General features: G+C 38.6%; 1 long non-coding RNA gene across 2 annotated transcripts; it reads left to right on the top strand.

Moving 5' to 3' along the window:
* The first annotated feature begins 19,319 nt into the window (after positions 1-19,319).
* Positions 19,320-67,262, top strand: LOC309797570. Of its 2 annotated transcripts, XR_014292711.1 has the most exons (5): positions 19,320-19,712; positions 39,439-39,565; positions 57,647-57,743; positions 65,361-65,444; positions 66,624-67,262. It is a non-coding gene; the product is annotated as an uncharacterized lncRNA (long non-coding RNA). The 2 variants fall into 2 exon arrangements; XR_014292712.1 differs by lacking the exons at positions 57,647-57,743; positions 65,361-65,444; positions 66,624-67,262 and adding an exon at positions 44,101-44,399.
* The last annotated feature ends 4,827 nt before the right edge of the window (positions 67,263-72,089 follow it).

Here is a 72,089-nt window from a genome sequence, read left to right as displayed (position 1 = left end):
GAATTCTGTTCTGCTAAAGGTTAGAGAATCTGTTGGAGGAGTGTGGCCAATTCTTTTGAATTTTTTTACTCTCTAACTTTTTGTTTTTTTTAACATCTTCATTGGAGTATAATTGCTTTACAATGCTGTGTTAGTTTCTGCTTTATAACAAAGTGAATCAGCTATACATATACATATATCCCCATATCTCCTCCCTCTTGTATCTCCCTCCCACCCTCCCTGCCCCACCCCTCTAGGTGGTCACAAAGCACCAAGCTGATCTCCCTGTGCTATGCGGCTGCTTCCCACTGGTATCTATTTTACATTTGGGAGTGTATATATGTCCAAGCGACTCTGTTACTTCATCCCAGCTTACCCTTTCCCCTCCCCGTGTCCTCAAGTCCATTGTCTATGTCTGCATCTTTATTCCGGTCCTGCCCCTAGGTTCTTCAGAACAATTTTTTTTTTTAGATTCCATATATCTGTGTTAGCATACGATATTTGTTTTTCTCCTTCTGACTTACTTCACTCTGTATGACAGTCTCTAGGTCCATCCACCTCACTGCAAATAACTCAATTTCGTTTCTTTTTATGGCTGAGTAATATTCCATTGTATATATGTGCCACATCTTTATCATTCATCTGTCGATGGACACTTAGGTTGTTTCCATGTCCTGGCGATTGTAAATACTGCCACAATGAACATGGTGGTACATGTCTCTTCTAATTATGTTTTTTTAAGGGTATATGCCCAGTAGTGGGATTGCTGGGTCGGACAGTAGCTCTATTTTTAGTTTTTTAGGGAACCTCCATACTGTACTCCATAGTGGCTGTATCAATGTACATTCCCACCAACAGTGCAAGAGGGTTCCCTTTTCTCCACAGCCTCTCCAGCATTTCTTGTTTGTAGATTTTTTGATGATGGCCATTCTGACTGGTCACACAAAGAACTTTGGCATGGTGTTCATCATCTAGCTTATCCTAACATGCAGACATTTATGAGAGTAAAGTCAGGTCTTTGCCAGAGTGGGTTGCTTATTTGGGCAACTGGGTCCAATCAAGAAGGACAAATGTAGGCTGCCAGAGTAAATAAGGAGAGGAAAAACAAAAAGAATGAGACATATCATTCATCAGTGATTTTCCCCCCAATATTCTTAGCCTCCACCTATCTCCATCTTACTGGTAACACAGGAACTAGACTGAACTATCAGGTAAAAGGTCTCTATAGAAGCTGAGGTAATATAGAAAATAAAATAATAAAATATAAAATTGTAAGTTTTCTTCCTAAGGATAATTGAGATGATACTTCAATAATAACATAAGATCGGGGGAAGTCTAAAGAAATTTTAGAAAACTTGGATAAAGTAAGAAAACCTCTGTTCACCAGCATCCGAATGTTTGAGAGACACCAAGGCATGTGGGCCAAGTTCTGGAGAGAAGGGAAACACAGATGCAAGCTTGACATTTGGTGCAGCTTTTCTCCTTGGGGCATTTGCTGATTCAACTCATACAGCCTAGGAGCTGAAAAGCCAAGGAGTTCAAAAGACTGTAACCACAGAAGCCAAACGGCAAGAGCTCAAGCTAAAAGCAACAACTAATGGAATGACAAGCTACACATATCCTTAGTTTCACGGGGCTGGGGGAACCATTACATTTAAAGCCTAACAAATACAAGGGTAGTTGGGAATAGGGAGAATCCAAACTTTCACATGGTAATCCCAAAGGGCAACACCCATAGAGGAAGGACAAGACAGAAATAGAGCACCCTTCACACAGACTGAAAAACAGCTTTGAATGAGCTCAAACTGAGAATGGACTAAGGTTTCCAGTCCCTATAGTAACTGTGTGCCATGGGCAAAAGGAAATCTTTTCAAGAGAACAATAACAACATCCAGAATGTGGAGGTATCTTTATAGTTTCCTAAAATAAGTTAAGCCCAATTTTAATATACAAAATAATTGGACATACCAGGAAAAAGACTAAATGATCAAAAGCTCAAAAAAAAATAAAAGAAAGAAAGAAAAAAAGACAATATAAATGGACAAGGAGGACAAGAGTTAGTAGGCTTTGGTTAAAAAACAAAAGAACTACGATTAAACAAAGAAAATAGACACACCGCAAATATGCATATGAAAAGATGCTACACATTCCATGTCATCAGGGAATTTTAAATTAGAACAATAATGAGATACCACTGCACACCTATTCAAATGGCTAAAATCCAAATACTGAAATATCAAAGTTGTTGACAATGCAGAATAACTGAAATTCTCATTTGCTGCTAGCAGGATACTTGGCAGTTTCTTACAAAACGAAACATACTTTTACCATACAGTGATCTAGTAATCATGCTCTTTGGTATTTACCCATAGGAACTGAAAAGTTATGTCCGCATAAAACCTGCACATGGATATTTATAACAGTTTCTTCCATAATTGCCAAAACTTGAAATCAACCAAATGTTTTTCAGTAGGGGAATGGATAAACAAACTATGGTATATCGGTACAAAGGAATAGCATTGAGCAATAAAGAGAAAAGGCTATGAAGCCATGAAAAGACATGGAAGAAGCTTAAATGCATATTGCTAAGTGAAAAAAAGCCCATCTGCAAAGGCTACATGCATATTATATGATTGCAGCTATATGAACTTTAGGAAAAGGCCAAAGTGTGGAGACAGTCAAAAGATCAGTGGTTGGCAGAGGTTGTGGGGAGGGAGAAAAGAATGGGTGAAGCACGGAATTTTAAAGGCAAAGAAACTCCTGTGTATGGTTCTGTAATGGTGGATACAGGTTATTGCACATTTGTCAAAAAATCATATAATGTACAAAACAAAAATGAAGTTTAAAGTAAACCATGGACATTAGTTAGTAATAATGTATCAATATGGGTTCAGTAACTATAACAAATGTATTAAGCTAATGTAAGATGTTAATAATAGGGGAAACTGGGTAGAGAGGTAAGGAGGTATGAGAACTCTGTCCTTTCTGCTTAATTTTTCTGTAAACCAGAAACTGCTCCGAAATAGTCTGTTAATTGAAAAATCAAATCTAGACCTGCATACAAAACTTCCACATAAATCCAACCACAGCAGCATTATTCATAAGAGCCCCAAAGTGGAAATAACCCAAATGGCCATTTACTGTGAATGGATAAATGAAACATAGTAATATCCACACCATGGAATATTATTCAGCCATAAAAAGACATCAAGTACTGATGCATGCTACAACATGGATGAACCTTGAAAACATGCTAAGTAATTGTATGATTCCATTTGTATGCAATGTCCAGTCTAGACAAATCTGTAGAGACAAAGTATATTAGTGGCTGCCTAGGGTTTGGAGAAATGGGGGAGTGAGTGACCTAAAATAGATTCTTTTTCTTTTGGGGGGTGGATGAAAGTTCTAAAATTGATTGTGGTGGTAGATGCATAACACATTAAATTGTACACTTTAAATAATATGGAAAGTAAATTATATCTCAATGAAACTATTATTTAAAATTATGATTTATGTATTAAGAAAAGGACAACATGTACAATTTAAGCAAAAATGATCTGTGAAATGCAACCAAAAGAAACTTCTAGAATTAAAAAAGCTGAAATTAAGCACTCAGAAGATCGGTTGAACAGTACCTTAGTCAAACAAAAGAAAGGAATCCAAATGTCAATTAAAAAATAACTACACAAAAATTTGGAGGGAAAATGATGGAAAACAGAGAAGTAAGTACTTAAGACATATAGAGTATATGTAAAACACTGTGTCTAGCCAGCCCCAAGTCACACAGCCTAGGGAGGAGACACACAGCCTACGTGAATCACAAGGACTTCTCCAAAGTAAAAATGAGGTTCTGATGCCAGAAGTGGAAGGAATGAATTACAAAGAAAAAGAACAATGGTAAACTATAATGTAGATATACATCGGTAAATACATAGGTTCCCTGGGGTTGTGATCTGGTACAACAATAAAAAAAAAAGATAAGACTCATAGTAGAGGCTGCTAGATTCTGCTGAGGAAAATGTCCAGGGAGGGAAGAGTTGATTTATTTCATTATTTTTTTAGAGTCCACATATAAGTGACATCATGCACTATTTGTCTTTGTCTTATTTCACTTAGCATAGTGTCCTCCAGTTTTATCCATGTTGACTTAAATGATAGGATTTTCTTCTTTCTTAAGGTTGAATAATATTCTATTGTATATATACACCATATTTCCTTTATCCATTAATCTACTATGGACACTTAGGTTGTTTCCATACCTTGGCTCTTGTGCATAATGCTACAATGAACATGGGAGTACAGATATCTCTTCAAATCATGATGATGTTTCCTTTGGATATATACTCAGAAGTGGGAGTGAGGAGGAACTTATGACACAAATCGACCATGTGTAAAAGATGTTGTAGGAATGAAAAAGTCTGAACACCTAGGAAGAGTGTGGAGTATTTGGAAAGGTCATTGTTCCAGGTCATACATAGTTTAAAATTATGACATTTCAGTGAGCCTGTGTGCATGAAGGCTTGCTTATATTTTGGGATTTGAATACAGTGCAAAGAAGTGTTGCTAAATTTTCGATCAACATCAAAAAAAGGGTGGAAATGTTTTTTCTTTGATTATGAAACTACAGGAGAGGCAAGCCTAGAATTCTAGGCCCACTAGAATTTTCCCTGATGATAGTGCTAATTTAGGAGAAGAAGAAGGATCCAAGGCTATAGAACAATTCTGAAAGCAAAATAAGACTGCTGAGTCTTCACCCAGTGTATGAGATTAAGTTTTAATGGCATATGATGAAGTGGCCTTGACACAGCCGGCAGAACTCGTTGAGTTGTTGAAAATGGCTCTTGAAGCTACAGGAAATGGACAGTAGACATAGAAAAAGAACAAGGTAAATCCCAAAGAGTGGAAGGACAAAATTAATCAAGAGCAAAGTCAAAAATAGAGAAGAAAAGCAGTAAACTTGACAAATAAAACCAAAAGCTTGTTCTTTAGAAAGACCAATAAAATAAGCAATATTTGGCAAATATGATAGAGATGGGACTAGCTATAAAACAGAGTGAATTTTTTTTAATTACAAAAGAATACTATGGTAGCTTTATACCAACACATTTGAAAATCTGGACAAAATGGCTGATTATTGATTAGTTACATGCAGCCATTATTTATACCTGTTTTGAGTAGAGAATACAAGAAGCTTTATGAAAATAGAAAATATAATCAAAGATATACACCTTAGAAAGACATGAGTTATTTTCCAATGTATATAAAAAATTAGAAGAGTCCTAATACAAAAATCAGATATGGGGCTTCCCTGGTGGTGCAGTGGTTGAGAGTCCGCCTTCCGATGTAGGGGACACGGGTTCGTGCCCCGGTCCGGGAAGATCCCACATGCCATGGAGTGGCTAGGCCCGTGAGCCATGGCCACTGAGCCTGCGCGTCCGGAGCCTGTGATCCGCAACGGGAGAGGCCACAACAGTGAGAGGCCCGCGTACCGCAAAAAAAAAAAAAAAAACTGAGTGACAACTTAAATGATATATGGAATATTTTGCTGACTTACAAGAACATGCAGAATTAAGTATGACCCAGTTGAAATGTTAATTTTATTTTAATGTGTATGTTGGGGTGGAGTCTTCAAGGTGCCAGAAGACAAGCATTCACCCATCCTGTTTGGAACTGCAGCACACAGACACCTTCAGTTACCAGTTCTGTTCATTCCACAGAATCATCTTGAGAAAACATACTGTTTTTTATGGACCTGGTATATATCTTAATTAGTTTGAAGAATTTCCCAAATACCTGTTAATATGTAGTTCTCCAATTCCAATCTTGTCGTGTCCTGTACCAGTGACACAGCACATACGAGTTTTATTTCTCTTTCTTTCTCTGGGTTGTTCACAACCCAATGAAAGAACGATGGAATGGCATCAAAGAGATCAGGGTTCTTGACTCAGATTTACCGTAAAATAATAGTGTCCTCTTGGGAAAATTATAGTTATTCTAGGCCCCTTTCCTTTTCTTTCCTTTGACGGAGCTGCACTAGATGACCCCAAGGAACACTGCACTCTTTGCAGTCGTAGCTTAGATGTTACTGGTTTTTCTGAAACAAATGAGGACAATGACACGTGAAACTGTGCAGCATCTGTGTAACTATGTGTTCTTAGAGTTGCCTCCATTTTACAGGTGATAAGATGGCTGAGCACAGAAGTAGATGTCTTGACCAGAGGTTCCAGAGTAGATGGAACTGAACCTCAAGTTTCCTTCTTTCCTGAAGCTCACTTAGCCAAAACATAGGCTTCTGAATATTAAGCTGTAAAGCATATTATCAGTGTGCTTTAAAAGAAGCGGTTCTTCTAGGATTTCCAATTAATAGCAGGAGGTTTTGAAATTCTTCAAAGATGATCTAATTTTGTGAGATTTACAGCTCTATTTTCCTGTCAAGCAAGTTGTATTAGTGCCAGATAATCACGTGAGCTTCCGGATGCTTCTCTGAACCTCTTGAAGTTTTCTTCTTGCTATCTGAAATTCATGCCAGATAAGCCTTTTTCTAGAGCGTATATACAGACTTGTGTATTTTTATACAGAAAAGCGATGCAGTGAGTCAGGACGGGGGTTAAGCCCTCATTCTCAGAGTGGTATTGAGCTCCTGGTGAAATATAATCATCATTTCCTCAGAATCGAAAAGCAGTTATCTCTAGTTTTTAATCCCATTAACTATTTATACATTTATGTATGATACATGTATTTATTGTACCTACTAGGTGTGTTCTCTTTGGGAAGTACAAAGCTCTTTGAGACATAGGTTGTTCATTTTTTTGTTTTCCCACAAATACTGTGACCTTTTGAGCAGGAAGGTCTATATTTTACTAACATCTAGAACCAGCAGTTAACACGGTGTCTAAGATGTAGTCAATAAATATGAAATACATAAATGAACAGATTTTTAAGGAAGGGCCAGGACATGAACAAATAGAAATTTTTCATTTTCAGTCACAAAGCAACCAGAGACATAAAACTGATACAGACAACAAGTGCTACGGTCATTCAAAGAAGGCGTAGAATAGATACAACAAGGATCTCCTCTATGGCACAGGGAACTCTACTCAATATTTTGTAATAACTTACAAGGGAAAAGAATGTGAAAAAGGAATCACTGTGCTGTACACCTGAAAGTAACACAACATTGTAAATCAACTATACTTAAATTAAAAAACAAACAAACAGACAACAACAACAAAAAAAACCCGAAAGAGGTCATAGAAGTTTTTATGAGATTCCATAAGAGAAGCCAAATGAGGACGGGAGAGCCGGCTTTTGAATCAATTCGGAGGAGAAGTTACAGAGAAACTTGTCTTTGACCTGAACTTGAGTTTCCATTAAAATTGCATCGCAGAGATATTACAGATGAAGGTAATCACATAAACTTACTACACTGAGACTTGCAGAGGTTATGAGTGTTGTTCAAGATCCCAAAGCAAACGCACTGTGGAATCAGAATTTTAAGTGAGGCCTAATGAACTAAAAACAAACAAACAAAAAAACAAACCCTTTCTGTGATACCATGTTGCCTTTGAAGTCGTTCTATTGGTGGGTTGGTAGAAACTGGTTCCAGTGTTTCTTGCAGGAATGACTAGTTCTGTCCCCACCGCGGCCCCCCACCCCCGAGTTGATCCTCAAAGTTTCCTTTAGAATGGACTTGCTAAAATGCAGACCTGCAAGTATTCATGACGCCTGTGTCCAATCATTTCTCCTGCCACTGCCTACTTCACTTCTGGATTATATGAACAATTCACTGTCTTCATTTATGCTTTTCCCTCCTCCAAGAATTCCTTTCTCCCTATGGGGTACCTGGGCAACCCACTTCATTTTTCAAACCTCAGTTTACATATTATGTCTTTTGTGCAGTCTTCTTTTGAGTGTTGTGATCACACGCTCCTTTTTGCTACCCTTGCACTTCTTCATTCCTGGTTGTTGCACTCGCTACACTGTATTGTGATTGTATTTTTTACATATATCTGTGTTCTCCTGGGCAACATTCCTTGGGGCCAGGGACTACCTTTTTTCATCTATTGATGTTGCCTTAGCGTGTTACTTGTTGCGAAGTAGTTAGTTATAAAAATAAGATTTGATTAAATTGAAAATTGTTATGCACATATTAGTTATTATCATTTACAGATATAACAGGAAAAAATATTAATGTTGGTGCTGAAAGTTCACTTCTAGTAAATGGTGGTGGTACATGACTTCACTTATATTATTTTCCCCACTATTTTATATCTTTCTACCTAATATCTCTTCTTTATTTCCATCTCTTTCTTTATTACTAAACCAAGAAAAACAGGGATGAGGGTAGGGCTAGGCCATACTTGGCTGGAATAGTAAAGAAATTGTGTGGGGTTTTGGTGAGAAAATCCTGAAGCATACAGGTCTGCATCTTCCCTTTTTTTTTTTTTTTTTTTTGCGGTACGCGGGCCTCTCACTGTTGTGGCCTCTTCCGTTGTGGAGCACAAGCTCCGGACGTGCAGGCTCAGCGGCCATGGCTCACGGGCCTAGCCGCTACGCGGCATGTGGGATCTTCCCGGACCAGGGCACGAACCCGTGTCCCCTGCATCGGCAGGTGGACTTTCAACCACTGCGCCACCAGGGAAGCCCCTGTTTGAAGTTTTTTGATAAATAAGATTTGATAACACCGTTTTATAGAAACTTAGTTTGGACATTTCTGAACCTCTTTTCTTGTTTCCTTATGGAAGAAAGCTGCTTGTTTAGCGTTAATACTAATTCAATGGGGGTAAGATTTACACAGGACCAATCCTAGCATTCATAGTGTGTGGCACAGGAAACAACTTTGAATGGCCATTTCAAGGAACAATATACTTAAGTGCATACAATGAATAAAATGGATGAACTACACAAATTTATGAGTTGAAAACCATAGAATCATAGAATTTTCTCACTGTAAAGGCTCTTCCTTTTCCAACTGCTTAACTTCATCCTCTGTTAAAGCACTTCAATAACAGGGAGTTCTTGAGTTTAAAATGCAGTCGGTCCATTTTAGAGTTGAAAGGTTCTACTTGTCAAAATATTCATCCTTTTATCAACCTAAACCTGTCTACTTGGTCTAAAATCTTCAGTGTGGGACAGTCTAAACCCTTTTTCATAGGACAACTCCTAAAATAGTTTAGAGCGACCACCTACTTCTCTCCTGGTCTTGTTTCATGTCATCTATTCCCAGTTCCTTCAATTACTTCTTATATAACAATATTTTAGATTCCAGACACTTTACTGAATTCATCACTTTCTTCAGTATAATAACTCATTTGCTGAATGTGATATTTTGATCCTAAAGGGATTTGTTTACTGTTTTCTGAAAAGAATTAAAACATAAAATGTCCAATCAACCAATAATTCTTCACCTAACATGATTCATATACACCAATTGATAAGGAAAAGTTAAAAATTCAAATTACTTCATTCTTAAAGAGTGATCATAGTATGTCCTTATTTATAATGTGCAGGAAATATGAATTTTCTTTCTGTGCATCTGTAACAGTGCCCTCTTGCAGGGTACAGAGGATACTCCATTGATGCTGCCTAATGATGTGTATGTGATATCCTGATATTTACTAAGAAGTTAGACATTCAAGAGGATTTTTTGTTCCCAACAGACATACATATATGAATTTTTATTCTCTATGTTTTGTGTGTTTCTAACTTTTATTATTCATCTATTGGCACTTAAGTGCATTCACCAAACTGCATCATAAACATCAAAGCAGATTACTTCACTTTACCTTTTATGAGATTATTATACTTATCAACCAATATCTGAGCCCTTAATATGGGCAAATCATCCTAGCCTGTTAAGCACAGAGGTACAGAGCATGGAGTTGAAAGGGCACACACCAAGATTTGAACAAATTACTTAATCTCTCTAAGTCTTCATTTTTGTATGTGAAAAATGAGAATAATTACAATGATTGAACTCATAAGGTGGATCGTAGAAAACATCTAGGTGCTACATGTAAAGAGCTTGTTTGACTACCTGACAAAAATATCCATTCTTTATTAACATGATGGTGATGATGATGATGATGAAGCTACCAGCAGGTGTCCTTCTTAGGTCGGTAAGAATGGTGAATAAGCCACAAGATCATGTCTGTGAACATTTGCATTCTAAGGCTACACTGCCTTTGCCTTCCCAACTCCGGCTCCACGCCTCATCTGTTTAAACATCTCCCAAGATAGCTCAGGTCTTCTCCTCTATGAAGCTATTCTGAACTACTCCTCTAGAATGAACTTAAAATACATTGCTTGCACTTCTATTAATTTATATCAAGTACAAACTTCTGCAGTGGAATTGATTACACTTTATTGCAATTTTTGGCTCTATATCAACTTGCAACTCTTTTGAGGAAAGAAACTGGGTCTTATTCCTAGAAACGGAAACAGTGACAAGCAAATAAGTCATAAATGTCTAAATTGGCACATTGAAGTTATTTTTTCTAGAATGTTAGGGAAAACACTTAAGGGAAAGTCAGATTCATTGTTGTTCCCACAGTCCTAAGAATGGACTTTCTCATAACTTGTATAATTCTATATGTAGCAAGTGAAGATTAATCAATGGCAGGTTTTCCTTCATTTATATTTATATAATCTTAAACTAATTGAAGAAAAGCCATCTCATCCTTCTGAGTTAAGTTACAAACATTAAGCATTTTAATATTTAAATAAGAGTGAGACTAGCTTTCTTCACAATTCTGTGTTCTCATATTTTAAAAGGATGTCAAAATTTAAACTTTTTTGTCTATCATCTTCTTCCAGATTCACTTAAAGTGTGGTTCTTAACATAATCCCAAGTTCTGAAACTAATTGAAGGTTAAACATCTAGTGATTTCAACCTCTTTTGGTCAGCCTCAACATTTCCTTCAAAAATAATACCCATTGGGCTTCCCTGGTGGCGCAGTGGTTGGGAGTCCGCCTGCCGATGCAGGGGACACGTGTTCGTGCCCCGATCCGGGAAGATCCCGCATGCCGCGGAGCGGCTGGGCCCGTGAGCTATGGCCGCTGAGCCTGCGTGTCCAGAGCCTGTGCTCCAGCAACGGGAGAGGCCACAACAGTGAGAGGCCCGTGTACCGCAAAAAAAAAAAAAAAAATAATAATAATAATAATAATAATAGTAATTCCCATTGACCACAATATCTATACTTCCAGTCTATTTTTCCCTATAAGAACAAGAAAAAGTTCATGGTGACAGTTCCAGATTCATCCATGAGGGGGCAAACATGTCTCATACACACAATGAAGGGAAAACTAGTAATCAACTAGTTACACTGGGAAAAAAATGGACATGGTGTCAATAGCAAGATTTGGCCCATATTAGAAAGAAAACAGTGATCCATATCTGTTTGAAGATAATATGTTTGTTTAATTGTTACATTTTACTCCTATTTTCAATGCCAGAGGAAGAACACCTGAAGGATGGTGCTCGGTGTAATAGTCAAACAAATGTCTCTTTAGAGAAAAGAAAAGCACTTGAAAACATTGCAAGCTCTGTTAAACTTATTTCTAGTCTAACAACGTTAAAATTAAAAGTAGTCATGTAAAATGCATTTCTGAAAGACTTTATCAAAAATGCATACTTCCCCTCAGATAATGTCACTGAATTAAGGATCAAGAAATGAGAGACAGGAATTTAGCTGAAAGAAACATGGAGAATTCCTGTGTAACAGAGTGAAATGTGGAGGTTCTAGCTGTGTTTGCCCTTACCATACCATTATCAGTCAAGATTTTCAGTTTTGTGTTCCAACCTGCAGTTAAAATCAAGTGTAGCGCTCAAGGCGTAATTCCTCAGTTCTCTGCTTACCCTGATTAGAGCCCATGGTCTGTCATTAGAAGCACTCTTTTGCAGAGACACTGTGAAGTCCCTTGGCCCTCACTCTTAGTCATATTGGCAGTGCAAAATGCCAGCCCTAGTGAAATAGAACTTATGCCAATTCAGCATCTGGGCCAAACCACTAAACATGGCTGGAGAAAAAAACGAGCAACCTTTCTAATTTGCCTCATTTAAATTCATAATCATTTTACCCCATGTGAACTCTTAGTACTTACTAGAAAACTGATTGCTGAATCAATTCTCTTTTCTTCTGTCCTAGAGAACAATTTCATAACTCCTCTTTCTTTACGTCTATAACATGTCTTCCTCTAAATTCTCAGCTGCTTCCTAATTCACTGAGAATACAGGAGGGACCAAATAGAATATCCGTGAACTCCAAACACCAAGTCTACCATCCTACCTGGATCTATCTGAAACCACGTGTGTTGCCTTCCTTCTTCCTTTGGCAGAAGAAATGTTTGTCCTCTGTTCTAAGGCCGAACCCTCTACTCTGCACTGGATCCCTCCCTTCTGGCCGAATCAGGGATTTCTCTTCTACTATGTCTCCTCTTCCCTGTATCTTCCATTATTTGCTCTCTACCAGATGCTTTCATTAGCATGCAAAGGTCTAATACCTCTCCTCTTAAAGGGAGAAAATTCTTTCTCTCTTCCCATGTCCAATTCGAACCATTGCCCCATTGCTCTGCTCCTCTTTAGAGCAAAACGACTCAAACAACACAGCTCTACTTAACGTTTCATTTCCTTATCTCCCACTTACCTATTTTTGTCCTCTCCACTACACAGAAACTATTCTTCTTAAGGTTATTCGTGATATCTATTATATGTTGCCAAGTCCTAGATTAAATGATCAGTTCTCATCTTCATCTACCAGCAGGATTAATAATAACTCCCTCTTCCTTCTAACACCTACCACTTGGCTCATGAGACAGTTCGTCTTATCTCCCTGCTCACTTCTTATATCCTTTGCCAAATCCTCTAGAGGATGGAGTGTCTCCTGGCTCAGTCCTTCAACATCATGTATTCTCTGCCTACACCTACTTATAAAGTGATTTCATCTTTAAATCTAGAGACTTTAAATACCACGATGATTTACCGATTTTCATCTACAGCCATGATAATCTCTTGCTGCTGAAATTCAGACTAGTATATCCAGTTGTCTACTTCACATGTCCACACATGCCATCACAAATTTAGTATGTCCAAAAACAAATTCTTAATCCTCTAAAGTTCTCTCTTGACCATCGCCTAAAAGACCCTAAGTGATTTTTCGCTAACCTAGCTTTCTAACCTTATCTTCTAACAATTTCTCCTTTGATCATTTCACTACAAACCAACTAACCTCCTAGTCTTTGGAACACATAAAGTATAAGCCCACCCACCTGCATACACCAAGCCTCTCTTTCAGTGTATTCATACGGTTTGCTCCCATACTTCTTTCAAATCTCTGCTCAAATGTTCCCTGACCACCCTATATACTTGCCTTAAACCTTGCATCATTACGCTGCTCCTTCATGGTCCTTCCACTAACATGCTATATTTATGTATTTATGGTGGTCTCCTTCCACTGGAACATAAGATCCATAAAGACGAGATTTATTTGTTCACTCCTAGAGCCTACTGCTCTAGTGCCTAGAACAGCGGCACATATTAGACACTCCATCAATATCTGCTGAATGGATGAACATCCACTTGCCTGATGACCAAACACAGTTCATTGAAACTTACTTTTTAATCAATTTCAATTTCCTCTTCTTATAAGCTTAAATTTGACTTGAAAAGTTGAATATTCCTTTTTATTAAAAAATGAATAATTATAGAGACATAATTCTTTATAAATACTATTTAATAATCTATTCATTACAATGCAAAAGTTTTATTCAAAGTATACCTTTCTCCAGAAGGGATTTTTTGGTTTTCTTAGATTCTTTAAAAACTTAAGGTTAAAAAATTTAAAGAGCAATGCCTAAGTACATTGTTTTATTTCATGACTTCTACATGATGATTTATTTTTAAAAGGGTTTATTTGAGAATTACTTACACCACACTATTGAATGTATCATATGCCATTTACCAAGCATCTCACTTAAGTACACATACATTTCTCAATCAAATCTAGGCTTCCAATTATAGAATACTACCTGTATTCTATAGGTCTGGTATTATATGTGAACTCCTTACCAGTAAAAACCAGGTGAATTCTTAGCGATGTCTAAAGAAACAGTTACTGTTCTGTTTGTAGTCATTTCCCTTCTTCCATTTTCCTATTTCTGTTACAGATATTCAATATGAAATATCAATCTTCATATGAATGATCATTTTCTTGTACTCTTGTATCCGTGCTTTCATATTAATGCAGGAAATTTTTAGTCCAGCTATAATTACTTGAACGCAATTCTATTTCTATTACTATAGTTTTGCCATCCCTAGACTACATTTGTGCATATTTTACATGATATAATTTCTGGCCTCATTGAAAGGGTAGATGTTTAGCATAAAATTCTAAGATTTCTGTAGAGTATGATTAATCAACCTAAGCTGAGCAGCTACCACACACACGCGCGCACACACACACACACACACACACACAAAGGTACTATTATTATAGAAATTCTCCTCCTACCCTTTCTCATAAGTCAAAATTATGTAAAACAATATTGATTGTCATGCGGTGAGTGCCCAATTCTTTCCTAGTAAACTAAATTCCCAGCTTTAGGCAGATCCCTATGTAGTGAAGAGGGCAGGAGACCTGGCAGTCAGTGGATGACAGTTGCCTGGGCCGAATCACCCTGACAACTCCTCTCCATAATAAATCTGAGAAGCTAATCTCTGCTAAATTGTTAATGGCTGCTAATCAGATACTGGATGCATGGTTACCCCTCTTGATAGTATATTTACATTTAAATGAGTCCTTTCTGGAAGGACTCCTTAAACCAAAGGAGTGGTTCTAATGCTGACAGCTTCAGGCACCCAGGGCCTCTGGCTCAGGTTTTCATATTGTCCTTTGCGGAGACGCATGATATCATGAGGCCATTTGATCTGTAATTCCAGAATATCAGAAAGGAATTACTGCAGACCTCAAAGTCATGATCCGAAGATTGTTTTTTAAAAAAGGGTTCTTCAATGAAAAGTCATGGATTAAAAAACTGATCTATTTCACCTCACCCTAGCCACTATTCATTAAATTAAATTATCTGGCATACTGGTGTATGTCAAGTTCCAAGCAGATAGATTCAAACCGTACATGTTGACGTAAGACATTTCTCATTTCATTTCTTTTCTTTCTCTTTCCCCTATGTCTCTCGCCATGGTATAGCATCTGAAGCAGTTAATTCCTGCCATTTAATATCTTTAATTTTTGTTTTATCCCAAGCACCATCAAGATTGATTGTCTTCTATGAGTAAAAAGCACCTGGCAAGAGTACTTTCATGGATGAAGGAGCCTGAATTATCATGAGAAACTATCTATACCTCCAGTGAGTCTGGCTTCACAGAGTGAAAACTATACAAGGAAGGACAATCCAATATGTTATGTAACTGTCCCAAATCGCCACACTTAATCCCCACTGTCTCAAACAAATTGAAAGAAGAGATTAAACATCTACTTTCACTCTTAAGGACAAGCCTATGTAATAGCCATTGTTCTCCTTATTTCAAAAATGAGACAAAGTCAGGCTGTGAATGGAAGGATCCAATCCCCAGTCTGTTCAACTACAAAACCCCTGACCTTCAGGGTCATCCTTGTCTTCTTCTCATCCTCTGTCAACCTTATATGGACCTTTACCTCCAACACTGATACCTAGCAAATCCTTCCACTACATTATAAATTATTAACCATAAGGTTTAGCATGTTCTCTCTTCCAAGGTATTTAGAACTTTAAAGGAGAAAGAAGCCTGCCCAAGTGGACAAAGCTAACACTTAACACGCATGAGCTCCCAACATTTGCACCAGACAATTTCACATCATCTCCTTATAAACTGACAATAATCTTTGTGAGGTTGAGATCCTCACCTTCTTTTTACTGTGGATCCCTTTGACAATATGGAGTAGCCCATTTAAACAGTCTTAAAATAACACTTTTAAATTCATAAAATATAATACATAGAATCTCAAAAGAAACTAGTTACTATGTTTTAAATGCAGTCATTAGAATATTTTAAAAACCAAATTTGTGATATAGAAACGAATGGGTATTTAAACTCATTAAATAGCAAGATATAACAGAGACTCTACTAACTACTATACTTAAAAATAGTGATGTTGGGGTGATGGGTTAACAATTCTGATACATGTGTACTGAAATTGAACAATTAAATAAATAGATGGTGGATGGTGGTAGCCACATTTCTTAATATTGAAGTATGAATTTACAGATAAACAAGAGGAGAAAGCTAAACTAATCTCAGCATTAATGGATTATAGTTGCAGACATCAGTATACACTCAGCTCAATATAGATATAGATAGTTATATATAGAAATGTTTACTGATATGTGTATATACATGGGTTACTATACATATCTATTTCTTTGTTCTCTCAGTTAAGAGAGCCTAATCAAATAATACCCCATTAGCAACAGTACATCTAGAGCCCAGCTCTTGGTTTCTATTACTACTCTCCAATAGAAGGAATCAGGGCTCCTCAGAGAAATGACTGATTCTAGGACTGGGGCAGGAAATACACAAAACGAGCCTGGAGCACCTTGTGGTACCAGAAAGTCAGGAAGTGTTAAACACACACACACACATGCATGCTAAACACATATACACACAGATACACAGACACACACAAACTCACACACCCCAAAGGGAGTATGTCAAAGGAGCACAGGCGCCAAAAGCAAAAGCTCCCAATGGCCAAAGCTGGAACAATTCAAACAACAAAATAAAGTAGTATTGGATTATAACCCAAAGGATAAAATAGATATCCACGAGTCTATACTGATATAAATAAATATCAATAATTGAATAAATTAATATTTGGGGGGAAATAGACAACTCTGTGTGGAAGAATTCCAAATACTTTATGTACATACTCTGTCCTCAAGGAGGTGGATCATAACTCTCCACTCTTTGGGTTTGTGCTTCACATAGTGACTTCCTTCCAACAAGTGTAGTGTGGAAGGGGTGGAGGAGTGACTTTCCAGTGGAGAAATCTGAGACACGACCTCAGCCAGGTTATCAAGGTCAACATCAACAGTCAAATCACGTTGATAGCATGTACCCTTGATAAGATGTTATAAAAAAGGCACTTTATCTGGTTGTCCTCCCAATAAACCATAATCCCAGTCTTACCATGAGAAAAGCATTGGACAGTTTACATTAGTGAGGTATGCTACAAAACACTTGATCACTGCTCCTCAAAACCGTCAAGGTTGGGGCTTCCCTGGTGGCGCAGTGGTTGAGAGTCCACCTGCCAATGCAGGGGGCACGGGTTCGAGCACTGGCCTGGGAAGATCCCACATACCAGGGAGCAACTAAGCCCGTGAGCCACAACTACTGAGCCCATGTGCTGCAGCTACGGAGGCCCAGGCACCTACAGCCCGTGCTCCACAACGAGAGAGGCCACTTCAATCAGAGGCCGGTGCACTGCAACGAAGAGTAACCCCCGCTCTCCGCAACTAGAGAAAGCCCGCGCGCAGCAACGAACACCCAACACAGCCATAAATAAATAAATAAATAAATAAATAAATAAATAAATAAATAAATAAATAAATAAAAAAGTGTCAAGGTTATCAAAAACAAGAAAAGCCTGAGAAACTACCACAGCCCAGAGGAGCCTAAGAGGGCTTGATAACTAAATGTAATGTGGTGTCCTGGATGGAAGCCTGAAATGGAATTAAGGACACTAGGCAAAAGCCAAGGAAATCTGAATAAAGTACAGACTCTGGTTAATATTATTTTATTAATATTGGCTCATTAATTGTAAAAAAGGTACCACACTAGTGTACGGTGTCAATAATAGAGCAAATTGGGAATGAGATATATAAGAACTCTGTATTATCCCCTTAATTTTTCTGTATATCTAAAACCACTCTAAAATAGATATAGTCTGTTAGATAAAACAAAAAAGGTAATGATGATTTGATTGTGACATCAGAGTAGTGATACTTTGAGATATCTATAAAACTGCCTTAGGAAATTGTCTGTGATATCTGCTGGGGATATAGTCACAGGTACTCCTAATATTATTGTGGTTTGTTGTCTGCATTTAGATTTAAAGGACATGCTAAATACTAAATTGCAGTTAGAGGTTAGTGAAATGAAAGATGTAATATTCCCATCCAGATTCCACATACACTTTGATACATATTAAGAATCCCCTGCTCTTTGGTGAGGTCTAATTTTATGAAAGTGAAACACAGAGAGATGAATTAGGTTGTTCCAGTTTTTAAAAAGCCCCCATTCTAGGGTCAAGAATTCTTACTGAGCCTTATTGAAACTGTTTGCTACACTACCTCCTAATTTTGGAACTGCTAAACAGAGAGTTGGGAAGGCTTCCTAGAGTAAAAGTACTGCCTTGGCCTTGTGCAATTATACTGTTTAGGTTGCTGGACAAATCCAAGGATAAAACTGGCCTGGACCTAGTGATGGGCAATTCCAAAAGCAAGCTGAATGTGAGAAGTTCACTCACAGAGAACCCTAGTGTCAAAGAGCCTCTCTACTTGGGAATGGCTCAACACTGGGAAAATAAACCCTGGTTCAGCTGTAAAGAGAGCACATCCTTGGCCTTTTTTCCCCCTTAAATCCGGAAACTGATGATCTGGTCAGCTTAGGAGAGGGAGGGAGGGAAGGAGGGAGGGAGGAAGATGACAGAGAGAGAAACATGTTAATAGCTAGTGCCAATTTAAAGAGAGAAGGAAAGGGCTTATTATATACATATATGCTAATATGATTCTTAAAGCCAATTCTGATCAATCCTTCGGGAAAGAAAGAGATGCAGCCATCTGTTAATGTGGCTCAGCTTCTTTGTTTTCAAATGTTACAGCTGTCACCAGACCAGCCATTCCACTTGGGGCGAGGCCAGGGGGTTAGAGGGGGAACATCTGTCCACTAAGGACACCACTAAACAGCAACAAAATCTTGGGACGACCCCTCTCTCTTTCCTCGAGTGCTTTCGCTAGCCGGTCCTACTTCCCCACTCCTTTGGGAGTTTCCTGTTCCATTACGTAGGCAAGAGGGCGAGAGGTCCCAGCTTTCCTAATTGTGAGTGGTTTGGCTGGGTGTGTACGTGCCAGTAACTGTGTGGGGGGGGGGGGGGGAGAAGTGGAGCTCGCTACAAGGGGCTTAGAAAAACTAGTCGCCAATTTAAAATATTTTCGGAGTGTTTGAATGATATCTTAAGAGCTAATCCCACTCTGAAATTCAGCGAAATGAACAATACAGATAAGGAAGATGAAGAGGGTGGAAAACCCACACAGCGGAATGGAGCCGTCCATGCCGCGGGAGTGACAGGGGAGCGCTCAGAGGAAAGGCGCTCTGCAGGGAAAGTCACTCTGGCTCTTCTCTCTCGGTCCACCAGCCGGCGACGCTTCTTCTGTAAAAGCATTCCTAGAAAATAACCCTACAACCGGGAAGGGTAGCGATCTTTGAGCGCAGTTTCCAGGAGCCGGTGCCCGCAGCCGGGAGAGACCCCTCTCCCCCCGCGGCTGGCGCGGAATGTGGCGATCCGGCCAGGGGCGGGGGATGACTTCCGGCGGCCGGAGCTCAGCGCCGGGAGCAGCTGCTGCAGCTGGCAGGTGGGGTGGGGGCCGGCCGAGGTGACCACACACAGACCCGGCGCGGCGGCACTGCGGCCCCGGGGCAGCCGGCGCCGGGGACATGCGCTGATTCGATCCCTCCGGAGAAGGTAAGCAGCCCGGCTATTATTAGCCTCGGCCACACTGCGCGGTGCTTTCTGCTTGGTTAGTAATGGGGTTTGTAATACAGAGGGAAGAAGGGGAATATCCCTGCCGCCTTCTGCAATGGGAAAAGGAGCAACAACTGAAATTGAAATGTTAATCAGCCAAGTGCTTGAGATTATTGGAGGAGCGGTGTTACTGGGCAAACAAAGAAGGCGGTCAGCCTCTGTAATCTTAAGATAATCAACCATTGCTGTGCTACACTCGCTTAGATATTGAAGAGGATTCCGAATGTAAAATAATTTGAGTTGCACTTTTACGTTGCTACCTTCAACCTTCGCTTGGTTAATTTGTGGTTTGCGAGCAGCAGGTTCTTGTCAGCAGCCTGGAGAAGTAATCGGAAATCTTCCTTCTCCTTTTGCGTTCCTCAGCCTCCTCCCTTTCCAGTTATCAGAATGGGTCTGCACATTTCAACGTCAAACATCCACTTCAATACTGAACCTTTAGAAAGAATCTCAAATTAGAGGAGAAATTTACCTCCTGGAGTTCAGCTTGGGTTGAGCAGCACTTGTCCCCACTTCTCCCTTCATTTACCATCTTCTCTTGTCAGTCATTTCATTGATTTCCACCCCCCCCCGCCGGGGATGCTGTGCTCATTAACAAACCAGCTCTTGTCAGCTCCTGTCCACCACCTGTGTTCCGTGACTGATTTTTCAAGGACCCAGAAAGGGCATTGCCTTATACCACGTTTGGACTGTTATCTGTGTCCTTCCCCAAAATGCATGGCATGAAAAATCCTTTAAGCCCAGTACCAATATGGTTTCCGATAACTCCCTTCATTGTAGTCACTGCAGCTACCAGATGGGTTTCAAGGACAGCAGAATCTATTGGGGTGTGAGAAAGAGGGCTCTACCTACATATTTTGTGCATAAGAATAGGTGGAAGTAGAAATGCAAATGTCAGTCTATCCCGTTTTTCTTGAAGGTTTTTTAGTCCAGCTAGGTTGTGAGACAGCTAGCTGGGTAGGGTATGGGGCAAGTCCTCCTGCAAAAGCAAGCAGTGTGTTTGTCCTAGGATTCCCCCAATAACCTCAAAAGAGTTTCCAGAGAGACTTTTCCCCCAGGCAGTCAGAAAGCCAGGGGAGGTGGCCAAGGTAAACCTCAGGTTATTTGGGCATCCTCAAGTTAGTCTCCCCTTTTAGGGGTTCTGACCTAGGATTTCCCCACAAACGCTTTGCTCCTGAGCTCAAGTGCCCATTCTTGTTGCTCACCTAGGGATGTACAATTGAATGATATTCTGTGAAATGGTGAAGATTGCTATGGTGGGGATTGCAAATGTGCCACTTCACCAACAGAGAACAGTTGTAATAAGCCACCAGACTGTGTGGTGTCTGTGTGCCAATATTCCATTTAAAAAGAGGCTTGTTATCTTTAAATCTGAAATTAAAGAGACAGTTTGACTCAAAAGGCCATGGATTTTATTTTAACAAATTAAAATAGGAGATCAATAAAAAAGAGGGCCAGGGTTTATAGCTAACCTTCTTAGGTTTTTTGTTTTTGTTTTTTTGTTTTGTTTTGGGGTATGCGGGCCTCTCCCTGTTGTGGCCTCTCCCGTTGCGGAGCACAGGCTCCGGACGCGCAGGCTCAGCGGCCATGGCTCACGGGCCCAGCCGCTCCGCGGTATGTGGGATCTTCCCGGACCGGGGCACGAACCCGCATCCCCTGCATCGGCAGGCGGACTGTCAACCACTGTGCCACCAGGGAAGCCCAAGACTATTGTTTTTTTATGGCCCTGGTATGCAAGGGGGTTGTTCTGAAAGGACACAAACAGGTAATTCTCTCTTTCAAGGATTTTGGTCGTAGTAGTTGAGCAAAAACTACAGTATGATAGAAAGCAGTTCGTTTTCTTTGTCTCATATACAGAGTTAAAATTAAAAAGTGAAAAGACCCTACGTTTTATCATTTTATATTCAACACTTATCTACATAAGCGTTAAAACAAATTGATGTTACTACCCATTATGATTAAGGTACCAAAAAAAATTCACTTTGAAAACGATTCCTGAATATGGATACATTTTGTATTCAGAATCACATGGAAAAAGAAGCCTCTTAATTTACATGGGCCAGTGTCCCATAGTTATTGATCATTATTCATGGGAAATAAATTAATTTTCTAACATTCCATCATTTGCTATTTTTTTTAACAAAAGAGGGATTTTATTGTTCAGCACAGGGAAATATAGCCATCATTTTATAATAATTAAATGTAGTATAATCTATAAAAATATTGAATCACTATGTTGTACACCTGAAACTAATATAATATCGTAAATCATCTATACATCAATAAAAAGAGGTATTTTAGTTTTCTTATCAGCTGTTCTGTTCTTTGTTAAGAAGTGAGGGAAAAAACACTTACTGATTCTAAGGAAGTCAGATCCTTGATTTGCCTGATGATTATGAATATGAAAAAAGTGTTCTCTACAGAACAGTAGCTCTTAATCAAGAAAAGGCCGGCTCTAACATATTCTACAAAGAAGAGTGTGCCAAGATATAGCAATCCTTTTTGATTCTTTTGAAGTTTAAACAAATAGTGTACTCCGCATGAATTTTATCTTTCAACTAAATCATTCTACTGTGGAATTTATGATGCTATACTACTAGTTTACGAAGCAAGTGTAGTAGGCTTCACATATCTCCATATCTTATATTGATGGCATTTAAATTCTAATACCAAACTGTTATTGTTTCATAAACTAGGAGAAAATTACGCTTATAACAAGCAGGAGAAGCTGGCAGAAACAATAGATTTTCCATTCTTTGCTTTCTATTGTTTGTAAGCCTAGTTACCCTAGTTGACCAGTTAATGACAACACATGATGAAATTTTCCTGACTGCTAATTAATTAGCTCTAATTTCACGAGCTTTGTTACTGCTAAGGCTTCCACTAATTCTATGTGTGAATGTCTTCTTACCCTACTCCTCCTACTTTCCTCTTTGAACTTCCTCACATGTAGAGAACCCATTTGATTGACTTAAGCATCAGAAGATACTTATAATCAGAGAAAAAGCAAAAAAGAATGACTATAATGCCAATTAGTATAACTATTAATTAGAAATTATGTTTTGAGGATTTTCAGACAGAAGAGGAGTAGAAATGATAATAGTTTAGTTTTAGGAAAGCTGTGGTACACAAATAGAACCCCAAACCACACCACAGAGAATTTTGCAGGAATTTAATATATCTGATATACACTCAATTTGTGCCCATGAATGGTGAGCAACTAGAAGTAAAGGAGAATCACATAGTTACATTTCTGGACAAATCAGGTTATCAGAATGATGTAATAATGGCAGTTTACCTCAATCACTTCTTAGGCTTTCTTATTTACTATGCTAAATGTTAAGTGAGGTTTCTGAGTAAAAGCATTACAATGACTTCAGCATTGTGGGACATGAAACACAGTGAGAACTCAGAGCAAGGAAGGAAATAAGGCAGGTAAGAAGGAAAAAGAATTGAAAGAGCTGAAAGATGTATTACTTGGCTGTCAGGTGTTAGGAGAGTTTATTTGTGCTTTTTCTTAATCTTCATAATGCTCTTGTCAGAATGGTAGTAACATACCCATTTTTTTTTTTAGATGAGCGACCTTTAACTATAGGTTGCACTTGATTGTCTGCCAGGTTTTCAAGTCTGTGATGGGGACAGTAATGTCAGAAATTTCAATCCCAGTCAAATCAAGACCTGGTAGAAACACCATGGAAGTGCATAGTTTTGACCCAAATTTGACCACATTAAAATGTTGTTCTTTCTTCTCCAGGATGATAGTCTGTATTTCAAGAAGAATTCTAATTCTTGCCCCATAACAATTTCTCTGAGTTCTTTGTGCCAACTAAAGCCTTTGATTGATTTTCATATTAGCAAAGCCCTGGAATTATATGCAAAATGCTATGAATAGTTAGCAAATAGCAAAAGGATGCAGAGCCGTTATCAGATTCTCAAAACTCAATCAGATTATCTAAGAGTTTACATTAAATGAGGTAATGAGTGCCCTTTCTGGATCCAAACATTATAATATTTTTAATCCTTACCGTGGTCCCTGAAAATGTCTATTATCTCTAATTATCAGTAAGGGAACTGAGGCGTCGTAAAGTCTAAGTAAGTGAGAGGTCTGGAATTCAAATCCAGGTCAGTTTCAGTCTTGAACACCACTAATTCTATAGCCTACACTGCATTCTATACTCTCACTGTAGATAATCAATAAATGTTCATTTATTTCCTTTACCCCAGTTGGGGACAAAGAACATGGGTGTGTGAAAGAAAGTACAGGTTAGTTTTAATGTAAATGATATAATAATAATGCTGGTCAGCAGTTACGGAATATTCATATTGTGCTAGGAGTTCAGCATTAGGTACTTTACAGGCATTCTTTTATTTAAAATCTCATGTATATAATACCTACCTTAGGAAGTAGGTAATATAAATGTGCCAAGGTGATTGAAATAACGTGGTCACGTATAGGCAGTGAAACTGGGAAGGAGTTTTCTGGGCTGATGGTTGAATTTTGGCCAAGACATTAAGGGGAGAAGGGATGAGCACTGGTGGGGAGACTGAAAACTTATTCATCATAGGGAGAAAGCACTGGTGGAAGCATTGTGCTGCTTGCTTAAGAACTGTTACCCTCATAACCCAAAAACTGAGGTTTTGCTGAAAGCTGAAGGCAGATTTCTTGCAGTGTGAAAAAGAACTTACTGATATCTCTTCATGTTTGAACATGACTGTTTTGCAGATTTGTTGAAATGACTCAAGTTCTCTTTCAGATCTGGACTAAATGTCTGTATCATAGCATTAGGGCCCATGAAGCAGCATTTGCAAGCCCATACTCACCTCCCCCCTTTTTAGTGTTTTGCACTCTGGAAAAGCAAACAACAGCAACAACAATATCTTATTTCCTTTTATCTATAGTTATTATTAATCTTGTCAAGAAACCCATTTGATATATTTATGCTAAACTATAAATGAGATTTTTCCAGTTTTATTGAGATTGAATTGATATATAATATTGTATCTGTCCAAGGTGTACAATGTGATGATTGATATATATATATATAGTGTGAAATGACTACCACAATAAGTTTAGTTAACCTTAATTCACATAATTACAAATTTTATTTTTGTGATGAGAACTTTCAAGATCTACTCTCTTAGCAACTTTCAAACATAAAATATGGTATTGTTAACTGTAGCGACCAAGCTGTACATGACATCACGATTACTCACTTATCTTATAACTAGAAGTTTTTATCTTTTGATCATCTTCACTCATTTTCCTCACCTCCAACCCCCAGCTCTGGCAACCATCATTCCATTCTTTCTATCATGAGTTCAGTATTTTAGATTTCACATATGAGATCCTAAAGTATTTCTCTTTCTCTGTCTGACATTTCATTTAGCATAATGCCCCCCAAATCCACCCATGTGGTCACAAATAGCCAGATTTCCTTCTTTATCACGGCTGAATAATAGTAGGTTGTATGCACCCCATTTTCTTCATCCATTCATCCACAAAAATCACTGAGGTTGCTTCCATGTCTTGGCTACTGTATTGGGTTGGCCACAAAGTTCATACAGTTAATGAATACACTGTTCAATAAAACTTGGTGAAAATGAAAAATGTGTCTTTCATTTTTACTTAAAATAAATCTTTGACAAAGCCAGCTAGGCATCCCTTTGAGTAATGACTTATATCGCATTGAAATATTTTAAACATATGAACAGTAATAGCTTAAATGACAAATGTTACTAATATTGACACAATTGATCAAGGAGAATATGTTAGAATATGTTAAAATGCAGATGGACAGTGAAAGAACAAATATAACTTTTAACTAAATATTGTCTTGATATTTAGACCATTGGTTAAGAACATGATAACAGGTTTCATCCATTTCAAGAAAGCAGAATATTTGCAGATCACTTAACATTTACTAGGTATGTTCTCAGTCTGGAAGGATATATTTCACTTACATGTGTCATTTAATTTAACCACATCCCTCTGTAATAGATAGTGTTATCCCTATTTGCAGATAGGAAACAGGTTCAGAAAGATTAAGAATGTTACCTAATTCTAGTAAGTAGCCAAACCTAAACTGATCTAATTCCAGGGCAAAGCTCTTTCTGACACATCAGTGTGGGTCTTTATCTCTTTGAGAATTGTTGAACATTAAAAGCCTTCTTCCAGGTAAATGCATAAAGAAACAACATGAGCAATGATATAATAATACAAGTCTCACTAAATAATTGGTGTGTTTGGCCTTGCTTTTGCCGATAGATCTTTTGCAAAATTGCTTTTCTCTGAGATAGTGGACTTTAAATACTTTCTTTGAAGACTTTCCTAAATTATACCTATCAGAAAGCTACTTTGCTTTAAGGCTAAAGAAAAATGAAAGCTTACTTAACTACACTTAGGTGCCAGGGTCATACTACGAACTCTACACCTGCCAGGATTCACGCTAAGATAGGGTGGCTCCACAAACTGTCCATAGTACTGTGATTTCTTTCTGATATTTTGAAGTAGAAATAATTTTTTTTTTTTTTTTTTTTTTTTTTGCGGTATGCGGGCCTCTCACTGCTGTGGTCTCTCCCGCCGCGGAGCACAGGCTCCGGACGCGCAGGCTCAGCGGCCATGGCTCACGGGCCCAGCCGCTCCGCGGCATATGGGATCCTCCCAGACCGGGGCACGAACCCGTATCCCCTGCATCGGCAGGCGGACTCCCAACCACTGCGCCACCAGGGAGGCCCTAGAAATAATTTAATAACTATTCACAAAAGAGAGAAACACTGTTTCTTCGTCCTCAATATCATACTGCTGTAGGCTAATTCTTTTTCTCTTCTGTTGCCCCTTAGTATAGAGAGTGTGTTTTGGGGACCCTCCTTCACGATCTTCTCCATTCCAAGAGCATCTTACATAAATCCAGGACTTCTCAAGCAACCAGTTTTGCCAGATGGTCTTAGGGTTGGTTGTACCCATATATGTATAATCCTGAACTTCTCAAGTAAGGTCCTTATAGAGCATAATGGCTAAGAGAATTGGTGCTGATACCAGACCTGAGTTCAAATCCTGCCTATGCCGCTAACTAGCTGTGTAACCTTGGAGAAGTAACTTAATCCTTAAAGGGATTAGATTTCTCACCCGGAAAATGGTATAATAAATGCATCTACCCCATATGGTTAGTGTGTAAATTAATGTAACTTGAGATGGTGCATGTTAAGCATTAGCACAGTGCCTGTCTCTTGTTAGTAATACCTGCTTTTATTATTAATTATTCTCTTTATATTCTCAGTTTCAGCTATATGCCTAACATATAATAGTTGTTCAGCAAATATTTACTGGATTGAACTAGCTCTGAAATTTAAGCATTGGGTCAACAGCAAAGTAGTCACCCCATCAATGTTTCTCCCACAGAAAGGGAGAATAGATGGAAGCCAGCCATCATACTTTCTTTTCTTATTCTAAACTTCCCATCCAGGCCCAGCAATAAAATAATCTTCCTGAACCCGAACAATTTCGAGAATTTTTCAAATCACACTATTTGAAAATAGTTGGGTTTCCCTAATCTAATATGTCCCAGGGCCCCAAGGTCACCAAGCTTATATTAATGAAGTCTAGTTAAGATAAATGATTACACTTAGTAAACCAACTGCTTATGAGCTCATTGGGCTTTTTAAAATTTACTATCTGCACTTCATAGAGACACAAGTGTTTTGCTTTTGTAGGACACTCAGCAGTCAAAGTAGTCTTTTAAAAAGCACAAATCAGATGCTATTATCGCACTGCTTCTGACCTCTAAAGGCTGTCTATTGTAAAGAGATTAAATTTTCAGCTACTTAGCCAGGCTCACAGGGACCATGGGCTCTGGTCACTGACTACATCTTTCCCTGACCTTCATGGGGTTCGAGGCACAGTTGTCTTTTTCAGTCCCTCAGATGCAACAAGCTCTACTTCTTGCTCTCCCGGCTTTAGATTGGCTAATCCTTCTACCCAGACCAATTTCCCTCTGATCATTAAGGTCTCGGTTCAAACGCCACCACTACTATCTTGACCAAAGAGACCTGCCTCCTCACTGCCTCTCCGTCCCATTGTCCAGTCGTATTTCTGTCGCTGTACAAAATTTATTTACATGTTTACTCCGTCTTCCTCCACCACTGGATATTTGCTTAAGAGCAAGGACTGTAATTTTTTGCTCACCACTGAATCTTCCAAGGCTTGCAGCAGACACTGGCACATAGAAGGTGTGTAGGAAATGTGTGTCTAATAAATGAATAAATATGTGAATGAAAAAAAACTGAAACACTAACACAAGAATATTCTCCTTTCAAAAGAATAATGAAAAATAATTTCATTCAATAAGAGTCCTTCTTAGTTACTGATACATGACTTAGTAGTTCCCAATCAATTAAAAATGTTCCATTATTTTCTGATACTTCACAAGTCATTAATTAAATGTTGCTCACATTTAAGGCCAATCTGTGAGACATTATGAACTTGTCTACTCTAAAGTTCCAGCATTAACTCAGGCGGGGCTTCACCAAGTACTGATCCTGTGACCTTGGCCTCTCATTGCCTCAGTTTTCTCATTTGTAACACGGGTATAATAATAGGCTTATTTCATAGGCCTGTGAGGAAACCCTCATATATATGTGTGTGTGTGTGTGTCTATATATATGGATTTAAACGGTGTCTTAGGATAGTGCCTGGCACGTGAGAAGCATCACAGAGTGTTGACTGCTGCTACTAGAACCGTTATTATGAGAACTACCTGTTGAGAATAATCCTTCATATACTGGTTTATTCCACTGGAGATAAAGGAAACTAATAGAATGTTAGAAAGCAGATGAAACACAGAAAGCCAATAAAATATACCAAGACAGAAGATGATGAGAGTGTAAAAGCATAGAAGAAAAAAATGGTTTTTGTGTTTCTAATTCTTTTTCCTTTTTAAAGAAGGAAAGAGCCTAGAAATAGGACAAAAACTATTCATTGGCTCTACTGACATGGGGATCGCTGGTGACCTTCATAAGTAAAATTTCAGGACAGTGGGCAGTGAGGTTACGGTGAGAGAAGTCAGACGGATGTAAATTATAGAGTAAATGGGACGTGAGGAAATGGAAACAATATATGAAGATAACAATTTTGAAAAGTTCAGACATGAATTGGCTAAAGAAGATATGCAGGGATTAGGGGAGGAGGGAGGCTTTCATGTTACACGTATAGTTTTTAACATTTTAAGGTGGAGTTACTAGTCTAGAATGAGGTTGAACTTTGGCAAGAATCCTTCCTAAGGAGTAGATGGGCTGTAGAAGATGCAGGGCTGTGAAGTACTTGAGAAGATGAGGGAGAATGAAATGCTCTCTGTAGCGCACACGGCCTTGTAACTTTAACTCCTGTAGTAAAAGGGAATACAAAGGTCAACGCAGATGCTAATGAATTAATGGATTTGGCAGTGGACTATTTACTGACCTCTGTGTTCTTAATGAGCTATGAAGCACCTCACCGGCTCAGAGTGAAGGAAGTAGAGAGGATGGAGGTTAAGTAAAGCTTCTAACAAAATAGTCCTTAAGGAGAATTAGAAAGAGCTTACTGTAAGTCAGAGCAATATTTCCAGTCTTGAAAATCCATTTGAAGCTGGTGATTATTAATTTATTGGAATACCAATTTGCCCTGCCACATGATTTTTCTCCAGCTACCTGGATGTAAGTTACACAGAGGCAGAAGAGAGTGAGAGATAACAATGGAGGGAAAATACAATTCGTATTTTTTTTTGACCTTTTTCCACTTCCCCGCTCCAACTCTGGGGAGCCTTCACGGACATGGCTGCCCTCCCAGTCTCCAGCAGCACTCTGTTATCAAAGAATTCAAAGAAATGGAACATAGGTTTCCAACTTATTAATTTAGCAAAATCAAAAATTATATATAATGTCTTCCGTTGGCAAAGATTTTTGCAGTATAATTTGGTTCCATCTTTTGACAAGTAATTTGGCAATGTCTAGCAAGATAAAAATGTTAATAGCTTTTACACATTAATTCTAATTCTGGAAGCTTATGCCAATAAATAATTTATAATCCAGAAAATTATTATATAAAGATGCTCATTGTCATGTCATTTGTAATAACAAAAAATTGGAAACACCTTTAATTGTTAACAATAGGAAAACAGTTTAGGAAATATCCACTTAGTAGAAAGTTACACAGTTACTCTATTATAATTACAAGATGATGGAGCAAAATAGAATAATGCTTAATAAAGAAAGAATGAAGAAAGTTGACCTACAATTGTGTCTTCCTTATGTCAGTAATTATGTAAACATATAAATATTTATTAAAACTTAAAACCAAAATAAAGTTTTAAAAGCTCTGTACCAGTAATGGGGATTTTATGTTTGTTTCAAAATATTTTTTAACATAACTCTTATAATTTTGTTTTTTCTACTCCTTTTCTTAAGAATTTCTGATTATTACCTCATTTTTCATTCCATAGTTTCAAATAAAGTCAGCAATTTTATCATCAGAGAAGATTAGACTTATTTGACACTTCAGAATTCCAAGTTATTTGGTATAAAAAGACCATATACACTTGTAGGTGCTTTCAAAATAATATTTCGAGAATTTTTTTTTTTTGCTTAGTCTTTCCTAGTATGGAGATTCAGCAAACTACCTAAAATTGCTAGCCATTCTTTTTTCATTTTTCTCATTTTATTCATTTATCTTGCCCTTCACAGAAATGATAACAAATGAGTCTGCAGTTGCATCTGCCAATTTCTTAAATCCTCTATTATCCACATTATGAAATCATACTTATATGAATGCTTCCAGTATTTTCAGAGCTCTTTAGTTATTATACTTGAGCATTCTGTATGAAGTATCTTATGTAAGTGTAAAATTTAGACTCAACTTCTGGAAGCTTTTGATTTCTTAGTTCAAAAGTGAGAGATCCTTAGTTCAGCCATATGATTAACAATTACTTGTATAGTAAGAAGCTCCTAAATTATTGTTTTATGGATACCTGGCAGTTTTCTTGCCATTTCTCAGAGGTTCTCTATTAAACACATTCTCTCTCTTTCTCTCTCTCTCTCTCTATCTCTATCTCTCTCTCTCACACACACATTGTGATTAAAAGCACAGACTTTGGCATTATGAAGTCTAAGGTTCAATTTCCAGTTCTGTAGTTTCTGGGCCACTTCACTTTAGGCAAGTAACCTAATGTCTCTGAACTTTGTTATTTTCATCTGTAAAATGGAGATTACAATTATATCATCAGAACATCCGTAATGATTTTAGAGTTTCAGAGTCAGGTACAAGCAGGCACTCAGTAAATGGCTAGTGCTTTTATTACTTTAGTATTATTTAGGTCTTGGTTTTCCTTGAGTCTGTGAGTCCCCATAATGAAATGTAATTTCCAGTAGATTGAGTAATACCTATTTTCACCAAAAATTTTAACTGAGTTCATTACTTTCTGTGCAACCCAGATTAGTTTTCTGCCTTTTTTTCTGTGCCGTCTGTAGGTGTTCAATAGATTTATTTAATAAATGTATGAATGCATGAACGCGTAGATGAATTTTTAAATGCTTCTTTTTGAGAAGGTAGAACAAATGTGACACAGTAGAACAGATAAGAAAATAGTCCATGGAAAAACTGGCAAAGTCACATATGTGCCCAGGGCCAGCCTAAGGAGAATTGCTTTTTTTTTTTTTTTAAGGAAAAATGTGTTGAATAGCTTATTTTAATTATTTTTAAAAGTTAAGTACGGGGACTTCCCTGGCGGTCCAGTGGTTAAGACTTCACCTTCCAATGCAGGGGGTGTGGGTTCAATCCCTAGTCGGGGAGCTATGGTCCCACATGCCTCACAGCCAAGAAACCAAAACATAAAACAGAAGCAGTATTGTAACAAATTCAATAAAGACTTTAAAAAGTTGTCCACATCCAAAAAAAAAAAGTTAAGTACAAAAATTTGCTGATGATTTACATATTTAGCACCACTAAAATAATGTGAGATTAGCTGTACTAAAACAGAATGTTGAGCTACATTCACATTAAGTGACATTATATAGTCTAAATTTATGGAAAACTTCTGAAATGGCTGATAAAAAGTAAGATGGTGAGTGACCTTTGAGCAGAAAAAGACAGAAAGAGAAATGGCCTTTTCTACATTCTATTGTGCCTCTAAGTAAAATGCTTGGTAATCTAGCTACAAAGCAATATGTCATTTGGCTTTAGGCACCTACTGTGATTTACCTTGTGAAGATCAGATTTTGCCATGGAGAGGATTTGTAAAAGTATCACACATTCCAGTACCATTGGCAACCACAGCTACCAAAAACTCCAATTTAAATTGATGAACCTAATGTCAGATGATAGTATCATTTCCTTGTGGGTGTCTTGGGAAAAGATGGGTAGGAAATGTATAAAAGTGAATACTTTATTGACTGAAATAACAATTCATCATTTTGAAAACATAAAATACATTAAAGTTGTTATAGCATCATGCATTAATATTTCACTGTACTTTAGACATCGCCTACAATCAATGTTTTCTGCCCTTTGAAACAGAATCTTGCTTGTGGTATGCATTAATCATATAAAAGATTAAACACTGAAAAGAAATTCAGCCTTTAAGGACAATTTGCTTTGATTTATTCAGTGGGTTCTTCCAAAAAGTTAATACAAGAATTATTGCTTGTTGAACTTGAGTTACAAATTCTTTCAGAGTTACTTAGTATTTTCTGTAATATCAGTATCAAGGAAGGTAAAGCAAATTTACATATTCATTAGGAAATACAGGCACATAATCATAAAACAAGACAACACAGCGTTTTTATAGACTTTATTTTTTAGAAGTGTTTTAATTTCACAGAAAACTTGAGAAGATAGTCTAAAGTGTTTCCATATACACTAGACCCATTTCCCTCTATGATGATCCACTTACATTAGTATGTTACGTTGTTACAATCAGTTAACAAATATTGATACATTATCATTTACTATAGTCCATACATTAGTCCAGTTCCTTAGTTTTTACCTCATGTCCTTTTTCTATTCCAGGATTTCATCCAAAACATCACATTACATTTAGTTGCCATGTTTCCTTAGGCTCCTCTTGGGTTTGATAGCTTCTCAGATTTTCCTTGGATGACCTTGACAATTTTGAGTAGTTAGGGTTTTGTAGGATGCCCACTACTAGAATTTGTTTGATGCATTTTTCATGATAATATTGGGATTATGTGTTTTGGGGAGGAAGACCACAGAGTAGAAGGGTTATTTTGTCAGATCACATCAAGTGTACAAAGTATGAATATGCATTATGAATGCTGAGGTCGACTTGGATCACCAGGCTGAGGTAGTGTTTTTCAGGTTTCTCCATCGTAAGATGACTGTTTTCCCTTTTTCATACTGTACTTTTTTGGAAGGAAGTCAATATGCTCAGCCCACAACTAAGGAATAGGGAGTTATGCTTAAGATGGAGTACTACATAAACTATTTGGAATTCCTTTGCACGGGAGATTTATCCATTCTCCTGCATTTATGTATCCAATTATTTATTTATATCAGAAGAACTCATGGATTTTTATTTTATACTTTGGGTTATAATCTAATTCTACTTTAGTTACTTTGTTCCTCAAATTGCTCTAGTCCTGACCCTTGTGAACTCTTTTCAGTTGGCTCTTGTGCCACTCTGAGGTATCCCCATCCTGTATTTTTTTTTGGAACTTCCTTACTTTCTGACACTATAAGATGGTCTTGTATATAAATCTTGTATATTTACTGCCCTAGTCCTAGAATCAGCTATTTCTTCAAAGATAACTAGGTCTTTTTAGTGGAGAACGGTATTAGACAGCAGGATCTGGGTGTGGGGTGTGCTAATTGCTGCTCGGATGTCATTGCTTCTAGATCTTCACAGCTGACAGAGCAAAGAGATAATATGTGTGTACATTACCCATGTATACGCACATATCTATAAGTATCTCTCTACATAGCCATGTGTATTAAGGTAATATGAAGCAATATTAAGCTAAACATGAATGTATATTGATGTTTCCAACTTTAATCTGTTACCACATAGATCACCTTAGCCTCATCTCTTGCTTATCTTTAAATTTCAACTCCAGCAAAACACTTGGCTTTTAGAAGTATGAAAATCAAATTGTAGCAACTTTGGGAAGCCACATCATCTAGTAGAATAATTCTTAAAGGGCAAGGTGTATATCATCAAATTTTAATTTACAGTCAGCAGTACTTTTTAACATCAAAAGGCCTCCAGACCTCTGCTTCCAAGAAGATGAAGTAGCCCATTTCTCCCAGGTTCTCCCACTTAAAACTAAAACCCTGAACATAACAACAAACAAACATAGGAAGACGCTGAAAGGTGGAAATGAGAAGGCAGACTTAACTAGGGACTTTGGGACTTGAGGAATAACATGGTGATGAGTCCCCTGTGTTTCCTGTTGCTTCCCATACATCCTGGAGAGGGTATTACAGGCACCCCCAATCAATAACCACCAACAGAACAACAGACAAAAAAGCTTCAGAAAAAAACACAAAACCCTGTTCCCCCTAGCCAAAGTATGAGGAAAGGGGTTGCTAAAGACAGAAGACCATTTGGGCAATAATATACACACTACTCGAGCCAAGTGCCAGTGGAATATTGCACCCATCCCCTATGTCCTGTCGTTTCAGTTGGGCCAAGGTAGGATTTGATCTTCCACACCACCCCACTCCTGCCCTCCAGAAGAGGCAGCGCTCTGATTCCCCACCAGGGTTGTTTCAGTGTGGTCCAGTGGTGAGCTGAGCCTCCACCCCTTTCCATTAGCAAACAGACTTTAAAAGGTGGTGCCTGGGCTTCCCTGGTGGCGCAGTGGTTGAGAATCTGCGTGCCAAAGCAGAGGACACAGGTTCGAGCCCTGGTCTGGGAAGATCCCACATGCCGCGGAGCAGCTGGGCCCGTGAGCCACAGCTACTGAGCCTGCACTCCGCAACAAGAGAGGCCGCAACAGTGAGAGGCCCGCGCACCACGATGAACAGTGGCACCCGCTCGCCACAACTAGAGAAAGCCCTTGCACAGAAAGGAAGACCCAACACAGCCAAATAAATAAATAAATTTACTTATTTAAAAAAAAAAAAAAAAGGTGGTGCCTGACAGGCTTGTTAACACTGGGCTGCCCTCACACAGTCGTGGGGTCCAATGGTGGGACTTAGCGTCCATCCCTCCCGGACATCAATAAGAATAGGATGTTACAGGTTGGCGGGAGTAGGCACCCCACTAACCCCCAACACATGGTGTCAGTGAGACCCACTGGGGTGCTGAATCCCCAGAACCACCCTGAGGCAACAAGACAGAACGAGACGGCACGAGCAGGGCGAGTCGTCAGTTCTCTTCCTCTTACCCTGGCGTCAGTGGGGCCAGCAGGGAGCTGACCCTCTACCCACACCCGGCGTCAACAAGAAGGAATGAAGTGGGAGGAAGGAGAGCAAACACTTCACTTCTCCCCTCCCCTGTGTCAAGAAATCTACTGGGGAGATGAACTTCCACTCCTACTAAAAGGCAACACAGTGATATTAATGCTCCCACTTTTGGGGGGAAGGTGTCAGGAGGGCCAATAGGATAGCTGAACTTCTACTTGACCTGTCTGCAGTGAGACAATGTAAGTGCCCACTTTTGCTGGGGTATTGTCAGTAGGGCCCAATGGAAATCTGTACGTAACCCCCCAGTCCTCATACTACGCCTCAAATAGGATGACTTCCTTCTAAAAAGTAATAATAAAATTAAATGGGTTACAGAGTCATATAATAACTCAGAATGTTTAGAATACAATGGCAAAATACTCATGACACCAAGAACCAGGAAATCACAGAATAAATGAGAAAAGACAATAAACATACACCAACACTGAGATAAAACATCTATTGAAATGATCAGACAAGGATTTTAAATAAGCTGTCACATAAATGCTTCAATTAGCAATTATGTGTTCCTTGACAGAAATGGGAAAAATAGAAAATGTAAACAAAGAACTAGAAGCTATAACAATAAAAACAAATGAGAACAGTAGAACTGAAAAATACAACAATCAAAAAACATTGCTCAAGAATAGAGTGGAGGGCTTCCCTGGTGGCGCTGTGGTTGAGAGTCTGCCTGCGGATGCAGGGGACACGGGTGCGTGCCCCGGTCCGGGAGGATCCCACATGCCGCGGAGCGGCTGGGCTTGTGAGCCATGGCCGCTGAGCCTGCGTGTCCGGAGCCTGTGCTCCGCAATGGGAGAGGCCACAACAGTGAGAGGCCTGCGTACCGAAAAAAAAAAAAAAAAAGAATAGAGTGGAGATTACAAAGCATAGAATCATGAACTTAGAAGAGATCAATACAATGTACCAAATGTACAGAGAAAAATGGACTGAGGGGTAAAGATGGGAGAAAGAACAGGATCTCAAGAACCTGTGAACAGTAACAAAAGCACTAACATTCATATCATCAAAGTTCCAGAATGAAAAAAGAGAGCAAGTAGGACTGACAAAGTATTCAAAGAAATCATGGCTAAAAAGTTCCCAATTTTTTAGAAGACATAAACACAAATTCAAGAATCTGAACAAACCCAAAGAGGAAAAACGCAAAGATATCCTTACCAAGACGTGTCATAACTAAACTTCTGAAAAGTAGAGACAAAAAAAATCTCGAAAGTGGACAGGAAGAAATGATGCATTGCTTATTGAGAAACACCAATTCCAATGACAGCATATTTCTTGTCTAAAACTCTGGAGTCAGAAGCATTGACATAACATTTTTCAAGTGCTAAAAGAAAAGAACTCTCAGCCACAAATTCACACTTTTTATCTCCACTTTCTTGTTTGACTTACGTTAATGGACTACTAACTCATCTTTCTATATCCGGGACTGCCATCACCCTTCTCCAAAAATCTAGTCACAGTATTTCCAGAGTGATCGTTCTGAAAATGAAACAAATTTTTCTTATAAAAATGCCTGATTGTGTTATGAAACTTTTCTCTCTTCTAAGTTACCAGTTAAAATCCTTCAATGGATTCCCATCTTTCTTGGAGTAAAATCTCACATCCCAACTCTCTTTGTCCTTTTGGGCTGCTGTAAGATTATACTGCAGGTTGGGTGGCTCATAAACAACAGGATTTTTTTTCTCACAGTTCTGGAGGCTGCAAGTTCAAGAATAGGGTGCCAGTATGGTCAGATGAGGGCCCTCTTCTGAGTCACAGACTTCTCATTGTAACCTCACATGGCAGAAGAGCTTAGGGAGCTCTGTGGGGTCTCTTTTATAAGAGCACTAATACCTTTATCATTTCCCAAAGGCCCCACCTACTACTACGATCACCTCCGGAAATTAAGATTTCAACGTATAAATTTGGAGGGGAACACAAAGACTAGACCATAGCACTTAGTATACATACATGGACCATTCATGGTCTGGCTTCTACCACCCTCTCCATTGTCTTCTTTTCTTACACTCCAGTGAGCATTTTTTTTTTTTTTTTTTTTTTTTTGTGGTACGCGGGCCTCTCACTGCTGTGGCCTCTCCCGTTGTGGAGCACAGGCTCCGGACGCGCAGGCTCAGCGGCCATGGCTCACGGGCCCAGCCGCTCCGCGGCATGTGGGATCTTCCTGGACCGGGGCACGAACCTGTGTCCCCAGCATCGGCAGGCGGACTCTCAACCACCGCGCCACCAGGGAGGCCCCAGTGACATTTCTTATACTGATTATGAATGGAACTCCTTTCTGGACTGATCCTTAACCATTCATTTTCTGGCAAACATGAATTTATCTTCTCTTTTCCTCAAAAATTCACCCTTCCTTCATGTTACATATCCATTTCAATTGCCTTCTACAGGAAGCCCTACTGATATCCCCCATATACTACTGTCCACAGAATGAATTAAGGTCTTACCGTGTGTTTCTATATCACTCTGTAATAATTTTTACGGTAACTATGGATTTTCTTATTTGAGTGTCACAATACATTGACTTCTAGGTGGCACGATAATGATTTTAGTAACAGTAACACTGGTGCCTAGTTTAACCCATGGCATACTTTAGGTGTTCAATAAATGCTTGTTGAATGAGTGAATGAATGAATGAATGGATGGTCAGTTTGAAATCTTAATCATGTTACTTTTCAAAAATCTGTTAAAAAGATACCCACAGTTTTCCAGAAGATTAGGGACTTAGGATCTTCAACTTGATTTAATAGAGGAAATTTTTACTCATACATCATGCTTAAATACCTCAAAGTAAAACCATTAACCCAGGAATTTAAGGTTACCCATTTGGACTTGCAAGCCAATAATTAATACCTCCTGCCCCGACTGTATTAGATGGTTTCAATGCTCCACTCATATCTCCCCAGCACTCATCATTCCAGTATATGCTGATAGACTCATGTTACCACCTGCAATTATCCACCTTAGGGCAGGCCAGAAATGTACAGGAGTTAATGTATCTGGGTGTAGCTTTCAACCAAGGACAGAGGGGACTGGAAGATAAGTACTTCAAGTTTCTCACCAATTCTTGGGATAACTCTGAGACATGTTCTATAGAGTTTCACAGAACTCCCCTGAAGTACTGGCAGCAGTTCCCTGCAGGAGTAATTTATTCAGTAATGTACCTCTGTTGGCTTCCTTCCGTGCCTCCATTCTCAATTCCCACTCCACTTCTGAGTTTTCTGGAAGCACCTCCCAGATGAACAGTTTGCATTCAAATTATTGCCTCAGGTTCTGCTTCTAGGGGAATTCAATTTATAGCCTCCTAACAATCCAGTGCTCCTTACAGAGCCATCACTGGTACAAGTACCAAGGCATGGCACATTATGTATCACTCCTCCTAAATCCTAATATTTTTAAACAGATAGGAAAGAGCACGACCTTGAAGAGAAAAATCATTTATATGAGAATAGCCAATGGATAAAGGGAAGGAGAGACAGTGCCATTTGTTTTCCATTAATGATAGTGTGAAATTTATGGGCAGATGGTCTAACAGGTGTGACTATAATTTGAGGAGCCTGTCCCTTGGTTACAGAAGACTGCTATTGTAATTATTATGGAAGCACAACCTCATGACTTTATTGCTTCACTTGATGTAGCCTTTTCCTTTACCCTTAAATCTTTCTACATCACTGAATTGCAGCCAATAGATTTATTTTCTCCCTATGGCTCCATCACAAAAAAAAGACACACATGTGCACACACACACAGAGTTTTGTGTATGCCAGTGCTAGAAAAGACAAGCTCATGGTGCATGTATGCAATGGATATTGTACATTACAGGTCTCTGTGAAATAGTCTTCTGCAGGTTCCTATGTTTATTTTATGAATAATTAACTTTAGTAAAGTTAATTTCCTGAAGATCTTGATGAAGACTGAAGAAAGGAAGTAAATTTTAAAGAAAAAGACTTAGAAACTTGCCCTTTTTGCCCTTTCTTTGTGTCTTAATGAACAAAGGATAACTGGGACTTTTTTGAAGTCTTTGCTTGAGTTGAAGACACAAAATGCAACCTGTACTCTTATCATAATATGTTCAGTTTATGAGTACACAAACTTATAAACTGTGAATTTCCCTAAAGTTATTATACCATTTAGAAGATGTTTGCTGGGACGTTTACTTAAAACCAAACAATTGAGGTCTATATGTCCAAATAATTTCCTTCTCTCTTTCTGTCTCCATTTCAGTTTCCTGAGTTTCTGGGAAGGCCTGGTTTCCCCAAAGGAACGATTTCTGGTAGAAGTCTGAAGGTCTGACCCAAGAAAAATAATCCAGTATAGCCAATGAATTGAGGACAAGAAGTTTTCCAATCAGGTAGGAACATTTAATCTCATACATTACAATCACCTTAAGTAAGGTGTGCTGATAGCTGGATATGATTTAACTTCTTGGAAAAAGATGCATATATAACCTGCCCCACAAGGAAGCTGTTCTCAATTCCCTTAATGGTTGTGGTGTTTATCAGAGAGTGCCTTGGGGGAAGATGAATACAATAACAGTATGATGCTTTTCTTTTCATTTTTAGCTCATTGTTGCCAAGTACCCTTGGTGACCTTGGTGCCTGTGGTTTAATCCCAGGAGGTTAGACATGTGGAACAGCACATTAACCCTTTGTAGTATTTTCTCCCAAGACAAATCATTTTTATAGGTTGTCTCCATGGTCTTCTAGTTGCTTATCAAACTTAAGCATCAAGTCTTCTAAGTGAGCAATAGCCCCTGTCAGTGTGAGGAAATCAGCTTGGTTCTTATTGGGGCACATCTTGGTCTTGGCACAAAGTGAGTTCACATAGGGAGTTAGAAGGAGGAGAATGGGGCATGCGAAAGGGGAGTTCTGTGTTCTCATTTACCTATGCATGTTGAAACTCCACTAACAGTTTTATTTTCATTAGCAATTTGTGATAAAAACTTAGGTTAGGGCTTCCCTGGTGGCGCAGTGGTTGAGAGTCTGCCTGCCGATGCAGGGGACACGGGTCCGTGCCCCCGTCTGGGAAGATCCCACATACCACGGAGCGGCTGGGCCCATGAGCCATGGCCGCTGAGCCTGCGCGTCCAGAGCCTGTGCTCCGCAACGGGAGAGGCCACAACAGTGAGAGGCCCGCGTAGCGCAAAAAAACCAAAACTTACGGTAAAGGGAATAATGAAGCTGTCCCACTATATGACACAACAAAAGATAGTAGTGACATCAAAATCAGGGCCTGTCCATCTCATTTGCAGTTATATACTCAGTGTTTAGCATAGCATTTGATCCCTCATCAGTATTCAATAAGAAGATGCGTGTTGAATGACTTAAGGATGAGTTAATGAATGAAAAAAGTTAATATGGTAGAAAATGTGTTTTATCCTTGTATTTTCGTGTGTTGACTTCTGTATTTCAAGACCCAGCGCTGTAACTGACACATAGAATATAAGCAGTAAAATTTGCTGAAAGAATGAATGAGTCCCCACAATTCTAAGAATAATTTTAAGACCAACACAGACCCCATATCTGCCAAGGTCTATGACAGAAGTATCCAGAGAAGAAAGCCTGATCTCAGCTAGTGGTAGAGCTGACAGAATTTATCTAGTTTTAATAATTTACAGCTCATCCCATTACATTTAGGCATAGTACCTACATGAGCCATACAATTAAATGTTGACTGAAAATAAATGCACAACCTAAAAGTTGAGAATTATGTTTTATTTGGAGGACATACTGAGGACAAGTCAGGAGACAGCCTCTCAGATAGCTCTGAGGGACTGTTCTGAAGAGGTAAGGGAGGGCACAGGATATTTAGGGGTTTTTGCAAAAAAAAAAAAAAAAACCCGGTAGTTGGAACATCAACATCTAGCTCCCCCAAGGTAGACTGCAGTGTGTTACCCTTCCCTTGGCCTACCCTGGGACACCCTGAAGGGCCTACGGGTCTGAGTGTGGCCCAGCAAGCCCAGGGGAGCCGGCGGGTCCTCAGAGTTCTTGTCCTGAAACTGGCGCTGATGCGACGGGGCCACGAGTCTCTATACACTTACTGCCGTTAAACGAATGCAGAACTGCGACTAAGGCCTCAGGGAACCTGCTTCACGCCTACCCTTCTGGATGCCAAATCAAGACCTTACGTTGAGGCTAGGGCCCCCGTTGAGATTCCCCTTAGCTCTAGAGCAGGGCAGGAAGAGCTGCCACCCAGGACCTGGAAGCACCCTCTTTCTTTCGAGAAAACTCTTTTTTTTCTCAGAGCCATGCCTGCAGGGACTAGAAACACGGCAACAACAGTGTTTTTCAGGTTTTTTCCGGCTGCAAGAATGGAACTTTCAAAATGGGAAAACCAGGCTTTTCGCTATAGACGCCATGTCTAGATTGACACGCAGCCTAAATACGTGTGTTTTCTAACAAGTAAAAGAGACACAAGCTACCCACTGTGCCCTAAACTGAATCAACTTTTTAAAGCAGGGTGTTCTGCGACTAGCGAACGGCCTCAATGAAGGAACGCCTTCGGTCGGCCGAGGGACCTGTGTATCTTCCAGTATCCGGCAGTGTTACACGAAGAACTGTTCTTTAGTTGAAGTTGCAGTGCAAGCTGAATTTCCCCTTGAGGTATGGTGACCTCAGGTATGAGGTCCGGGGAAGAATTGCCTTCCTCCCCTTTGAAGTCCCAAACCACTACACCCAACATGTTTGTCTTTAGTTGAAAGTGGTATTTAAGGTGAGGATTTCAGCCATTTGGGAGATTTACTGAGTTCTCCTGGGTCTCTTCCATGTATACATATTATTAAATTTTGTTTGATTTTCTCCTGTTAATCTTAATCTGTCTCATGTCAATTTAATTCCTAGACTAACCAGAAAAATCTAGAAGGGTACAGGAAACTTTCTTCCTGCCCAACAGGCATTATAGTGCAGGGCACATTGCCTGCCTTTGAAAGCATCTGAACTTCTACACATTGAGAACCCTCTCCTTTCCATGCCCCTTTACCATAGGCATAAAGATTTCTGTGCACATCGAGGCTGAGAAGAACTCCTGAGTCCATCATTGTTTCTCCAGGCAGTCATGAAGACTGTCAGAGAGGAAGAACTTTTCCTCTGCCCTTCTGTAGGCAAATGCAGTAGGGGGTCCCCAAAGAAAAAGAATCAAATATAACTTTTTGACATAAGAGAAGCCATTTTAAGCCTAAATCATTTGTGATCTCAGCCTGGTCATGATGCTTGCTCTTGAACAGGTCTCAGTAATTAATGATCTTGTGAAATAAAATGGTCCCTTACCATCTGGTTCTATAAGAATGAAGTCACTAGCCACTGTAGTCTCTGACCTTGACAAAAAAGTAATCACTTGATCTAAAAGAGAACTGGAAATTTTTCTTTGAGCCAAATTTGAGGATTATAACCTGGGAAGAGCATCTCAGAAAACTCTGAAAACTGTTCTGCCCATTAGAAACCCAGGGAGGTGTATAAGTTTTTTTTGAGACAGAGGGCTGTGCATCAAATGACATTTTATTGAACGTTTACATAATTCAGATCTAAGTGCCATCCTGCTGGTCATGTAACCCCTTACAAGGTCAAGAAGAAATGTTATCTCTTAAGGAGGGAGTTGTCTTGTTGATGTTAGGAGAATGTTGCTCTTTATGGTTGAGCAAGTGTCCCCACCTATGGGGGAGGTTTGGTCAATGTATAATGCAGATGCACAATGCACAGTGTGGGGAGAGAGGAGACCAAAGGACAGAGAAGAGTTTATGTTTAAATTTCTCTTGTCTTGCCATAAAATATAAATTTTGTTTCACAACCTTCAACACACCCTGAATGGAATTCAGGACAGAGATCAGGAATGAGGCAGTCTATGCTCTGGGAAAACCCGGCAGAACAGGCCTTCAGATAGTTAGATATTTTCAGAAGATTTTATGAGCCCAGTTTCTTTTATCTTCTCATATCTAGAAAAGCACTAAAATCATTCATGGAGACATCTGCTCCTTGTGACTAGCAGCCACCATTTCGTGACTAGCAGCAAATTTCTGCCAAAATGTGTCCCTGATTCCATGTGTCCCCCTTCACCAAAATCACATACATGCTGACCTTCCCCCTAACTTTCGAGCAGTTCCTCAGAGCTATCTGAGAGGCTGTTTCCTTGGCTATAGTCCTCATTTTGCCCCAAATAAAACATAACTCACGACTCTCAGTTTGTGCTTTTTTTTTTTCAGTTGACAGTTTAAAACTTTCCCAATTTGGCTGTTCAAGGAGCCACCGTTTTGGGAAAATCCCTGGTGTTCTCCTTACTTGCTGCAAGTAATAAAGCCTTCCTTCTCCTGCCCTTTGGCTTGGTTGTGTCTTTTGGCTCAACAAAAGAAGTGTTTCAGGTAACACTTTTAGCTGGTCTAAGAATTAAATTGACGTGAGACTGATTAACAGGAGAAAATAAAACAAAAGTTTAATAATATGTATATCTAGGAGTCATTTTTGGCCTAAACCATTTTGCAATGTAAGCCTGGCCAGGATGCTTGCCGTTGAAAGGGTCTCAGTAATTAATGATCTTAAGGGAACAAAATAATGCAGAATCAAAGGACTGTTTTCAGGTAAAAGAAGTAACAATAACAAAGATAATTGTAAAGACTCCCAGTTCTCTTTCAATGGTAAAGATTAGCCTGATCAGCTGGGAACATAAGGAATGATGATATTGACCTTTTCTGACCCTCATGACTTCAGTCCACTAAAGCTTGGACTCTGTGGACCACCCAAACCCCTTCATGAATATGCATATACCCTTAGCTTAAAAATTCCCCAATTTTGCTGTTCAGGAAGACACTGCTTTGGGAAAGACCCCCGGTGTTCTCTTACTTGCTGCAAGTAACAAATCCTTTCTTCTCCCAATCTTTGTTTTTGTTGTGCCTTTCAGCTTGACACCCACCAAGAGGCAAACCCAGGTTTTTGGGTAACATTAGCTCTTTGGCTGGCAATGAAAATGACATAAGGCAGATTAACAAGAGAAAATTAAATTATTATGTGCACATGGGGAATTCACATAAGTATGAAGAATTCCAAAGACAGCAAGACAAGGTGACATATATATATTCTTGACTAAAGAGAAGTGAAACTGAGCAGGACCCTGTGGGGCTCCTGGGCACTAAAGTCTTTCTGTGTCCCCCATTTCTTGTTTGCAGGGACTAGGCTTCAGCCTCCACAACCTTCCCTGAATTCCAAAGGGTAGGGTCAAACAGTTGCTAATCAGGGAAGGGAGGGGCTGCAGAGACAAGGGAGGAACTGTCAAGAAACAATAGTGCAGCTTTGGGACAAGATCCTGGTTCTGCCTCAAGGGAAACATATACCAATAACTGAGCTCTTCTACAGAACTAAAACCCCCAACAAATGGAAGATGTTAACTACTTGATGAAGCATCCTTCATTCTAGAGAGAAGGTCACAGTTTGATAACCTTGAGAAGCATAGAAGCTCATCAGGAGACCACCTGAGGGCAGATTAAAGGATTGCAGGCCCTGAACACACCATAATCCTTATCAGCAACCCTGACTTTGAACCATTGCTATAAAACTCCTCACCAAATCCCCCCAGGTTGGGACACACAGTTTTGAGGGCATTAGCCTGCTGTGTCCCCCTTTGCCTGGCAACACAATAAACCTATTCTTTTCTACTTCACCCAAACTCTGCCCCCGAATTCGATTCCATACCAGTGCACAGAGGCCAAATTTCGGCATCAGAAGGAGGTATGGGTCTGAAATTTCAAGGGGAAGTAAGGTAATTCACAGGAAGTTAAAAAGAGTTAATGTTTGGTAAACAAATGTTTGCTGATCCATCCAAAGACAATGAGACACAGAGAGAATTTTTTTTTTTGTGGTACGCTTGCCTCTCACTGTTGTGGCCTCTCCCCTTGTGGAGCACAGGCTCCGGACGCACAGGCCCAGCAGCCCTGGCTCATGGGCCCAGCCGCTCCGCGGCACGTGGGATCTTCCCGGACCGGGGCACGAACCCGTGTCCCCAGCATCGGCAGGCGGGCTCTCAACCACTGTGCCACCAGGGAAGCCCCACAGAGAGGATTTTGATCAAATGGGCTTTTCAATGTTCCTCCTGTTCTACCACACCTAATATTATACTACATTTATCTCTAGTGATAGCTTCTTCCTGGGACAGGCCTCCTGTCTTAAATTATTTTAGGCAGTAAGGGGGAAGTTCAAAGGCTCTTCCTGAGTCTTTTGGGCCTGATTGTTTTCAGCTCAAAATAATCCACATGCCATAGTGGCACATCTTGTGGTGGCCTGCACTTAGACCCATTGGCTCCCACGTGCAAATGAGAACCATGCAATGACTCAGGGAGAGCCCTGAGCACATTATTCAGATAGACACCAACATGATGCAATTTTTCTTCGGTGTGTTCAGTGAGAGAAAGCAATCCAAGAGGCACTGCCCTTTTACTTTGGGGGAGGTTGAAAGTCCCTTCTTGGAAAGGAAAAATAAGTACTTTTAGAGCATTTAGAAAACCTAAAACCTGTGAGTCAGTTTTTTTAAGTGCAGAGTTAATTTTACCCAAATGTGTTTTCTTAAAAATTGCAACCAGTCCAGATCAGTCTCTTCGAGGGGTGTACCAGCTGTGATATTTGCTGACTTTACACGGTTCTGAAGTTGAGGACACCTTCCCTCTACTCAGTTAGTGTTTATTTTTATTAACTTTTAAAGCTGTTTTAAGTAGGAGATCTTTTACTGGAGCCTGAGGATTGATAACGTTAACCCCTGTGACACTGCTCTGTTACCTCACATCAACCAAAGAATTGTGCAGGAGCTGATCACATACCCTGTGATTCCCCTCTCTCACCTGGTATTTAAAAATGCTTTCATGAAACCCATCAGGAAAGGGGGTTCAGGGGTTTTGAGCACTAGCTGACCTGAACTCCCTGCCTGGCACCTGCAATAAACGCTGCACTTTCCTTCGCCATAACCTGGTGTCAGTAGATTTGCTTTACTGCACGTGGGAGAGCAGACCCACGTTTTTTTCATCAGCATATTTATATATATTATTATATATTGTAGGCAATGGAGATATTTTACTTCTTTCCTATTGTGCTGTTTTATTTTTTAACTGAGTTAACCATGAAAGTCAATTTTTGTTGATAGAGGAGAAAAGGTACAAATTTATGAGCTATAGTTAAAAATTTTAAGCTTTTAAAATGCTTGTTATTTATAATGAGATTTATATAATAGAGAATTAGGAAATAATTCTGTATTTAAACGGTTAGATTGTGCTTGTGGAACATGAAATTGGTAGTCCACAGGACATATACTAAATTTTCACCCTTAGTGATACTGTATTTGTACTGTCCATGTCAAGCTAAAATGTTGTTTTTCAACAATCTTTAGCAAACATATCTTAGTTTTATTATTCAGAGGGAATATAGGAGCTCAATTTGTTATAGGGAACTTGAGCATTCCATCAACATGAATTTGAAGAATACACTAAGAATATCTTCTACATTACATTGGAGTAGTGAATTCCTGGTAATTATTTAGGGAATTCTTTTGAAAAATATAGTCACCAGGGGCTAATAATTGAATTCTATTGAAATATAGAGATAGATATTAATAAGAATGGAAAATCATATTTTCATTTTATATTGCCCATATCTTCATTTTATTTGTAGTTTTTGAAAGTTTGCAAGAGAAAGATATCAGAATTTATACTTCATTCAGCAGAATCCCTTGGACCAAATGATCACACACTCAGAATACATAAGTGGAGACATTACTGACTGTGGCCCAGGAGACAAGGACAAGACCTAGAAAAGACACATTAAATAATGGAGGGAAAGAAAGATTGGAATAGACAGGCATTTCTCTTAATGAAAAATGTTAACAGTAGAATCCTTGAGGGAGAATCTTTGAAAACATTGGATTTCTATAACAATAAAAAATTGAGTCCCAAAGTACAATGAGAAATAACAATAATGAATAAATAGGATAAAGAAATTATATGTTAACTGGCATACATTCCAGGCGATGATCAGACTCCTGCAGAAACCAGGGCTTTCTGGCCTTTAATTCCCCTTGGGCAGAACCGCAGCGCCCCTGTCCCCAGCCCTCAGCCATCACCTCCAGGACTACAGAGGCAGAGTCCTGGCCCTCAAGTCAGGCTGCCTCACTGACTTGAATGCCCATGGAAAAGGGAACATTGATCCTGACCTGAGACACAGCCCTCAGATGTTTGTAAGCTGGAAAGTCTGCATCAGACTTCCTCCTTGCATCTCTCTAGGGTGAACTAGGGAAAACAAAACGTCCCAAAACCCTTTCCCACAGAAGAAGTCTGGGAAAAAACACATGACGATCTTGGCCTTGGTGCCAGGTGAGGCTGATATAACTAGAGCACACCTTCTCCTGGGTTTGGTACCAGAATCCAGGGCCCTGGTGGGAGGACCTGGGCTCTACCCTGGGTTCCATGGACACAGACAAGCAAGTGTGATCTCAGCAACCTTCAAGGACCCAGATGTGAGAAAGAGGCAATGAAGACACGATGGCTGCTTCAGGGTGGCTTGGTGTCAGCCTAGAACAGCTGGACTTCATAAGGAATAACACACTGTGGAGGGAAATAATAAAGAATTTATAATAGGAACAGAAAATAGTTTTATTTGAGCCAAGCTGAGGGCTATAATCTGGGAGGCAGCCCCTCAAAAGGCTCTAAGGAACTTCTCCACTGAAGCATGGTAGTCTTGTACTTTATCAGAACAAAGAACATACATCCAACATGACAGGGGTCTATTCCTTGAAGATTTCAAAAGAGACAGATTGAGGACATGTGTAGTGAGACAGTAGGATCCTGGCACGTGGGAAAGGAGCCTCGTCTTCGAGAGGGTGTGAACATGGGCATCGTAAGAAGGGAGTCACTTATCCTTCTTTTTGAATCAGACATTTCTTTTCCTTAATGGTTAAAGCAGATGTGCTGTGTGCTTGACAGGCTCTTTCAGTTCACACAAAGTTTAGACTGAACCATGTATAAGCCTAAATGACTTCCCCATACCTCATTACGTGAAAAATTTCTCCCTCAACACTATAATTTGGGGCTTGACTGATCTTGGCGATAAACCAGACACATAATACCCTCAGCTCTCTAGGCCTCTCCACCTGCAGATCCTGCTGTATCCTCCCCCCAGGGCACAGCACCACAAGAGGGTGTCAGGTGAGGGGTTTGGGACTCAGAGAACTGACTCCCGAAAGTGTTTCTGTTTTCCAAGATAAATAACAATACAGTTTGGATTCTAAAAATCATCCAAATAAGTGGAAAAAAAATGCTAGACCAACAGTGAATCACAGCGTTTTTCATAAGATAAATGAATGTTATATAATGAAAGAGTAAATAGAGCCCAGAGGCTTTACTATGTAAAATTAAAATGGAGTTCAGTAGTGTTTAAAACACATCCAAAGGTCACATTTATGAGCTGCAAGTCCAGCTGTATTCCACAAGAATTTAGGCAAATGCATGAAAGATGAGTTATGAGTAAAGCACTATCCCCAAACTGTGGGTGTGGGGAAACTCATCCTAGCACTTTGTGCAGAAATAACACATTGCAACCATATATGGTTTCAAAACTGATATTTTCTGCAACTAAAAAGGCAGAAATAAGCTAAATAAGCTACCTATCCCCCCTTTGTCCTTCAGTTATTAATTAAGACTCCTATTTCTTCCTCTCTTATCTATTTTTTATTTTTTATTTTTTATTTTTTATTTTATTTTATTTTTTTTTTGTGGTACGCGGGCCTCTCACTGTTGTGGCCTCTCCCGTTGCGGAGCACAGGCTCTGGACGCACAGGCTCAGTGGCCATGGCTCACGGGCCCAGCTGCTCTGCGGCATGTGGGATCTTCCTGGACCGGGACACGAACCCGTGTCCCCTGCATCGGCAGGCGGACTCTCAACCACTGCGCCACCAGGGAAGCCCTCTTATCTATTTTTTAAATTCCAATTTCAAATGCCAAAATATTCAGCTATTATATATGATATTGTTCTCTTAATTTAGTCTCTACACAGCCTGACATTTCTTTTTAATTTCCCTATTATATAATTAGTTTTATATTCATCAATTATGTGATATTTCCAGCAGGTACTGAGCTTTTATGCTCCAAATGTATGCCCTTCCATACTTTAATGCACATAAATATACTTTATACTTTTACATCAATTTAAAAGGTAATCTATTGAGCGCAAATTCTGTCTTCAGCATTTTGTTGGGGTCAGCAGTGGGGAGAGAAAATGTAGAAGAAGGAAAAGACATGGCTTATTGTTCTCAAAAGAAGTTACAGAGAAACCTCTGACTTCCTTATCAAAAGGAGGCCCATTTCTTTTTCAATGTCTTCTTTTTTTTTTAAATTTATTATTTATTTATTTATTTATTTATGGCTGCATTGGGTTTTCGTTGCTGCGCGTGGGCTTTCTCTAGTTGCGGCAAGCAGGGGATTCTGTTCGTTGCGGTGTGAGGGCTTCTCATTGTGGTGGCTCCTCTTGTTGCGCAGCACGGGCTCTAGGCTCATGGGCTTCAGTAGTTGCAACATGCGGGCTCAGTAGTTGTGGCTCGCGGACTTAGTTGCTCCACGACATGTGGGATCTTCCTGGACCAGGGCTTGAACCCGTGTCCCCTTCACTGGCAGGCGGATTCTTAACCACTGTGCCACCAGGGAGACCCTCAATGTCTTTTCTATTGACTTCAAATCTATCGGGCTTTAAAATTATTTGTGTGTGTGTGTGCTCATATTCTGACTGTCTCTCACAGCAGATTGTGAGTTCTGTGAAAGTGAGGCAGGAGATAGATGGGCCCCAGGGTAAGCAGCAGGAGTTCATTCCCTCTGGACAGAAACTCCAAAATATCAATAACAGGGCAATCGAGAAAGGAGGCTGTGCCCTGCCCAGATAAGAGATAAAAGACTAGATGTTCCTCATTCTCGTAGTCAAGGAGACCTTCCCAGCTACACATGTGCAGAAGGGTTCCTTGGAGGTCAAAAAGGGAGAGGGCACCACCCCATAGTAAGTGATGTCAACTACCCATAGGCCTCTTTGCTAGAATCCATCTTGGCTAAGAGATGCACATGAACACGGGAGGACCCTGAGGTATACCAAATATGGACTCAGAACCAGGCAAAGCAAGATGATTGGTCAAAGGAAACCTGGAAGAAATTCCCCATAAAAGTGATTCAAACTACCATGCGAGCGCAACTCTCTCTCTGAGCCCGCCCATGTGTCTATCCACATGTATTCTTTGTCCTCCTAATAAACACTTTACTTGTTTCACTACTTTCCATCTCTGTGGAAATTCATTTCTACACAGCAGACAGGCCAGGACCTTGTCACTGGCCACTAGTCCCTGGTGGTCTAGTGGCTAGGATTTAGTGCTTTCACTGCCCCGGCCTGACTTCAATCTCTGGCCAGGAACCAAAATCCTGCTTCAAGCAGCTGCAGGCTGAGGCCACCTGAGATGAAAACAGGGGCAATGTTTATCTTGTTTAAGGTCATGTCTTGTTAAAAAACAAAATTCAACTGAGTAAATTTGAAAATCTGATTGGCCTTATTTGATGCTTTATGAATTGGGCAGCATCTCATCTAGTAAATAGAAGAGCACTTTGAGAAGTTACACAGAGTGGAAGGTTTTTATAGAAAGGAGGGTGGGCAAGAAAGTCATTAGCAAAAGAAAAAAAGGTTATTTGGGACCAGTACTATCTTCTCTTTGTAGGGAAGGGAAGCCTTGAGTTTTATCTTGCAGATTGCCTCTTCTTCTTGGGTTGGGGGAGATGGAGAGGGCCCCTGTGATAGATTACCACATTGGTGCTGACCAGAAGATTCCAGATTTCAGAATTAAGATAACATTTCTGGTGAAGGTTGAAATTGCAAGTAGGTTAGGTATTAAATACATGCGTGGTATCGTGGGCTTCAGCACAAATGAAACCATTTTGTGTCAGTGGTTTTCCTCCTTAATAGTCCCTAATGCAGAACTAGCAGAAACACAACAAAGATTTGTGAAAAAGTAAATGAGTGCCTAACTCAGTTGGTCAACTGGCGTAAAGAATGTGGCATAAGAATAAAAAGATCTAGAGAGCAGATGAAAGAAGCTTTTGTTTATATTTTTAAAAGGAATGTCTTCTGTGTTTTCAAATTACTGCAAATCTAATCAGCAATGTTGATGTGACTATTAAAAATGATGCTTTTTGAAAGGTTAGAGAAAGGAAAAACAAGAAAAAAATAAGGATGTTTGGCATTCTGGATGTTGGCTAAATGGCAATTTAATCACTAAGAACATGTTTTATTCTATTGTCATGATGTAGATGTAATATATGTAAACATATATTTATATGTCATACATAATATATATTTCCTTTTAATCACCCCTACTGGGGTACAATTTACATACAACTGATAGCACTCATGTTAAGTGTATAGCACAGTTAGATACATTTTGACAAATATATACAGTTGTGTAATCACTACCACAATCATGATACAGGAAATTTCCATTACCCAGAAAGTTTCCTTAGGCTCCTTTGTGGTCAATCCTCACCTTCCTACAAAAGTGATATGATGATTTGCTTTCAGTGACTATAGTTTTCCCATTCTCAAATTTACATAAATAGAATCTAACAGTGTGTATTTGGTTCCTGTTTTCTTTCACTCAGCATGTTTTGAGATTCATCCATGTATGTATATTAATATTTCATTCCCCTTTATTGCTGATGTGAATTACTCATTCACTTGATGATGAACATTTGAGCTGTTTACAGTTTGCAGCCTTAACCTTTATGAAACCATCGGGATTTCCATTAGAATTCTTTAATTTCTTACCCAATTCAATGGTATGATTTGAAAGTTATCAGAAACCTGCACTTGTCAGAAAGTCTTTAGTATGAATCTTCCTGAAGATGAAGCATTTTTGCAAAAGCATCTATGAATGATAAAAAAGACTTAAAAAGACACAGTTAAAGAGCTGGTTAAAATGCAATTGACAAAAAAAATTTGTTTACTTCTGTAACATACAAATTTGACATATTCAAATTTTAGAAATTTTATTTAATTTCATATAACATAAGAATATCTATATTAATGATATTTAGTATAATCTAAATGTATAACCTAAGAAGGTTGGAGATACATTTATCTCTAATCAATTGACAGTGCCTCCCATAACATACCAAATAATCCTAATTAGTTTAATATCTCTCTTTGAGATGACTTAGGGGTCCTCTGAAACATCCCAAAGCTATCTAGAGGTCAAAATATCTTTAATTAGGATTCTATCCTTGAGAAGTTTATCCAAAATGTTAAAAAGTTTCAAGACACTTGGTCAAATAGGATTACAGATCACTGTGAAACAATGCTTATCCATTTAACCAAAGTTACAATGAAAGATTTTAAAAGCAAGTACAGAAAGTTATAACAGATTATTTAAAAGGTAAAGAAAATTTACCATCTGTAATCAAAAGCAAATCAATATTCCAAGAAAACTTTTTTCTCTTAACAGAGAGAGAAAAAAATTTTAAGTTTTTGTACCACTTTACTTTTAAGCTTAAAATTCATTTACTCAATTAAATTCATTCTAATCTTAGTGAGTCCTGACAACACATAGAATTTCTTTCTAAAGATTACTTTTTCCCCAGAAATCTACAACTTTCTATATTCATATTAACTTGCCCTTTATTTTATTTCCTATTTAGAAATAACCAGCTTTAAGACAAAATTACTTCCTTTTTCTTTTACAAAATAAATTCCTATTCTTCATACCTACTTTTAATGAAAACACACATCCTATTACCCTGTATACTAAAATGTTCTCATTATTTCTAGTGGCTTTAATTACATATTTAATTAGAATTCTCAAGTCTTAAAAACCTAAATTCCTAGTGAAAATTAAGAAGTAAGCAATTATGAGCTGTTCTTTACATTAGCATTCTGTAGATTGGCAAATTTATAAATAAATGCTATTTATAATTTCTAAAAATATGTGCTTTCTTATGGAAAATGACTCAGTGTGACACCAAACATATTTATTAATAGTCTTAAATATCTTTACTTTCTCTGTAAAAGGAAGCCAATGTTTAGTAATTAATATTTCAGTATATTATTTTATTTGGAAAAGACCTCGATATTCAATGAATTCTCATCATTTAGCTTAATTTAGTTAAACTCTAAAATTTCAAGTGACTAAAACGTCCAGAAAAGCTATTTTTAAGTAGACATTCCTAAAACATAATTATTCCCAGAGTTCACCTAACAACTCTTGTCTCATTTACCTCTATTTTATTCACTTGTTCTCAAAAATTATGTTTAGATTACCCAAGAAAACTTTATGAGACATTAGACCAAGTCAGCCATTATCCCAAATTTAATATTGAATATTTTTCAGATCACATGAATCTGAAATTCATTCAAGTTAGTTTCTTTTATATTTCTGAGAATTTCTGTAAGTGCTTAATTTCCTTTAAGTCAATTAAATAGAGCTCATTTACAAACTAACTTTGATAATACCATCCAAAGGAAAAGAGATATATTTATAATGTACACATGGACATACATACATTCCAGACAAACAGAGATCTCACAGTTTTCCTGCCTGAGTTTAAAAAGGACTCTTCTCCCTTTTTTCCCCCCTCAGTCTCAGGAATTGGCGATGGTATAGACAAGAGTGAGTGAGAGTACATTAGAGCCCAGGGTAGAACATTTACATTTCAAAGGCACAGGGAGAAAAATGTAAGTTCCTCCTAGTAAGATTTGTTTCCTTCTGGTCAGAATAGTGAAGAGATACTTTTAACAAGCCAGCTTTTTCATTCGCAAAAACAAGTTTTAGAATGTCAAAAAGTGCCCCATCTGGGTCATTATTCTCCAGAGCCTAAAGAATACTGTGACCACATGATTTTAGAAAAATATCACCTTCTCCTTTTCATGGGTACGAGCCCATGAAACTAAGAGCTAAGAATTTCCCGATTCTGCAAAATACACCGTAGGGAATATAAGATGAAACAGAGCTCTGATTACCCATTCTCAGTTGTTTATGGCTGGTAATCTTAAAATCTCAAACAAACAAACAAATGTAGTCTCTCAGGGTTTCAAACTCCTCAGCCCAAAAGGGAAAATCCCAACAAATGGTTAGCCACTGACAGACCCAAATGGCTAAGAGAATGAATACCCTGGTATTATCACACACAAGTTCCACTACTTACTAGAGAAATCTCAACCAGCAAAGCATGTGTCTTTTTCCCTTTACCAGAGAAATCAAAAGTGCCATGGGCCAATGATGCCTGGTCAGTGGCAAGTGTTCAGGGCCATCTCTGAGACAAAGGTGCTCAAGCAGCTGCTGAGTAGTATCCATGAGCTGCCACTGGTCAGGGGCCAGTGTGCTATGGTTGAGATGCCCACTAGGGATGGTGGCCCCTTCATGGTTGCCCAAATTATTGCCAAACCAAACACAGATTCACTCACCCAATGCAGAGCAAAGCCAATCTACTGATACCAGTTGTGGTGAAGGAAAGTACAGTGTTTATTTGCAGGATGCGAAGCAAGGATAACAAGCAGCTAATGCTCAAAAGACCCAAACTCCCTGAAGACTTTTGGGCAAGTGTTTCTAAAGACAACATTAGGAGTGAGGGTCTCAGGGTGAATTATCAGTTCATGGACATTCTTTTGATTAGTTGGTGGAGAGGTGACAGGGTGATATTTTGGGAACCTTAATCATCAGCCTTCTTGTTCCAACCAGTCTGGGACCTACATGCTTGTGATCAGCATGTAGTCAAATCCTCCATCAGGTGGAGAGCCTTAGTGTCTACAAAAAACGCTCAAGTGTCGTGGTCCATACGTGGGTTGGAAAAGAATTTCCAGGCACAAGGCAGAATGTAAAGAAGATAGAATTTATTAGAGGAAAGTGTCTCTGCCAGAACAGCAGGCTGACTTCCTAGTAGTCTGGGGGAGTGGACGCCAAACATGTGCTATTGATCAGTTTTTATAGCCAGAAAACAAAGGAATGCTCCAAGGTGAAAATTTCGTTTACTAATTGGTCGAGGCACATATACTTTCCTTCTATAGGGTGGCAGTGGGACAGGGAAGATGCCTTTTCTTATTTGGGACAGGTCTCATGGCCCAGCTGGGCTCAGGAATTTCATAAGCATCACAACATGGTGGGGAGGGCAATTAAGGGTCTGATAAGGGGTGTAACGCTGACACTTTTTCAGAGAGGGTTGTCCTTTGTCCTTGAAGCACCATTGTCCTTGGAGCACCACATCAAGGATATGTGTCAGACTGTTATCTATATCCCTTGAGGAGAAAGGGATATAGACAACACTGTTTTTCAATCTATTGTTACTTTTCTTGCTTGACTGCTTTTCCTTTGTTTCTGAATTTTGTCAGTTCTGTAATCATTAACTGCTCTCTGGAAATCAAGGGAGGCCTAGGAGACTAAAGCTTTGTTCTACAAACAAGAAGCAGGGAACACTGGGAGTCTGTCACTGGGAAGGCCCCACAGGATCCTACTCGGTTTCACAATCATGAATAAAGTTGTTTCTATGAATGTTCATGTACAAATTTTGTGTGGACATATTTTTCTAATTTAAATTCCTAGGGGGTGAAATTAGGGGGTTGTATTAATGCCGAACTGTTTTCCAAAGTAGTACATCATTTCACATTTTCTTCAGGAATGTATGAGACTTCTGGTTGTTCTCCATCCTTACTAACATTTGATGCTATCAATCTTTTTAATTTTAGTCATTCTAGTAGATGTGAAGTTATTTGCATTGTGGTTTTAATTTTTCTTTGATGACTGACAATGCTGAACATTTTTAAATGTTGCTTATTTACCATTCCTGTATCTTCTTTGGTTAAGTGTCTTATTAAATTTTTTGCCCAATTTAAATTAAGTTGTTTGTCTACTAAGTAGTGTTTTAGTAAAAGCTGGAGAAGAAGCAAGTTTGGCTGGATTACAGAAAACAAGGGGGAGAGTGGTAGGAATGAGGCCAAGAGAGACATGGGAGAAGGGGAGAACAGATCAAAAAGGACTTTGAGGCCTTGGTGAGAACTTTGGATTTATTGTAATTAAATTGAATTCACTGGATGATTTTGAGTATAGAGTGGCACAATCAGGCTTAAATTTTAAGGGACCACTTTGGCAGCTCTGTGAACAGGCCAGAGGAATGGGAGTAAACACAGGATAGACCAGGAGGTTATTGCAGCAGTCAGAAAGAGAGAAACTGGTTAGTTGCAGTTCTGAATGACCTTTCCCCTCACTCTTGTTCCTGACATTCCAAACTGCATAATTTCAGATGTGGAAGACTGAGAAATGTCCTGGATTTTCTCAACAGAATAGTGACTTACTCAAGGCCTTTAAGTGGAACACACTCTACTGAGGGTTGAGAGAAAGCTGACAATAGTGGCTTGCTTAGCTTAACTCAGTGGTTATGGTTGTTCGTTGTGGTTGCAGTATTATGGTTGTGTGACTCTTTGGTTAGTATTCACTTTCTCCATCTTGGAATATACGTTTGATGAGGATGGAAAAATTATCTCTGTTTTTAACTCACCACTGTAGCCTCAGTTTGAGCACAGTGCCTGCCAATTAGCATTTAGTCAATGGGTTTTTTTGTAGGGGAGTGAATGTGTGTATGTGTGAGGGAGAGAGAGAAGAGGGGCAGAAACAGAGAGGGGAAGAGACAGACATAGGGACAGGGGAACAAGTCCATATTGCAAAAGAACAGGACAATATTTTCTGTGAGTAGAATGCTCAGAGCCTGTGTACTGTGTTCTTTTCTACTTTCTCAGGTTAGATTTATCACTTCATAAATTTTCTTTATCTTATCCAAAATGAATCTACATTTTTTTTTCTTATAAGTATAAAGAAAAAGATTTTTTGGGGGGGGAATTTTTAATGTCTCACTACAATTCAAGTGCCATACATGTCTCTTTCTATTATTTGTATATCTTGAAAATATACCAGCATTATTGTCTAACACAAAGGAGGCACTAAATAAAATTTTTTCTTTGAAACATTGGTACTATAAATTATAAGAGACAGGAGCCATGTTTTCACAGCTCTGTTTCTTGAGCACCCAGCCCAATGGTACTGTGGAGATGGAATAACAATCACCATGAGCACAGGTCAGTGCTGACAAAGGGACTTGCTTTCTCTCTAAACCATTTGACTTTGTTGGTGCCCAGGGCAGGATGCTCCAAAATATGCCTCAGTGGAATATTACTTTGAATTAAAGTTACTGAAGAAATGACTGATGCAAGAGAGACACACTGACCTTCCTATCTGTCTCCATGAAAGCAGGAAATTAGTATCTCATGTGAATGGTGCCCTCCCTGTACCAGGAGGTAGAAAGACATCATTAGCACCAGAGATAGGGAATGCAGGGTCAAGAAGGCTGTATAAACCTTGTTACTTCTTTAACTCAAGAAGGTTGGCAGGGACATTTCTTCCTCCTCAACAGCTGACAAGACAACCAGGAGGCTGGCTAAACCCTGCTTCCCACCACAAGACTGCTGCAGCTGAGAGATCCTAGGACACATGACAAAGGCCAGCAGAAGGTAAAATTTCTTCTCTCCTCAACTTCCCAGGCCTGTAAGGTCTGGTGGGAGGGAAAGTGCTTAAGAGTCTCCTTTTCTCTATCTCTAAATTTAGATTAGCAGAAGAAAATACTTATGGAGCAAGATCCTTGTGACATAGAAAATCTGGTTTATGGAAATGAGTAATCTCGTCTCAGTTTTTCTTAATCCTTTCCTCCCAGAGACAGTCACTGTTTTTCTTTGTCTCTGTCTCCTGAGTCGTGTTTCATAAGAAGAAAGAACCATAGGGCAGAATACAGGCATAGGCCCTATAAGCCTGCTGTTTGAGACAGCCTCACAGACTGGTGAGTTACCAGTTCTCTCCAGTCCAGTGCCTATTAAGACAAACTTTGCTGTCAGTCCTCTATATAAAAACTGGATGAGATTTTTCCTTCTGTATTTTTCTGTGTCCTGAGAATTTGGCTTTTTGTCCAGTGAGAATATTCTCTCTGGTCTCCACCATCTGGATGGTGTATTTACTGGGGTGCATCTGGTAACCAGTTGAATTGACTGGGGTTCTGAGACACAAAGTCATAAACAGCACACTCTAGTCTTGTTGTGCCAGCTGTCAGAGGAGTTTGTCCTAAGGGGACCCAGTCCATAAGGGGCCTTTGTTGTTTCAACCTTCATTGCCTTGTTAGTGTTGGAAAAGTCCCATTCCAGCAGCATGTGCCTGATGTCACAGATTAGTAGGTTTGGGATCAGAGGTGCCTCAAATTCCCAGGAGAGACCAGGGACACAGTTTGCATTATACCACCCTTACTGCCTGTGCAATGAAGGCCTTTGCTTTCTTAGATTATCCTTGGAAATGAATTTTCACATTATAGGGGCTATATCATCCGTGCCCTCTCCATCTGAAAGTATGCTTATTTCATCCATGGTAAGGATTTATTCTAAGCCTGAAAAGTTACCTCTGGGTCGTTCCATAAAAAGGCTTACTGATTTGAGTCACTATTTGAAATTAATGAAAGGTCTTACTCCTCAATGGCCAGATGATGGATCCTTTAAATTTGCTGTATTTAAAAGATTCCCTCTTGAGAGCTCTCATCATAAACAGCTGTCATATTGGTATTTATGGAAGGATCAAATTGAAAGGAAAAATCATGTATAACAGCTAGCCTTAGGGAATCGTTATTAAGATGAAATAACAGAAATTAAAGATCCAACATGAATTCCCCTTTTTAAGAAAAATTTTAAAAATTGACCCATCTCCTCAGCAATTCCTTAGGCCCTCCTACAAATAATTAGGAAAAGATCAGTTGGAAGCCAATATTCAAGAGCTAATAGAAACAATTATCTTTGTCTTCCAAATCTCTACAAAACCAGAAATGCAACTTAGGAACAAGTCAAGGCCCATTTATCTTCACCAACCCTGAAACCTATTCCTCTCAACTTCTTGTAGATATTATAAAAGTTGAGGATAATTGGAGCAAAATTGTCCTGTACTTAAGAAGAAAAAGTTTTTAAAATAATAATTACCCTGAAACTTATGATAATAGAAAAATACACTCCAAAACTCACAGAAGAAAATTTACACTTTTTTCTCTGTCCCTTAAAGTTATAAATCTTACCATGTCTTTGAAATGTAAACACAGCCACATTGCCTGAGACTGAGCCCAGATTATCTCAATTGTTAGAACCTGAAACTAAAATTTAAAGAAAAAAAAGGAAAGAGGTTTTTTTTTTAAACAAAAACCACCAGAAAAACCCTCTCTTGCTCAAACTCTAAATCACAGTCTCCTTAAAATTGTTTATCAAGAGCAAGTACACTTAAAGGGCAAGAAGACTTAAAAGTCTTCTCCATAAATAATAAAAGACTGTAGCTATCTGAGTGAGTAAACTTAATTTATTCCAACAAGCAATATAAAAATTCTCAAAAATATAACAAAAACGAATACAAACATTTTTCAAATTCACATGATCTAGGATAATTTTTGGTAAGTAAAATCTAGTTCAGGTTTAATGGTTTAATTAATACAGACATATCTTAAGAGTTATCAGCATTAAGTATAATAGCTTTATGCTATGTAGTTTTACTAAAAGTCAAATAAGCTCATGTTATCTCTTTTACAAAATTTCTCAGAAAAAAGTAATAATAATAATAATTTAAGATGATGGCTAACACTACTTTAACATCTTATGAAATTGTCATGAGTAATCTGAGTGATTGTTAAGAACAAATTAATTAAATAGACATAAGATAAGAATTCTTTTAGGTAAACTTTTTTTAGCAATAATTGTTTTTGCTATGTCAACTTAAATAGTTTTCTAAATGTCTTTGATAAATTGTACCCTTAGAGTTTTGCTAAGTTAAATTAAATGAATTGAATGTCTAGATCATTTCCAACTAAGACAAAATACTGAAATATTAATTGCTGAACGAGTCTAAGTTTACCTACTTTTGACCTCTTATTACACACTAAATATGTTTGGTTCTATTAGTAAACATGTCTTGTGCTTCATTAAAAGCTTGTACTATGAAGTAGAATATGTTTCTAGAAATTATGAAATGTATTTATAAGTTTGCCAAGCCACAAAATACTTACACAGTTCATAATTTTTAACTTTATTTTTACAAAAAAATTAAAGCTTCAAAGGATTAAGAATTGTAAATAATAGATGTGGTTAAAGCTACTAGGAATTATAAGGAAATTAGAATATATTTTGGGGTAAGAAAAAGTGTAAGGTATGGAGATGTTTTTGTTAATGTAAAAACTTTGTTAAGTGATTTTTGTCCTAAAGCTGATAACTTCTAAATGGGAAAGAGAACAAGGGACAAATCAAAATGGACAGAGAAAGTTGTAAGAGGTTTGTGAAAAAGGAATCTTTAGAAAGGAATTTTATGTGTAGTCAGATCTAAAATTGGAATGAATTTAATAAAGTGATTGAGTTTTAATATCCGAAGTAAGCTGGTAGAAAATTAAAATTTGTTTTTTCTCTCTTTTTGCAAAATTTTCTTAATTATTGGTCTGCTCTTAATGAGAAATTGTAAACAAAGACTTTTTTTTACATTCAATGTAATCTGTCTAGCAAAACAAATATTGTACATTTCGTCTTTATGAATCTTTGATAATTTTGAAGAAAAACTGAGTGCTTTCAATATTAAAAGAGCTAAGTCTTTTTACACTATTTAACTATCTGTATTTACATGTGAATCTTTGTCACTTTGATTAAATTGATAACTAAATATTAATTCACAGTGACATATGATCATATTTGACAAAGTGTTTTAAAACATTTTTATTTTTGAAAAAGTAGATTTTCCCCCAAGTCAAATTCTAAATGAAGTTTTATTGACCTGGAAATAACGTTCAGGTTTTCCAGAGGCCCCTTGGAACACCTTAAAAGATTTGTTTTATCTTATTAGAAAAGAGAGCTATGAAACTCATTAGGCTTATTTGGTATGTTACTTACATGGGAAGCATTGCTAAATAAATGATCATAAACTCTAGGTTATATCATAAGGGTGAATGTTATTAATATAAATGTTCTCGAAAGTATATGAAATTCCTAAAATTGGATATGTCCTAGTATAATGTTATCAGTCATAATTCTAGTTATTATCTTAAATGTTTTGTGTCACAGAGATAAATTTTCTTGTCAATTCCATTAGAATGAATCAAATTTTTAGTAATGGATATTTGTCTTTTATTACTTAGACAATGGTTTTACTCAGATGCTTTGACAAAAGCTTCCTGAAAATGTGTTTCATGTTCAGAGAAATTCATGGAAAAGGATCTAACAAGTATTCTAGAACACAAGTTTCTGATGAATTTCAAATCATTACACTGAACTGAGTAAGAATTTACAAAACCCTAATGGAGAAATTGATGGTTTCATAAAACTTCTAACAAAAGATCAAACAAAACAAGAATTAATTACATGGGACTAAGTAAACTGAAGAAGATGGTTATGATATTTTATGATTTTAAAAATAAATTTATTTATTTTATTTATTTTTGGCTGCATTGGGTCTGTTGCTATGTGTGGGCTTTCTCTAGTTGCAGCGAATGGCAGCTACTCTTTGTTCTGGTGTGTGGGCTTCTCATTGCAGTGGCTTCTCTTGTTGTAGAGCATGGGCTCTAGGTGCATGGGCTTCAGTAGTTGTGGCTCGTGGGCTTTAGTAGTTGTGGCTCAATGGCTCTAGAACACAGGCTAAGTAGTTGTGGCACGTGGGCTTAGTTGCTCTGCAGCATGTGGGATCTTCCTGGACCAGGGCTTGAACCCATATCCCCTGCACTGGCAGGCAGATTCTTAAACACTGTGCCACCAGGAAAGCCCCATTTTATGATTTTTTTTTCGTGGTACGCGGGCCTCTCACTGTTGTGGCCTCTCCCGTTGCGGAGCACAGGCTCCGGACGCACAGGCTCAGCGGCCATGGCTCACAGGCTCATATCAATCAGTGTGATACACCACATCAATGAATTCAGTAAAGTCACAGAATACAAAATTAATACACAGAAATCTCTTTCGTTCCTATACACTAAAAACAAAAGATCAGAAAGAGAAATTATGGAAGGAATCCCATTTACCATCACATCAAAAAGAAAAAATACCTATGAATAAATCTACCTAAGGAGACAAGAGACCTGTACTCTGAAAACTCTAAGATGCTGATGAAAGAAATCGAAAGTGACACAAACAGATGGAGAGATAGACCATGTGCTTGGATTGGAAGAATCAATACTGTCAAAATGACTATACTACTTAAGGCAATCTACAGATTCAATGCAATCCCTATTAAATTACCAGTGGAATTTTTTTTTTAAGATTTTTTTCATGTGGACCATTTTTAAAGTCTTTATTGAATTTGTTACAATATTGCTTCGGTTTTATGTTTTTGTTTTTGTTTTTTTTGGTTTTTTTTTTTTTTGGTTGCATTGCATGTGGGATCCCAACTCCCTGACCAGGGATCGAACCTGCATCCTCCTCATTGGAAGGTGAAGTCCCAGCCACCGGACCACCAGGGAAGCCCCCACCAATGGCATTTTTCACAGAACTGGAACAGAAAAATTTAAAATTTGTATAGAAACACAAACCCCCAAATAGCCAAAGCATACTATGAAAGCAAAAATGGAGTTGGAGGAATCAGGCTCACTGTCTTCAGACTATATTACAAAGCTACAGTAATCAGTATGGTACTTGCACAAAAACAGAAATATAGATCAATGGAACAGAATAGAAAGCCCAGAAATAAACCCACACAACTATGGTCAATTAATCTATGACAAAGGAGGCAGGACTGTACAATGGAGAAAAGACAGTCTCTCCAATAAGTGGTACTGGGAAAACTGGACAGCTACATGTAAAAAAATGAAATTAGAACAATTTTCTAACACCACAGACAAAAATAAACTCAAAATGCATTAAAGACCTAAATGTAAGACTGGATATTATAAAACTCTTAGAGGAAAATCCAGGCAGAACACTCTTTCACAGCAGCAATATCTTTTTGGATCCACCTCCTAGAGGAAAGAAAACAAAAACTAAAATAAACAAATGGGACCTAATAAAACTTAAAAGCTTTTGCACAGCAAAGGAAACCATAAACAAAACAAAAAGACAACCTACAGAATGGGAGAAAATATTTGCAAATGATGAGACTGACAATGGAATAATCTCCAAAGTATACAAATAGCTCATGCAGCTCAATATCAAAAAAGCAAACAACCCAATCAAAAAATGGACAGAAGATCTAAACAGACATTTCTCCAAAGAAGACATACTGATGGGCAAAAAGCACATGAAAATCTGCTCAACATCGCTAATTATTAGAGAAATGCAAATCAAAACTACAATGAGGTATCACCTCACACCAGTCAGAGTAACCATCATCAAAACGTCTACAAACTGTAGACTACAAAAATGTTGGAGAGGGTGTGGAGAAAAGGAGTCCTCCTACACTGTTGGTGGGAATGTAAATTGGTTCAACCACTATGGAGAATATTATGGGATTCCTTAAAAAACTAAAAATAGAACTACCATATGATCCAGCAGTCCTACTCTTAGGCATGTATCTGGAGAAAATTATACTTCCAAAAGATACATGCACCCCAGTGTTCAGTGCAGCACTATTCACAATAACCAGGATATGAAAGCAATTTAAATGTCCATTGACAGATGAATGGATAAAGAAGATGTGGTACATATATACAATGGAATATTACTCAGCCATAAAAATGAATGAAGTAATGCCATTTGCAGTAACATGAATTGACATAGAGATTATCATACTAAGTGAAGTCATTCAGAGAAAGACAAATATCATATGATATCACTTATCTGTGGAATCTGAAAAAATGATACAAATGAACTTAATTACAAAAGAGAAACAGACTCACAGACTTAAAAAACAAACTTATGGTTACTAAAGGGAAAAGGTATGGGGAGGGATAAATTAGGAGTTTGGATTCACATATACACACTACTATATATAAAATAGATAATCAACAAGACCCTACTGTATAGCAAAGGGAACTCTACTCAATATTCTGTAATAACCTATATGGCAAAAGAATCTGAAAAAGAATGGATATGTGTATATATATAACTGAATCATTTTGCTGTACACCTGAAACTAATTCAACATTGTAAATCAACTATACTTCAATATAAAATTAAAATTAAATTTAAAAAAAGAGATTAAAAAAAGAAGTGTCTTCCAATGCAAGGATCAGATCAAAGAACATGAATGGAATATTCCTACTGGGACGATTAGGAGGATAACACATCCTTGGTAGGTGCAGAGCCTGTTCACTTACCCTCTGACTTTCCTTGTTCCCTTTCTCTACTACATCCAATTAAGCAGATAAAAACTTTGAGAAAGCTGCCTCTTCCTTCACCAGTGCCAAGCAGGACAAACTCAAAGAGCCATTTGTCTGTCTGTCTTCCTCTGATGTTGCTTCTTCATGTCTGAGCTATTGGGAGGAGAGAGAGGCAATAAATTCTCTTAATAAAAGCAAAAAATAAAAATAAAAAATAAGCCTATATGGTCAGTCACAATCCTTGCTATACTTATATAAATAAGACCAAGTTTTTTGAACCTAGACTTATTTTGCAAACAAATTTGTCTTAATTTGGCTATCTTTGATAGAAATGAGGGTGATTTTAGAGAGAAAAATTATCTTTCGATAGAAACCAAAATACATATTGTGGATATTAGATTCTAGTGCTATTAATTTTCCTTGAAGTTTTGTTAATTACCTGAAAACTGGACTATATCCTGAATTTTTCTAGTTTCCTCCACTACCTGACTACAACTCTCCAAACTAGTGTTTCCAAATTTTCTCCCACCCTTTTGACTTGGAATAATTGAAACTAAAACTGCCTTTTTTTCTGAAGTCCTGCATACTGAAGGTAGATATCTTAATATAAACTTCAGAGAAATCTCCACAGCAGCTCATGTTTAGACAGTCTTCTTCGTTCCTGTTGCTATATGGACCACTCAGAAAGTTTACCTGAACATCTGATGGACATTCAAACTACAAAAGATGCTTTAACCCTGACATTTAGAGATCTTCTCAACTGTCTACCCTCAGAACTCAAAAACTGATATGAAATTTGCCTCAATTATTAACCTTTTTTTTTTTGTCTCCATAGCAATGCCTCTTATTAAATACCTGATTGCTTGTCCAGTAAGCTTAACTTCTACTTGGAAATACTGCTTTGGAAGAGAAAATTAAGGTAAAATGATCATATGGATGGACTCTAATCCAATATGACTTGTATCTTTATAAGGGGGGAATATTAGAACACAGACATGCACAGACTGAGGGGCAACCATGTGAGGACACAGCGAGAAGGTAGCCATCAAAGGAGAGAGACCTCAAAGAAACTAAACTTGATACTTTGATCTTGGACTTCTAGCCTCTAGATCTATGAGAAAATATATTTTTGTTGTTTAAGCCACCGAGTAGCCAGTGTGGTCTTTTGTTATGGCAGCCCTAGCAAACAAATACAATCACTATTAGGGAAAAAAAATCATGTGCTTTGTTATTCCAGTAGAATGATTTTAACACTGATTACTTCTTACCTTGAGATTATAAAAGACAGTGATAAACATTACTGTAGAGTATATATGAGTTGTGTCCTATGAAACAAAGGTAGTTAACAAACACCTCTCAGCTGTAGATGATGCCATGTGTTCATCTGATCAGCAAGAGGACATGAGTGGAAGGGAGAACCTTTTCTGCTTCAGACAAGCAACTTCCTGGGTTACCCTGAGTATGACAAAGAGGGCCATTGCTTGGGGACCAGGTCTCCAAGCAGTCACAACAGGCCTCAGGAACCCACAAGAAAATTGTGAAGGAAGAATATTACTAGGCAGGCCCATATGAATCTTTTCCTCCCATCACTGCTCTTTTGTGAAAAATTCTTCCAAATACACATTTTTGTCCCAAAATATCATGTTGGACGCTCGCTACTAGGAGCAAATTTTTCTAGCATCTCTGTTGGATGAATTTTCACACTTGCAAAATCACTCAGAAAAGAGTTCATCCTCCCAACACCTCCCCTGCACCAGTGTCCCCCTAAACAGCATCTGACCACAATATGAAGGAACTTACCTCCCAGGTAAACAGGTGCTTGAATGTGATTTAATTATCTCTGCATCCTCTCCCTGGTCTCCCTGTGAAATCCAGTCACCTCTTTGCATTAAAGCATTTCTGTGAGAAGCCCTGTAAGGTGCTGGCTATTCTCAATTCTGTCCTGCTGGTTTCTCTGAAGTGCCTAGAAGCTGTCCTCTCCACACACAAACTGTTCTGACAAACTTCATTTGAATGATTTGGATTTTAATTCTCAATTTGCTTCTGTTCCTAAGCCTTAAGGCTTTTTTTTTTTTTTTTTTTTTTTTAACCAATTCAGAAAAAAGCATCATTAAAAAAAAGACAAGGTTGGGCTTCCCTGGTGGCGCAGTGGTTCAGAGTCCGCCTACCGATGCAGGGGACACGGGTTCGTGCCCCGGTCCGGGAAGATCCCACATGCCACGGAGCGGCTGGAGCCGTGAGCCATGACCGCTGAGCCTGCGTGTCCGGAGCCTGTGCTCTGCAACGGGAGAGGCCACAACAGTGAGAGGTCTGCGTACCGAAAAAAAAAAAAAAAAGACAAGGCTACTCGCAGATCTAACATGCTAAGCTTTAACTTAGTACGTTCTTAGGACTGATGTTTTCCAAGGAACAAACTTTCTTGTTTCCTGTGCAATAATAAAGGTTTGTTATAAAAGTTAAGTACAAAAAGTGAGAAAAAATAAAAATAGTGGTATCTTCACAGTTGAGTTCTTAACATATTTTCTGATATATGTAAAAAGAAAAATTGGCAAAATGAGTACCAACATTTTAAAAAATAATAATTAAGCCTAAATCCCTGGATTTACCAATTTTATAAATAAGAAATAAGAAAGTAACATTTTATAAAATACAATTTTATGAAATATGATTTTATAAAATTTGTTTAGCTAAGTAACAAATGATTTGCCCACAAAACAGATTTAGCAGGTGGAGTCCAGGGGGCACATTCTACAAAATAAATTTATTGACACGGTAAAGGGTTACTAGCATAAAATTGTGGTGGGAATAAAAAGGGCAGTGACCTTCGTCCTGAAGTTTAGGAGTGATCCCTGAATTGAGAGATATCTGAGTTGAAGTGGTCACTGGAAACAAATGGTAGAGACAAATCACAGAGAGCAGACTGTATCAATTCCAGCTTCTGGACTCAGAGAAGGAAGGAAGAGCTTCAGATTTCACTGCAGAGAATGAGGCTGAGAAACTTTAAAATCAGATGCTTTTTCCCAGATCCAGGGGGCCAGCTAATGCACAAAAATGCTTAAAGCCACATAGGTATGTCACCTTTATTTCCTAGAGAAGATGTTAGCATTTTCTGAATCCTCATCTACCGTGCCTGGCATGCATTATTTTATAGTTTTCTGGAAGTTTCATCAGCACCACTGGTATATCTGCAGTACGATGTGTCTGTGGAGAGTACAGAATGCAGGTCCGGGCTGGGGGCAACGGACTCTTCTAGCTACCACAGTGAGTGGTGCCCCTGCAAACCTGAGTAAGGAAGACAACTTGCCTTTGGGTGGGTAGTGTTACAATCTGCATGTCTCGGGGCACAAATGTAAAGACCGACCCTGTTCTGGGAATGATTATGATTCTGACTGACCTCAAAGGGGTAATTATGAAACCCCTGGATCATCAGGATCTGGATGTTCCCTACTTTTTCCATGGTGTGATCATGACCGAAAGTGTGGCTGTAGATATCTGGGAACATTTCCAGAAATGTCCTCCTGTAGGAGTTAATTATAAAGTCAATGTGTATAAAAGAGAAAATAATATTGAAACCTATCAAGGGGAGTAGATCTTAAGGGTTAATATTGTAGATGGACTACTTTGGAAAACATCTTTTTCCCTTGGAGTATTAAGAAGTCATCGCATAATTGCCATCTCTCCACATTTTGTTCTAGAGTGCCTGGTTTATTGATATCAGTGTGAGACCTGTTTTAAATAAAAATCTATTTGTAAAAATCCGGATCTGTAATATGTTCTAAATATCATTATAGTGTCTTTTAACTATAGATTAAAAATCACTTCATTTTCAACAAAATATTTTGATGTAAACATCAAATGTTTTGAAAACAAAGGGGATCTGTTTTTGTTGTTTTCTCTTTTATCTAATTTTTGTATCCATTTTGTCTGGGCATATTAAATGGTAAAAATATTTATAAGATTTGCACTAGGTGAATCTTCTTAAAAAAAATACTGAAGGCCACAGAGTCTGGGAATATTAATATCTTTTTAATAGATTGATCCCCCTTGATTTCTTATTCTGGAGTAAAGGTACAAGTTTTTCCATGAAAATTAGACACACAAATCATCTGACAGAATGTATGACAGATGGAAAATGATTGATGGGAATTTTGCTTTAATGCACATTGTTCGTTGTAATTTTGCCCAGCTTAATGAACTGTGAATTAATAATGAGGAGCAACACATTCAATGTATTATAGTAATAAAGTGCTTTTATGGACATTTTTCATGTTTCCAGACTTTCTTGGCCACCCTGAACAATTTTAACTCAAAGGATTAAAAAATAATCGCTTATTTAACTGTGTTAAAATAGTCAACTTTGAAAAGGATATTTTCCTGTATGAACTTTTTCCTAATTGATTCCATTTTGTTCTGATCAGTAAACTTACCTGAGTAAGCTGCACTATTTTAAAAAAAGTGATCTGATAGAGTATTAGATGACATACATGACCATAGTCCATTGTTTTCTGATTCAACGACATAAGAAAGTGAAAAATTAATAATTATACATTTTTTAATTAGGAGAATAGAAAAACTAAATTTCTTGTAGAAATAAGCCCAAAGAGTCCTCGTGTCAGCCCTGCTCCTCTTAAAAGACCGTGACGCTGTAATACCAATGGATAATCTGGGAGAGAACCAGCTGTCATTAAAATAGATTTTACCAAGGCAAGGACAATAGGTTGCTTATTAGCAATGAGAAATCAGTAGTCTTTTAGAAGTGTACCCTTTGGAAAGTGTGAGCTATATAATAAATGAAAGCCTTTCATTATTCATTGTTATAAGCCAAATGTAGATTAAATGTACACTACCTTCAATTCAGATATTAAGATATCCTTCCCTCAGTAATTTTATGAGGTAACATGTATAATGTCAAGCATAGGCTAAGTCATATATTTTATAATCTTTCAAAAATTTTTAAAGCAATGTGTTAACCCTATAATGAATATAAAATGGATCCTAACTGCATGTCTTAGAAAATGTGCATTTCATAGAATTATTGAAGAATGAATCCTTAATAGCCCATCTTTTTAAGTATGTTAGCTGAACGTTATGATTGTGTAATATCATTTTAGGGCATTACCACATTTTAAGAAATAAAATAATATTCAGAAGCATACTTTTGCCAGAATGTAAAATTTAAAACCAGAAATTTGACTTGTGAAAAATCCTCACATGATTATTGGCCTGTTAAAAACTAAAGCAAACCCCACAAACCTGATGCAAGCTATTATGTGCAAAATAACGTGCTAGTTACACAGCCCTCTGGGAAGTGAATGTGAGTCCGGATGCTTCTTTCTTGGTTTATTTCATTCCTAGAGTACCTTTGTTGCAGGTTTTTCTTATGTTTCCAAAGGAAACAAGTAAGCCATCTCAAGTTTAAGTTCTGTCCTCAATAAAGTAAAAAATGTGCCAGATACCATTTGACTGGATGATAACTAAACTGGACAAATATTTTCTCTCACTGGAGACTGACAGTGTTTTAGCTGTGCTTAAAATTTGTGATTCTCCTAAAAAAAGAGTACAAATGAAAACTTATGGTTACCAGGAGATAAGGGGGGAAGGATAAATTGGGAGATTGGGATTGACATATACACACTACTATATACAAAATAGGTAATAATAACCTACTGTATAGCACGGGGAACTCTACTCAATACTCTGTAATGGCCTCTATGGGAAAAGAATCTTTTAAAAATGTGGACATATGTATATGTATAACTGGCTCCCTTTGCTGTACACCTGAAACTAACACAAATTTGTAACTCAACTATACTCCAATAAAAATCTTTTAAAATAAAAAAGTAGAGTACTACATGCATTTCTAAGAAATAAACATTATTTTCTTCATTCTTCTAAAATAAATAAAAATAAAATAATGTAATATGTGATCTTCAAGCTAATGAACACCTAAGAATGAAATTTGAAAATCTACATTTGGAATGTATAATTCTTTTGTTCAGAGGCAGTGACATTCCAGAAGAACAAAACTTCTCAAATATTTCCCCATTTAGAGTAATGCTGACAGTGAGTGTCTGGTGGATCTCAGAGGGGCACAACTGATAATATATTTATCATGCTGCCAGTTTGCTAAGTGGTTTCATATTCACTAAGAAAGACTTGTCAATGGATACTGAAGAATAGATGTGAGGTCTCTGGGTGAGATCTCTGTGTGAAGTCTCTGTATGAGGTCCCTTTGGAAGGTATCTCTGGGAAATCTGTTAAATCTGTGCTAGGTTTCTGTCTGAGGGTCTGTGAAGCAACATGAGGTCCCTGTGTGAGGTCTCAGTATGTGATCTCTGAGAAAGGTGTTTGCGTGAGAAGTCTCTCGAGAGGTGTGTCCGTGAAGTCTTTGTGTATTGTCTCTGGGTCTCTCCATTTCTTTTTTTCTTTTGGTCTCTCAATTTCTTGTCTTACTGTACCTTATGGAAGACGGAGCAGCAAGAGAAGGGCAAAGGGACTTGCTTCTTTCTGTTTTCTTGCTGTTCCATCAGCATCACCTGTCTGTGGCACTCTCCCAGCAGGAGCCAGGGGGGTCCAAGTCCAGCTTCCCCATATTCCCAGAACTCACTTCTGGGTGCCCCTGAGAGGACCCAGCAGCAGCCAGGCTCAGGTCCCAGCCCTGTCAACTCTTTCCTCTGGGTACCGACCCCTCCCACAAGTCCTGGCTCCACTCTCACTGCTCTGCCCATTCTGGAGGCTGCCTTGGGAATCGGGGCCCAGAGGTAGGGCCTGGCTCCAGGGAGAAACCAGGGGTGTGAGCAGTCCTGTGCTCACTCTGCCCCCTCCACCCCAGGTCACAGCATTTCCACGTGTTGAGGGGCCTGACAGGGATGGGGGATGGGGTCCATTTCTGTTGTCATCTGGATCAGGGGCATCAGCTGGAACCGAAATCTCCACAATGAGAAAGACACCACCTGAAGCTGTGTCCACCATGCGCCCTGCACATGGCAGAAAATACCAAATCACTCTAGAGAAATTCTTCCTCATCTCCCTGCTTTTCCATATGGACGGGGGTCAGGAGACAAGAAAAGCTGTGCCAGAAGCAGATCAGTGGAACACTCCTGCATTGCACCCTGCCCCATCCACTTTGCACAGGTCACCTCCACACCACCACGAATCCTGTCTGATTGCTTCTTCACCTGCCAGGCTCTGGGGTGATCAAGGACTGGGAGACAGGCAAGGCTTACTGCACAATCACAAGCCAGTCCCCACCTCTCCCCTGGAGCAGTCCTTGGGCCATGTGTTTATGTGAAGGTCACCAGACTAGGAGTCACATCCCAAGTTCCCTAGTCCTGGCTTTTACACCTATTGTTAAGTTATCCTTTCTAAAAGTCAAGAGGTGATGATGTGTAAGCTTATTAAATATAGTATTAAGAGATTCACCTTCCCTGATTTGCTTTACTTCTATAAGTTTGACCTTCTGTTTTGACCTAAAGGTGGTTTCTCTAGGTCTGTGATCTTAGAGTTGGAATGGAGTAGAGACCCTGGCGTGGGGCCATGGTGAGCTACTGGACCCTTAACTTTT

Source organism: Mesoplodon mirus (genome assembly GCF_964341445.2).
Source record: "Mesoplodon mirus genome assembly, contig: HAP1_SCAFFOLD_748, whole genome shotgun sequence".
NCBI classification, from domain to species: Eukaryota; Metazoa; Chordata; class Mammalia; order Artiodactyla; family Ziphiidae; genus Mesoplodon; species Mesoplodon mirus.
The sequence above is the reverse complement of the archived record's forward strand: the minus strand, read 5'-3'. Positions and strand labels throughout refer to the sequence as shown.